This window comes from Taudactylus pleione, unplaced genomic scaffold (assembly GCF_031769625.1).
Source record: "Taudactylus pleione unplaced genomic scaffold, aTauple2 ptg001845l, whole genome shotgun sequence".
Lineage (NCBI taxonomy): Eukaryota > Metazoa > Chordata > Amphibia > Anura > Myobatrachidae > Taudactylus > Taudactylus pleione.
In genome coordinates, this window is record NW_028286242.1 from 450,296 (window position 1) to 512,706 (window position 62,411).

At 45.6% G+C, this 62,411-nt stretch overlaps 1 protein-coding gene and 1 pseudogene across 1 annotated transcript; both read left to right on the forward strand.

The window, feature by feature from the left end:
- Positions 1 to 10,919: 10,919 nt before the first annotated feature.
- On the forward strand, positions 10,920 to 29,011 carry LOC148436275 (uncharacterized). Its single transcript, XM_088465090.1, has 7 exons — positions 10,920 to 11,089; positions 14,339 to 14,484; positions 15,515 to 15,700; positions 15,780 to 15,903; positions 16,021 to 16,118; positions 16,284 to 16,389; positions 26,594 to 29,011. Exons 1-7 carry the CDS (start codon positions 10,981 to 10,983, stop codon positions 28,393 to 28,395), a joined length of 2,571 nt encoding a protein of 856 aa, XP_088321216.1. The 5' UTR covers positions 10,920 to 10,980; the 3' UTR covers positions 28,396 to 29,011.
- A 9,830-nt stretch (positions 29,012 to 38,841) lies between these two features.
- Positions 38,842 to 44,539, forward strand: LOC148436276 (uncharacterized; annotated as a pseudogene).
- Positions 44,540 to 62,411: the final 17,872 nt, after the last annotated feature.

Genomic DNA, 62,411 nt, shown 5'->3' on the forward strand with positions numbered 1-62,411 from the left:
GACTGCAAGGCTATGTTAGGTTTACATTTCTCTGATTGGGGCCTTTTCCTAACACATAAACATCTAGCACCCCTATTGTGTGTACTCTTAACTGTAGCCAAAAAGTTAATCCTTACTAAGTGGATAGATTCGGACAGGAGGCATCCCGACAGCTGGCATTACATACCAATTCCCATTGGACATCTTACACTGAGGGCCCCCCCCCCCCCCCCAGGCTTGAGCAATTACGTTTACTATTTATTCGTACTATACACTTTTAACGTCAATCATCTCTCCCAGACCTGGAGAAAAATGTGTTGTGTTGTTTTTACAAAAAATGGGGTCCTTACATAGAGACTCTGGAGACCTCGCAACAACAATATATTCTTAGACCATTTGAGTCTACGAATTGGTACCTTTAAAGATTGATTTGTTCCACTTCAACCGACTCCTAAGGATAGTAACCGTGCATATTCTAAATTCAACAATACAGGTATTTTATTGAAGGTGATATGTATTATATTGAAATGGGATCTCTCCTCTTTCCCTCCCCTCCACCCCACCCCTGGTCTTATCCTCTCTTTTTTCTTAATATATGTATTCCCTAAATGTGCCATTTGAGTTGATATTATCTCAACCCTGCGTTTTATTGTACCTATATTGTACTGTACGTTTATTTTCTATGGTTCTTTGTAGTTTGTGCACCTACAATATATTACCTAGGTGGTAATCAGCAGCTCTTCAGTTTTAACGCTTCTATTTCTTTTCTATTTTGTATGTCTCTAATATTAGGCAATTTTTGTAATAGATTTTTCCTACAATGTAACGAGTGCTACTGATTCTTCTGTTAGGATATGATTCTGAACATACCATGTGTGCTTGTTTATTGTAAAACCCAATAAATAAATTTAAAAAAAAAGATGGATCCATACTAAATTCCTCTTCTCCTTTCTTTCCCCTTCTTATTCCATCTCTCACTTCCCGCTCTCTCATCCCCATATTTCTCTCCTCCCTCCAACATTTCTCTTTCTCCCTCTGATATTATTGTTCCTCTTTCTCTGATCCCACTACTTTGCCTCTTCCATCCCTTGTCTTGCTCTTTCCCCCTCTCGCTCTCCTGTCCTTCTATGTCTGTTTTTGTTTCCATTCTGCCCCTCTTTATTGCTAGTTCTACGTGATAGAGAACACTGAGGGTGATTGTGTTACTTATGCTGGGTATACACTATACAATTTTGTGGCTGATCCACCTGATATCAGGTCGGGGCGGGGGAAGGGGCGTCCATGTCCCATTAGGATTAAAACATTTTTTTTGCAGCGCTGCGTAGTGTGATCGCTCCCCACCACAAGCATAGCAGTCTCCCACAGCAGCCCAGCACACAGCAGTGTATGCTGGGCCGCTGTGAGGTAAGAGGAAAGGGGGTGGCACAGAGCCCTTTTCAGCAAGCCCAGGCCCAGGTAATTAGTATCCGCTCCCATCCTCTCAGCTCCCCTGGGACAGTGAGGGGAGTTACAGGGAGGGTGAGGGCAGGGACAGTGAGGGGATTTACAGGGGTGTGAGGGTAGAGACAGTGAGGGGAGTTTTAGGGAGGGTGAGGGTAGAGACAGTGAGGGGAGTTACAGAGAGGGTGAGGGCAGGAACACTGAGGGGTAATTACAGGGATGGTGAGGGCAGGGACACTGAGGGGAAGTTACAGGGAGGGTGAGGGCAGGGACACTGAAGGGGAGTTACAGAGAGGGTGAGGGCAGGGACGCTGAGGGGAAGTTACAGGGGTGTGAGGTAGAGACAGTGAGGGGAGTTACAGGGAGGGTGAGGGCAGGGACACTGAGGGGAAGTTACAGGGAGGGTGAGGGCAGGGACACTGAGGGGGAGTTACAGGGAGGGTGAGGGCAGGGACAGGGGGAGTTAGAGGGTGGGTGAGGGCAGGGACAGTGAGGGGGAGTTAGAGGGTGGGTGAGGGCAGGGACGCTGAGGGGAAGTTACAGGGGTGTGAGGTAGAGACAGTGAGGGGAGTTACAGGGAGGGTGAGGGCAGGGACACTGAGGGGAAGTTACAGGGAGGGTGAGGGCAGGGACACTGAGGGGGAGTTACAGGGAGGGTGAGGGCAGGGACGGGGAGTTAGAGGGTGGGTGAGGGCAGGGACAGTGAGGGGGAGTTAGAGGGTGGGTGAGGACAGGGACCCTGAGGGGAAGTTGCAGGGAGGGTGAGGGCAGGAACACTGAGGGGTAATTACAGGGAGGGTGAGGGCAGGGACACTGAGGGGTAATTACAGGGAGGGTGAGGGCAGGGACAGGGGGAGTTAGAGGGAGGGTGAGGGCAGGGACAGTGAGGGGGAGTTAGAGGGTGGGTGAGGGCACGGACCCTATATAGATATATATATATATATATACATAAACACACACACACACACAGTACTGTGCCAAAGTTTTAGGCAGATGTGGAAAAATGCTGCCAAGTAAAGGTGAGTATCCACTAGACGATTAAAATGACCGATCGAACGATTATGACATCGTTATCGTTCAATCGCTCATTAATCGTTCTGTAATCGTGCACTAAAATGTCGAAGCGCACTTCCGCTGGTCGATTTCGACATCAATCATCGCCTGAACATGCAGGCCAACCTGCCGATATCGACAGGTTGGGCATGTTCGGGGATGAGGGAGGGTGTCTGTACTGAACGACATATCGTTCAGTGTGTGCACATTATTCACTGCACAGGATGATGAACGATTGTACGATTACAATGTTGTAATCGTACAGTCGTTCCTCTCTCGTCTAGTGGATACGCACCTTAAGAATGCTTTCAAAGATAAAAGTGTTAATTTATTTTTATCAATTAATAAAATGCAAAGTTAATGAACAGAAGAGGAATCTAAATAAAACCAATATTTGGTGTAAAGCACCCTTTGTCTTCAAAACAGCATCAATTCTTCTAGGTACACTTGCACACAGTTTTTGAAGGAACCCGGCAGGAAGGTTGTTCCAAACATCTTGGAGAACCACAGATCTTCTGTGGATGTAGGCTTGCTCAAATACTTCTGTCGCTTCATGTACAGTAATCCCAGACAAACTCGATGATGTTGAGATCATGACTGTGTGGGGGCCATATCATCACTTCCAGGACTCCTTGTTCTTCTGTACGCTGAAGATAGTTCTTAATAACATTGGCTGTATGTTTGGGGTCGTTGTCCTGCTGCAGAATAAATTTGGAGCCCATCAGACGCTGTCCTTATGGTAATGCATGATGGATAAGTACCTGCCTGTATTTCTCAGCATTGAGGACACCATTAAACCTGACCAAATCCCCAACTCCACTTGCTGAAATGCAGCCCCAAAGCATGGTGGAGGTTCCTTGCAAGTTCCTCGCAGTAGATTCTGGCTTTGAGAAGGTGTCGGGGAACATGGCGCCCACGCCGCATTCCTGGGACATGTCTACTGTGCAAGTGCAAATCACCAGAAAATGGCCATGGCCAACGCCGGGCCAATGGAGCAATAAGGGTTTCCAGTGTGTGGCCCCTCTGAACCCAGGAGCCTGTGTGCACCGCACCATGTACCCATTATAGGTATGCCAGTGGTCAGAATCATGATTGAAACTGTTCAAACTCATGCCGAGTGTACAAGGGAGCCGGGGGAGAGATAACTCAGATAAGGTATTTATCAAAGAATGTATTCAAACATGAACTATGCAATTGGCGAATATGTAAAGTGCGAATGGCTACTCTATTAACCATCCTAAGGTTCTTTGTACTGCTTTCTATGTCGCCTATTGTCCAATAATGAATCTCACGTTGCTACATCATGCTTAAAGATTGGAATCATGACAATCTTATTGTAGATCATGAAAACGGAGAACATCGTAAGTGTATGATCGCATAGTCGATAGTCAAACATCATCGCTCAGAGCAGAAGTACTGGTATATAGTGTGAACATTTGAGCTTTTTGTCAATCGCTCTCTTGCCTCCAGAGGTATGCCATTTCATGGAGAGCATCAAACTATTTGGTCGACAAACAGTGGAAAGTATATAGGTATTCTAGAGCCTTTGAGTGATTTTGACCCTTTTTTTGGAAGAGCATCTCAAACTGTAAGAAAATGCTGGAAAGGGGAACCCATCCTATCTGGAATTTATCGATTTAATGGGACATGTTCTTTCTGCCATTCTAGAAGAAATAAGAGTTCAAGTACTATTCAATAAGTGTGGATTCCACTCCAGAAATCTCACACATTGATCAACTCACATTAACAATCCAGTACATTAGAGGATGTGAGTCAGTGGAGTGTTTCCTCAAGTTCATCTCCATCTTTTCTCATGGAGCAAAGAATCTAGCAGACACTGTTGTAGATTTCCTGAATCAGAACAAAATTCTGGTATCTCAATGCCTCAAATATGTCTGGACTCTATGCTGGATTGCAAGCACGGATCCGTCAACTGAATGCGAGCGCTCGCTCTGAATGAGGGTGGCCGCTTGTCTTTTGAAGTGCGGCCTCCTGGTCGCTAGCTAAGCTATGGGTTGATGGTCAAGACCATTGCAACCACCGGGACTTGCGACGAGACCCTTGAGGTTGGGTCTCGGCAACCGCAAGCCCCAGGGAGCTTCCTGCTCTGATCGAGCACTGATGTCAGTGCGGCCGCCCACAAACAGTTTGTCCAGTCACCTCCCTCCCCGCCTACTAAACGGGGCAGGCTGTCGATCAACATCGACAGCCGCCCCGGAGCGAGAGAATTCTCTCTCGCTCCGGGGCTTGCGCACGCGCAGTGCTGCCGCTGCGCGTGCCCAGGGCCTAAACATCGACCCGCTTGCGAGCGGGTCTGAATGAGGGCCTATGGCCCTAATTCAGAGCTGAACGCTCTGAGCAGAACGCTCGCTCTGAATCAGGGCACTCCTCCAAGAAAATGGAGCGGCCTCCTGGCCGCTCGCATAGTTGTGGGTGACCACCCACAGCATATGCGAGCGGCCAAAAAGATGGTCGCGATGGTCTTGACCATCGGACTTGCGACGGAGACCCTGCGGTAGGGTCTCCCTGCCACAAGCCCTGGAGTGATTTTGGCTCTATCAGAGCCAAAATCACTCCCACTGACATCACTAGTGATGTCAGTGGGGCCGGCTTCAGACGGTAGGCGTTCCCATGGGAACGCCTCCGTCTGGCAGGCACGCCCACGGCACGCCCACCAAAGGGGGCGTGCTGTCAATCAACATCGACAGCACGCCCCCTTTGGTGCGAGACCCGGAGCGATGGAAAGCCGGTCGCTCGTCGGGTCTCGCGCATGCGCACGACGGAGCTCCCTCCGTCGTGCGCATGCGCAGTGGGGAACATCGACCCGCTTGCGAGCGTACTGCCACTCGGGAGCGGGTCTGAATGACCCCCTATGTCCCTTGTGCTGGACACAGGGCCTGATTCAGAGCCGCTTGCAGGCCTCGTGACCACCCACAGCTATTGCAAGCAGCCAGGATGATGGTCGCGATGGTCAAGACCATTGCGACCATCGGGCTTGCGACGACACCCTTGTGGTAGGGTCTCGGTCATCGCAAGCACTAGAGAGCTTTCGGCTCTAACAGAGCCGGAAGCTCTCCACTGACATCACTTGTGATGTCAGTGAGGCCGCCCCCAAACGGCAGGCGTTTTCATGGGAACGCCTGCGTTTGGGCAGCCACCCCCCGGCCCGCCCACCAAAGAGGGCGAGCTGTCAACTCAACATCGACAGCTCGCCCCCTTTGGTGCGAGACCCGGAGCGACGGATTGCCCATTGCTATCCGGGTCTCACGCATGCGCACGACGGAGCCGGCTCCTTCGTGCACATGTGCTGTGGGCCACCATCGACCCGGTTGCGAGCGCTCAGCGCTTGCGACCGGGTCTGAATCAGGCCCACAGTCTGAACTTGGTGGGAGTAAAAGCGGCAGAGTGTTCTCTTCAGGTCGTCTCCTTCTCAGACTTTGTTTTTCTAGTCCTTTTCCTCGGCTTCTACACATCGATGGGATGTTCTGTCATCATCTTTAAGAAAAGATCATGTGGTGGTCAAGCTTGTCTGACACGAGATGGTCGTCGCATTTTGATGCTGTCCATGAAGGTTTCAATAAAAAGATATACCGGAATCCTTATCAGCTGACGCTAACCATGCAGCGAACACAAGGTGAGAGGCAGAAGGACTAAGTAAGAAAATGGAGAAAATGGAAACAATCTGACAATTTTGTGGCACGAATTTTTAAAAGATTTAACAAAACAAGTAAAGCTGGATACACACTAGGCACTAGATTTTTAAACGATTTGCTGATTTCCATCGGATTGGAATGTCAAATCGTCCAGTGTGTACGCACTATGGCCCTCATTCAGACCCGCCCGCAAGCACTATGCGCTCGCAAGCAGGTCGATGGTGGGGCACTGCGCATGCCTGGCGCGTGCGCAAGCCCCGGAGCGAGTGACAACTTCACTCGCTCCAGGGCTCGCTACAAACGGGGCAGCTGTCGATGTTGATTGACAGCTTGCCCCTCTTTGTAGGCGGGAAGGGGGGGTGGCTGGGCAAACGGAGGCGTTCCTGAAGGAACGCCTGCCGTTTGTGGGCGGCCCTACTGACATCACAAGTGATGTCAGTAGTGAGCTTCCTGCTCTATTAGAGCAGGAAGCTCACTGGGGCTTGCGGCAGACGAGACCCTACCGTAAGGGTCTTGTCGCAAGCCCGATGGTCGCGACCATCACCTGGCCGCTCGCTAAACCTGTGAGTGGTCACCCACAGCTTAGCGAGCGGCCAGGAGGCTGGCTTATAAAAAAAAAAGAGGCCGCCCTCATTCAGAGCGAGCGCTCGCTTTTTGCGAGCGGCTCTGAATGAGGGCCTAGGCGCGCTCCCGCGGGGTCATCTGTTGCATCTTCAGATCTGCTGTACATGCTGCTCCATCTGAAGATATCGTCAATGATTTTCCGCAAATCACGCAGTGTGTACGCACTAACAGACAACCAGACGATATGTTAACATTATATTGTTAACGATGAAAAGACTGAACGATGCACAATATATCGTTTGGAAGATTGCATAGTGTGTATGCACTTCATAGTTTGTCCAGGAGGGCAAGTGAAATCAGAATGACCATCGTGTCGTTTGCACAACGTCTGTGTACCCAATTTTAGTTTCTGCAGTCTACTGATGTGAACATACTTGTTGCCATGAATTTCCTCGAGTCTCTGAAAACTTATCTTATCAGTGAATATGAACTGAAGGCCAGGAGTACTGTAGGTGTCCAGATTCGGATTATAGTGATGTGAAGAAACGGGAACGAAAGGGAAGTGTACTTCTTACTAGATATGATGGATCAGGAGAAGAGATACTGAAAAATTTAAGGTGCCAACATTCCTCCCTCCCTGTTCTGGACTCTTAACTCTGAGCTGGCAATACGTGCAGAAGCTGATTCGTGCATTGGAAATCTATTTTCCTTCTTCTGTCAATTGAAAACAATTGGTTCTGATGAGATAAACAGTAAGTGTGAGCATCTGGCTAATGTGTATGAAAATACCTTGATTGTGGTGCCCTTTAAATAAACGCAAACATCTCAAGCACTACATGGTTCTTGTGAGACTCTCCCTGCGTTGCACAACAAACGAAGGGCCTGATTCAGACCCGCTCGCGAGCGCTGAGCGCTTGCAAGCAGGTCGATGTTGCCCTAGTACGCATGCGCACGACGGAGGGAGCTCCGTCGTGCGCATGCACGAGACCCGAATAGCGACGGCCAAGCCGTGGCTATGGGTCTCGCACCAAAGGGGGCGTGCTGTCGATGGTGAGTGACAGCACGCCCCCTTTGATGGGCGTGCCGGGGGCGTTGCTGCCATGGGAACGCCTACCGTCTGGGGCCGGCCCCACTGACATCACTAGTGCTGTCAGTGGGAGTGCTTTTGGCTCTGATAGAGCCAAAAGCACTCCGGGCTTGCGGCAGACGAGACCCTACCGCAAGGGTCTCGTCGCAAGCCGGATGGTCGCGATGGTCTTGACCATCACGACCATATTTTTGGCCGCGCGCATAAGCTGTGGGTGGTCACCCACAGCTATGCGAGAGGCCAGGAGGCCGCTCCAATAATAGGTAGGACGGCCCTGATTCAGAGCGAGCGCTCTTGTCAGAGCGTCCGGCTCTGAATCAGGCCCTAATTTCGGATTATTTAAAATTGTGTTTTCCAATGTTGAAATCGCACTCAGGGCCTGATTCAGCTACGGACGGAATTGCAAAGCTGCTCGCAGATATTATACTGCAGCAGGAGGCATCACGCCGCCTGCTGCATTACATATCTGAGCTGCGTTGTCCAACGCAGCAGTGAATACTCTGTGGAACATTGCACGGCTAAGGTGACCCATGGGATCACGCAGCCGGCTGCCGCAGATGAGAGGAAGAAGCCAGGAAATCTCCGTCAGCCGACGAAGATCCTGGCTTCTTACCTCCCCCCCTTTCCCCAACGGCGGTGACACACCTCCATTTTTGGAAACGGAGGTCATTGCCACCCCATCCCCTCCCACAAACAGCAGCACTGTCAGTGGATCACAGACCCATTCTGCTCATGCATAGAACGGGTTATGCGCCTGCGCAGATTCCTGATCATCAGGAATCTGCATTCACCAGTGCACTAGCGAGCACTGCTGATTAAGGCCCTCAAAGTGCTCATGGTGCACAATGGTGACCAGCAGTAATGGGGAACGCTCATTTTCAAGATATAAACTTATAAAGAATCAGCAGAATGCCAAAGGTCTGAATACCGGCGCCGAAATCCCGACAGGTTGGGATCCGGCACCAGTATCCCGACTGCCACCATCCCAAAGGTGATTATCGGGGAATTAGGGGGAGGGGAGGTTAGTGTTAGGTGGTGGGGTTACGGTTAGGCACTAGGGGGAGGGTTAGAGTTAGGCACCGGGGAGGGAGGGTTAGGATTAGGGTGCGGAGAGGGGGAGGTTAGGTTTAGGCACCGGGGAGGGGGAGGTTAGGTTTAGGCACCGGGGAGGGGGGGGGTTAGGTTTAGGCACTAGGGGGGTACATTAGGGTTAGGCACCGCAGAGGGAGAGTTAGGGGATAGGGGGAAATGTACCTTTACTTTCTATGGGTGTCGGGATGCCGCTGTCGGAATTTTTAACAGCAGCATCCCGACAGCCGGGATTTCACACTGATTCATCTGAAGACATTGGCGTATCTATAATGGGTGCAGGGTGTGCTTACACCACACACCATGCACCCAGAAAATTGGAATACTTAACTCTCCGGAGTCCTGCGTAGTGTTCACTCCAGGTCCGGCTAGAGAACGGGCAAATCTGCGTGCGCCGAAGACGAGTGTGCGCCCAAAAAGGGGCATGGCCAAGGAAAAGGGGACTGCCTTTAAGATGAATCCCCATTTCGCCACTCTTGGGGGCGTGCCCGGCACTTACAGACATGACGGGCTGCCCCCTAGCGCTGCTGTCAGTGTGAATGGATGCCGGGCACAGACTGTTTCAGCGGGGCACCGCGCCGAAGGGTAGGGTGCTTTTAGCCCTTTAGGTATAGGGCAGGGCGCGGCCCCCCGCTAAAAAAGCCTAGCGGGAATTGTAATCTGCGTCGGCTGCTTCTGCAGACTTTAATCACAGAGATAATTGAGCTGCGGCCATTCTCCTGCTGATTTACGAATGCGCAGTAGTAATGTCCCTTGGAATAAGATGCAGACGCTATGTTCTTGGAAACCTGCACAGTAGTCTCTGGCACAAAGCCATAGACTACTGCCTGCTGGAGAGTAGTGGGCTGCCCACGGGCCCCCTCCTCTCTTAAAACGCCCCTGCCTAAAGACCATTGACTTCGAGCCAATTATAAAACAATTCTCAACAAAGAAATTATGCAAACATTTGTGATGATTAATAATAATTCATATTGTACGGTTTACCAATAAATGAACATTTATACTGTATTTTAAAATGTTTGCGTTTTCAAAGGTTTATAATGATTAACCCTTGCTCTACATATATTTTTTTTAATGTGTAAAACACTGATTTTGTTGAAAGTACCATTAAATCTAAAGGTTTATTTTATTGACCGCTTACATTTGTATGCCCATGAATGGGTGGGTAGGGGCCCCAGTACATGGCTTTGACCAGGGCCTACACTGCTATTAAGACAGCCCTGACGTTGTGAAGCAGGGCCACAATGACGCGATATAGTGCGGGTATATGCGGGGGCTGTGAGTATGTGCCAAGAATAGGCGGCTGCACTGAAGACTTGCCCACTTTTCCGGTTGGTCGGGACCGCCACACGATTTTCGTGAACCTCTCGGCTGTTCCAGGAGAGTAGACGAGTACGCTCAGCTGTCAGAACAATTCATATTGTATTGGGCACTTATAGTGGAAAATAGGGACAGTTTTAAGGAGAAAAAAATTCCTGGGTGGCGTCATTGCAGTCTGGAGCTGTAATTGGATATTAGGGAGAGTTGGCAGCTATGTACTGTACATCTACTCTATAATGACACATTTACTGCACTTGGTTACATTATTATTGTGCATTTGAAACAATACACAATTGCTTCTAAAGCCCAGAGCTTAGGAATTGCACTGAAAAGTGCGTTAAAGCATTAAATAAAATGGGGACATATCAGGACACTTGGCAAATGTATATAATGCAGAAACAAAGCACACATGTGTCTCATAGGTGACACGCAGTTATCACCATGTCATCAGCATGCAGCAGAGGCTTCTGAGTCCTCCAGTTATCTCATAACACCCAGGAGATAAGCACTGCATCCCTTTACTCCTCTAACTATCGGCCATTTTGGTGAAGCCATAAGCATACGTAACATGTCTCCTAGACTACGTACAGCTAGATGTGTTTTTCAGTTTCTCAACCTTGCCCGATCTGCAATATTAGATCACTGTGGACTAAATTGGAGTCAAATAGTGTCTTTTTCATAGGTGCCATTTTGGGGAGGATACAGTATATATCTAATATAAGGTTGGTCTTCAAGAAAATGGCCGAAACGTCAGTAGAATTTCTGTAATTGAATGAAGGGAACTCCAGTGTTTCAATGAGACGCCAGGAGAACAAAGATCCGGAGACAACGTTAACTGCCACCCTGATAGGGACCCCATCACCCAGACCACCAATACCTGCATACAAGAGGTCATTAGTAACAGGTGTGTGACCTGTGGATGTGCTATCAGTGTGACCTGTGTATAGGGATCAGTGTGTATCAGGTGTGTGATATCGGTGTGACTTTCATATAGGGATCAGTGTGTATCAGGGGTGTGATATGTGTGTGTGAACTGTGTATAGTGACCAGTGTGTGATATCGGTGTGACTTGTGTAGTGATCAGTGTGTATCAGGTGTGTGATATCGGTGTGACCTGTGTATAGTGATGATCAGTGTGTATAAGGTATGTGATATCGGTGGGACCAGTGTGTATCAGGTGTGTGATATCGGTGTGACGTGTTTATATAGGGATCAGTGTGTATCAGGTGTGTGGTATCAGTGTGACCTGTGTATAGGGATCAGTGTGTATCAGGTGTGTGATATCGGTGTGACCTGTGTATAGTGATGATCAGTGTGTATCAGGTGTGTGATATTGGTGTGACCTGTGTATAGTGATGATCAGTGTGTATAAGGTGTGTGATATCGGTGGGACCAGTGTGTATCAGGTGTGACCTGTGTATAGGGATCAGTGTGTATCAGGTGTGTGATATCGGTGTGACCTGTGTATAGTGATGATCAGTGTGTATCAGGTGTGTGATATTGGTGTGACCTGTGTATAGTGATGATCAGTGTGTATCAGGTGTGTGATATCGGTGTGACCTGTGTATAGTGATGATCAGTGTGTATCAGGTGTGTGATATTGGTGTGACCTGTGTATAGGGACCAGTGTGTATCAGGTGTGTGATGTCGGTGTGACGTGTTTATATAGGGATCAGTGTGTATCAGCAGGGTCGCCGAGAGGGGAGGGGGGTGGGTACACTTTACCCGTGCCCTGGCCTGTTGGAGGGGTCCGGCAGGGGCCCGGGACCTGCAGCCACGCCCACGTAAGAAATGCAGCAGCTAGGGCAGGGAGAGAGGTGAGACTGCTCCTGCAGTAGCCTCTCCCCAGCCCAGCACACACGGCTGTGCGCTGGGCTTTGAGAGAAAGGCTGCTGCAGGAGCAGTAAGTGTTCTCTCCCTCTGTAATGTGCAGGGAAGGAGCGCACCGCTCACACTCACGCCCCCCACCCCGCCTTTCACCCCCACCGGGGGTATCACTGTGTGATATCAGTGTGACCTGTGTATAGGGAACAGTGGCCCTGATTCAGAGCCGGACGCTCTGACAGAGCACTCGCTCTGAATCAGGGCCGTCCTTTTTTTTTTTTTTAGAGCGGCCTCCCGGCCGCTCGCATAGCTGTGGGTATCCACCCACAGCTATAGTGAGCGGCCAAATGATGGTCGCGATGATCATCGCGACCATCGGGCTTGCGACGAGACCCTTGCGGTAGGGTCTCGTTGCCGCAAGCCCCAGAGTACTTTCGGCTTTAACAGAGCTGAAAGCACTCCCACTGACATCACTTGTGATGTCAGTGGGGCCGGCCCCAGACGGAGGCGTTCCCATGGGAATGTGTCCATCTGGGCAGCCACGCCCCCGGCCCGCCCACCAAAGGGGGCGTGCTGTCACTCAACATCGACAGCACGCCCTGTTTGTAGCGAGACCCGGAGCAAAGGCTTGGCCGACGCTATCCTGGTCTCGCGCATGTGCACTGGGCCAACATCGACCCGCTTAGCGAGTGCACAGTGCTCGCGAGCGGGTCTGAATCAGGCCCTGTGAGTGATCTGTGTATAGTGAAGATCCGTGTGTGATATCAGGAGAGCAGTATGTAATCTATGTCTGTAGGCAGCCAGGTTATCATTACTGTTTTTTTCCTTTGTAACTAAATTCAATTCTAAATATTTTTTTTTTATTATTTCACACCTTTTAAACACATTCAGTACTTTCCTTATGGCCACTTACAGTCTTCTATATGATTCTGCTAATGAAGTTGTGGGAGTGGATTGAAAGATAGTAAAAAGGTCGACAATGTCTAGATAGACCCCAGATGTTAGACAGTCAATAGGTCAACACACTAAAGGTCGACATGTAAGAAGGTCGACAGGTAGTGTTCACTCTAGGTCCGGCGTCAGAAAAGGGCACTGCTGTGTGCTCCCTAAAAGGATCCGTGGTTCTTGTGGGCTTGCCCGGCGCTTACGGATATGCATGGCTTCCCCAGAGCTCTTCTGCGTTTGTGAAAGGTTGCCGGACGCATGTGCCCAGCTTCTATTTACCAACAGTGATCATGGTACCTCTATTTTTCCCACCCACGGGACCCTGCAGCAAAGTAGTTTTTATTGAATAACCTTAAAACTGTGGTCTCCAACGTTAATTGAGGTGTGAGCTACTTTAGAGAAATGAAACCTCCTTAAGAGCTACTAAAATTGTACAAAAACAAAACTGGCTAATAACCGAACAATTGAAGGTAATTTAATGAAAATCAAAAAAAAATAAAAAATGTTTAATAGAAAATAAAAATTTATTTCATTATTACAGTGATATTGTTGTAGTTTGTAAAAAAAAAATGTAAGCACAGGCACATTAAACTATTAATTACCGACTCCAAGGAGGTACGTGCAGTAAAGGAGAAAAAGATATAGACAGGGCTGCTGTGTGATTTTCCGGCTGGGCTGGAGTCATTCGCTCTGCCGTAGCGTAGACGCCGTGGGTGGAATCATGGGGAAGCACGTCAGGTGATTGCTGTAGAGGCTGCGGCAATCCCCTGACGTGCTTCCCTGTGGCTCCACCCATGGCGTCGATGCCACGGGGGAGCACACGTCAGAGGTCACTTCCTCCTAGTTGACTTAACAGTACTGCAGAGAGGTGAGCTACCAAAATTAAGACCGCGAGGTACAGGTTGGGGACCACTGCACTAAAACATTCTATAAGTAGAAGTAAGGAAAGGAGGTGACAGTACAACACGTAAGAATACATAAAACTTATATATATATTTTTTATGTTAATCATCCATAGCTAACATCCATGGTTCAGAAATATAAGCACATGGAAAGTCAGAAGTCGACATGAAGTTGAAGACTATTCAGGAGGGTTGCTAAGGACGTTTTCTGAAAAGAATAAACTTTATTTATAAGAGTCAATGAACGAATACTCTCTAATTGACCCACCAGTTGCACTGCTTACTGGTATGACTAATATGATTAGTTATTGCCTTGCAGAGGTCATGTGATGTCTGCAGAAGTGACTTCCAGGGCCAGATATGTCTAAAATACCTCTGTCCAGATAAGGATTTCCTCTATATAAAATGGCCTATAGTCTGTATTCTTCCAATATCTTATGTCCTCAGATTATAATTTCATCTCATCAAATTTTATTTTTCAGTAGTAATTGCAGCTGGTTCTGCCCCTCCCACTCACTTACTGGGATCGGTGCACATCAGTGTCCCAAGGATGGACAAGAACAGGAGTCACATGACTAAAGAGATATTGAACCTCACCCTGGAGATCATCTACCTGCTGACTGGGGAGGTGAGGGAGTCTGGGTGGGTCACAGTGACATCACTCTTATCTCTATTACTAACACAGGGACCTGACTGGGGAGGTGAGTGTGGGAGTGTCACAGTGACATCACTATTATCTCTATTACTAACATAGGGACCTGACTGGGGAGGTGAGGGAGCCTGGGAGTGTCACAGTGACATCACTCTTATCTCTATTACTAACACAGGGAACTGACTGGGGAGGTGAGGGAGTCTGGGAGTATCACAGTGACATCACTATTATCTCTATTACTAACACAGGGCCCTGACTGGGGAGGTGAGGGAGTCTGGGAGTGTCACAGTGACATCACTATTATCTCTATTACTAACACAGGGACCTGACTGGGGAGGTGAGTGTGGGAGTGTCACAGTGACATCACTATTATCTCTATTACTAACACAGGGACCTGACTGGGGAGGTGAGGGAGTCTGGGAGTATCACAGTGACATCACTATTATCTCTATTACTAACACAGGGACCTGACTGGGGAGGTGAGGGAGTCTGGGAGTGTCACAGTGACATCACTATTATCTCTATTACTAACACAGGGACCTGACTGGGGAGGTGAGTGTGGGAGTGTCACAGTGACATCACTATTACTAACACAGGGACCTGACTGGGGAGGTGAGGGAGTCTGGGAGTGTCACAGTGACATCACTATTATCTCTATTACTAACACAGGGACCTGACTGGGGAGGTGAGTGTGGGAGTGTCACAGTGACATCACTATTATCTCTATTACTAACACAGGGACCTGACTGGGGAGGTGAGGGAGCCTGGGAGTGTCACAGTGACATCACTCTTATCTCTATTACTAACACAGGGAACTGACTGGGGAGGTGAGGGAGTCTGGGAGTGTCACAGTGACATCACTATTATCTCTATTACTAACACAGGGACCTGACTGGGGAGTTGAAGGAATCTGGGAGTGTTACACTGACATCATTTATGTATAGAGCTTTTAGAGGCAAGAGTGTTAATTTTATTGTTTTATTAATTAATGTCTATCAATACACAGGATTACAAAGTAGTGAAGAAATCCACTGTTTTGACTCCAAGTAGTAGCCTCCGTGTGTCAGGAGGACTGACCAGGACCCAGAGCCCCATCACGGTGCCTCCACCTCACTCACTGATACATGAGAGACACAATGACCAGAAGATCCTGGAACTCACCAACAAGATCATTCAGCTGCTGACTGGAGAGGTGACTGCTGGGAATGGGACATTATACAGTAACACCAGGGGATGTGTCTGGGTGATGACTGTATCATTGTGTGTGTCAGGTTCCTATAAGGTGTGAGGACGTCACTGTCTATTTCTCCATGGAGGAGTGGGAGTATATAGAGGAACACAGGGGTCTGTACAAGGACGTGATGATGGAGAATCACCGGCCCCTCACATCACTGGGTAAGAAGAGACTGTCACTTACTGTAATGGAGAGAGCAGCTAATGGGGCCACCTATATACACATCATCTGATAATCACATATATACAGTGTAATCGGTCACTGTGTGTCTCCTACAGATGGGGCCAGTAACAGGAATACCCCAGAGGGATGTCCCCGTCCTCTTTATTCCCAGGATGATACAGAGGAGAATCACAGTGTCCCACAGGAGGATCAGGTAGGTGGGATTCAGGGAGTTGCCCAATACTAAAGTGACGCTACAGTATATGATATGTAGGACAGCTGTACGGGTCTCATACACTGATGTCTTTTGTTTACTCTGAATTAAATCAGTAATTATTATATGTGTTGTATTATTTATATTGTCTTGTGGGCTATTTAGGTTGAAGAACTTTTTCAAGTAGAAAACATAATGGTAGAAGAAGAGACGTATGTGAGCGGTGATCAGCAGTGTAAGGAGGAGGAAATCCCTACAGCTATCAGCACAGGTGAGTAATAATCACTAAGTACAGAACAGTCACATATTCTCCTTGTTCTGTCACTACAGCCATCTCTTTCCTACACCCTCCTCTGTCACTACAATAATCTCTTATCCTACACCCTCCTCTGTCACTACAGCAATCTCTTATCCTACACCCTCCTCTGTCACTACAGCAATCTCTTCTCCTACACCCTCCTCTGTCACTACAGCAATCTCTTATCCTACACACTCCTCTGTCACTACAGCCATCGCTTATCCTACACCCTCCTCTGTCACTACAGCAATCTCTATCCTACACCCCCCTCTGTCACTATATACTAAGGGAAAGTATCTGCCCAGTGGGGGAATCAGGAGCCATCAGCCCCTAGTATACTTCTGCTCTCCCCCTCACATCATGTCACTGTGTGTTACCAGCCCAGAGATCTGACCAGTCTCCTCCCCACACTCTCTGGTGTATCTCATACATCAGGAGCCATCAGCCCCTATTATACTCCTGCTCTCCTCCTCACATCATGTCACTGTGTGTTACCAGCCCAGAGATCTGACCAGTCTCCTCCCCACACTCTCTGGTGTATCTCATACATAAGGAGTCATCAGCCCCTATTATACTCCTGCTCTCCCCCTCACATCATGTCACTGTGTGTTACCAGCCCAGAGATCTGACCAGTCTCCTCCCCACACTCTCTGGTGTATCTCATACATTACTACAAAATACATCATTCTGACCTCTGAGCAATGGGAAGAGACATTGTCTTAATTCCCAAGATCCTCCTGACATCACCACATGTGACATTACCCATGGCCATGTGCACTCTTAGTAGTAATATCTGTATATTAAGTACTCAGTAAGGATTTTCCTGATATGGTCTGAGCTATGCTATACACTAGCACTTATGTATTGGTATAAATATGTAATGTCATGTAAAAATTACAGGCGTGTGGCTTGGAACTGTGAGGATTGGAGTCAGGCTGTATGAGGTCATATAACTATCCTGACTCAGTAGCGCATTGAGCAGGGTTTTTCAGACCGTGGGTAATGCTTGTAATTGGGAACAACATCTTACTGTCCAGAAAAGGGGAGATATATGGTAACTTATTAGACCCTGGAGAGTGGAGGCTTCTCATCCGCAGATCTAGCTAGAACCTACACGCTCCTTGGCTTCTAATACTTTCTTACTGTGCCCAGTGACCTGTCCCTCGTGGCAGGGAGATAGCTGTCTCAGAGTCTGGAACCCATTTTTGACCAGGTGGAACAGGCTGGAGCAGACCTCCTGGAAGTTTTCTAGTTGGGGATACAGAGATAACATTCCACACTCCTAGACTTCCATCTTCCTGCTAATAGCTAAGGGCTGGGCTTTCTTACATGGCAGCCTCATGCACAGAGGGGAGAACATGACCCTCTGACCACTGGCAACCATGTTGAACCTCTGAAGGAGGATACACGTGCATAGTACAAGTATCCCTGTGCATTGGTTAAAGGGCCTGGGGCTAGAGTACCCCTACTGTATCCTGTGTCAGAACTGTACAAAAGAAGGGCTGTGTGAGCCCAAGAACATCTGAATGATGTGATATTTTTGTACCCCCAACTAGGAATAAATTGTCTTTTTAAATTAATTTTACTGGAGCAAATAAAAATCTTTTCCTGCTGCTAAAGACGCCTGTATATGCTTTTATACTGTGCCTTCCAGATTAGCACAAAACGCTGATCTGTACTTCGCCTATCCTGAGGTTGAGCCAGTGTCTCCAATCTCAAGTTCTCTGCCCGCTACCAAGCACAAGACTGATCCATAGTAAGTGGCCAGTGGAGGATTTTCAGGTGGCAGTCAGGAGGTGTTGCGGCTGGGTAACCACACATACCAAGAAGCAAGTGGTGCCAGGTGCCGGTGTAGGAACCTGGTCAAATAATCGGTTTGAGGTGACGGTGCAGGAGCCTGGTGGTGGCAGCGAGTTGCCCTTGTACAAAGCAGTCGGAGGTGTCAGTAATAGGTGGTTGCTGATGGAGGGAATTCTTATGCAGCATGACTGTCAAAGTAACGCAATCAGGAATAAACGATCCTCCCCGCAATCTGTACCAACCAGCGGAATAAGGCCATCTGGTCACAGTTGCCATAGGCTTGGCATTGTCTATAGATCATAGAACTTGGAGTATATGTGGACTTTTCTTTTGTTCCCTTCCTGCCTGTAAAATGTGAATTTCTTCTTCAGGTCCATAGGGTCCACAGGATCTACCTTGGGGTATGTAGTTGGAGCAATTCAATGCACTAAACAGCTACAGCTTTGGAGCTTCCAGCATGCACTGGTCCTCCTCCCTATATACCCCGCCCTCAGCCACAGGCATTCAGTTTTTTTTGTTTGGTGCGCGGCAAGACCAGTCGCTCCTGTTATACAGCGGGACTGCCCAGGCAGTCCCAGGATTTTTTATTTTTTGATTTACCTTAATTTTTTGAACTTCACAGTTTAGCAGTACCACCGCCGATAATGACACAGTACCGTGACTCCTTCTACCTCCCCCGACGCCGAAACACCAGTACCGCTACACCCTAAGGTTTTCGGCAGACCTCAGCGTGGCTTAGTAGCAGCTTTTGCTGAGGTCCGGACTGCAGTCAGGTAAGCGATTCCTCACGGGGAATCGTGCGCGGCAGTCCAGGCCTCCGGTGTAGAGATGCATCGCAGGTGGCTGCGGGTGAAGCCCTCGTGTAACATGTCCTCACTTTGGTGGCCGGGGCCATATAGTCTGTCGCCGGGGACGGGTGGTAAGACGCACTAGTCAACGTCTTGCTACTGTGAGGTCAGCGTACCGGCCGTCAAAATCACAGCATAGGGGAGATAGGCACTCCCCCAGCTGCTCCTCCCTCCAGACACAAACTTCCGGGTACGGATTCCCGCATCTGGTTTACTATATCTGACCACCTCGTGTATGAGACGCTCGCAGTTAGTGTTTGTGTGTGTACTGCTGAAGCTGTTTGTCTCAGAGGTTTTGGTCTGTCTCCCTGTATACCTCTCCCTTGGATCTGGTATATAGCGCTCTACATCCTACCACAAACCCCCTCGGGGCTGGTTAGCTGATACAGAGTCCATTTGCAATAGCATTTGTGGGTATTTATGCATTGTATGTGACTGTATATGCTAGCTGCTGTATTTATACTTCCTGTTGTTTCAAAATGTCAGTTATACCTATCACTGTGTTTTCTCTCCATCCCTCTGAAGAGGTGTGTGAGTTTTTTTCACTGATAAAGGTCACATTGCATTTATACTGTTCACCTTATGCCATTTACACATTTGTCATGTCCTAAAGGTAAAGGTGAGAAGGATGAACCGCCAGTGCTAAAGACATGTAAGTCCTGTTTTGCAGGCCTGTCTGTGCAGGATGTTATACAGGATGGGTTGTGTAGGTGTATGCCTCCCATGAATTCCTGTTGGGTTAATTCTACCTCTAACTCGAGTCAGAGTACGCCACCGTCTATAGCCTCTCAGCAGGCAGATAGACCTGTAGCGGTCTAGCAGGGGCATAAGAGAGGTTCTCGTCAGTCATTGCCTCAAGAGTCTGACTCTGCCTCCTTAGCAGACTCTGATACTCAGAGTTCTTCGTCTTACTTATACCCCTTTTCCACCTAAATTCCGGGTCTGACCCGGAGTTGGAACAAAGTTCCTATCCGGATCAGACCCGGAATTTTGCCGGCGCTGACTCGGGATATTCCCGAGTCAGCGCCGCTCACACCGCAGTCAGGTCTGCATAGACCCGGCTTTTGCGGAGTGAAAGTGGACGCTTGGAGATGATGTCATCTCCAAGCGCCACTGAAGCCAGACCAATCGGCCGGCTAGCAGCGCACTCCAGGTCATCGTGACCCGGAGTGCGCTGTTCCCATAGCAGGGTTTCACGGGCTATGCCCGTGTTAAACCCTGCTAGTTACCTGGGTTGGATTGCCGGGTCACTCGACCCGGCGATCCAACCCTCTGCCCTTTTACACCAGGGAGCTGCCCGAGTTAACCCTTCAAAAACACGGGTTTTAGCTCCGGTGTAAAAGGGGTATTAGTGGGAGAAGACCATCAGTCCCTTCTGGTGAGAGCGGTTAGAGCTGTCCTTAGAATAGAGGAAGAGGAGGTTTCACTGACATCTAAGACTCCGGTCTTTAGGCGTGAGAAGGTGGCTAGGGATTATTTCCCTCAATCTAAGCAACTGACGAATCTCATGTCTGATGCATGGAACACTCCTAGTAAGCATTTCCATACTACAAGGAATATATCCTCTTGATACACATTTGCGCTTGGTAAGTGTAACAAATGGGAAGTTCCCCCAACGGTAGATACTCATGTCACAAGAATGATCAGGAGTGCTATATTACCCATTCCGGCAGCATCCTCTTTGAAAGAGTCTACAGATGAAAACATTGATTTTAAATAATTGTCAAGTTTTCTATTATCTGGAGCTATTACCAGGCCAACTACGGCTGTAGCCTGGGTGGCCAAAGCTATGGTAGAATGTACAAAATCTCTGGAAGATACTATGCCTGATGCAACCAGAGAACAGCAATCTCTTCTCAGTCAAAGATGAGAAGCAGCTGTGTATATGGGGGAAGCATTTATTGATGCAGGTATATTGGCTTCTGGGGTCTCGGCGAACTCAGTTGCAGCCCAAAGATCCTTTTGGCTAAAGACCTGGAAGGTGGATGCAGGGTCCAAGAAGGCTCTCGATCCTTGCCTTTTGCGGGGAAGGTACTGTTTGGACCAGAGCTTTATCACATAATCACTTCTTTGGCAACACCGCAGTCTGCTGAATAGCCATCCACGGCTACCTATACATTTAGGCAGTCGTCATCTCTGTCCTTTCGCCCACAGAGTGGAGCAAGAAAACAGTCTTCCTCCAGACAGTCATTCCCACAGGAAGCCGCAGGCCAAGAAATCTTGGTCAACCAAATGTCCTGCTTCCAGGCCAGACGGAAAGTCTACTGTCTGATGGGGCGGGCCACCCCCTGGAGGATATCAAGGTTGGAGCCCGACTTCTACAGTTTGCCCAGGCCTGGCATCAGACGACTACAGATGCCTGGGTTCGAGAGCTGGTCTCACCATTACGTTCCTGAGGCATCCTCCTCAGAGGTTTGTTGGTACAACCCTGCCTTTGGACCCGGTCAGAGCTTCGGCCTACCGGGAGTCTATTGGGGCCCTCCTGAAGTCAGGAGTCCTAGTCCCCATCCCTGTGATGCAACAGGGAAGGGATTATTATTCAAATGTATTTTTGATTCAAAAACCAAATGGACCACATCGCCCTATCCTGAATCTGAAATCTCTCAACAGCTTCATCAGGGTGCCCAAATTCCATATGGAAACTCTACAGTCAATTATACTGGCGATGGAGCCTGGAGATTTCATGGTCTCCCTGGACATACAGGATGCTTATCTGCATGTTCCTATTGCACGATCTCACCAAGGATTTCTAAGATTGGCGGTAGATCAGCAACATTACCAATTTCAGGCTTTACCCTTCGGTCTAGCCACAACTCCTCGTGTATTTACCAAGATGATGGCAGTCATGACGGCTTGTCTCAGATGACAGGGAGTCAGGATACTGCCATATTTGGACAATATCCTGATTTTAGCACAATCTCAGGAGATGTTACAATGTCATCTGCAGAGGACTATTGTCTGCCTACAAGAGTACGGCTGGGTAATCTATTAGAAAAAGTTGTGTCTTTCTCCAACTCAGCAGATGGTGCATTTGGGGGCATTGCTGGACTCTGGGACAGAGGATTCTTCTACCAGAAGACCAGATTGTGGCACTACAGTCTTGTGTGCGCAGTCTTCTCTGCATGCAAACAGTGTCTGTACACTTGGTAATGCAGGTTGTGGGCTCCATAGTATCCACATTCGACATGGTGGCCTATGCCCAGTTCCACTCCTGGTCCCTGCAACAATGGATCCTGGCTCATTGGGATTTTCACTATCATCGGATAAAGTCTCAGATGAATAGCATCTAACCAGAGGTTCAGCTCTCCCTCACTTGGTTGCTGGAGACGACTCTTTTAAACAAAGGTCATGCGTTATGGGTACCGGATTGGGTACTTCTCACCACAGACGCAAGTCTGCGAGGATGGGGAGCGGTGACAGGTCACCACACCTTCCATGAAGCTTGCTTCCGCCCGCATCTTTTCCAAAATTTGGCATTCATATTTTCTTTGGTGTTCTCACAGAAAATATGATCCAAAGGTTTTCAAGGTCTCAAGAGTACTTGCTTTTCTTCAGGCTGGATTAAACCTTATGTCTTCGCCAGGCAACCTTGAGAGTCCAGGTTTCTGCTTTGTCAGTTTGGTTCCAGTGCAGAATTGCCCCTCTGCCGGATGTTAGAACATTCTTACAGGGGGTTCTTCGGCTGCAACCTCCATTTCTCCCTCCGGTGGCACCGTGGGATTTATCTACGGTTCTCAGGGCACTGCAGGCTCCTCCCTTTGACCCTTTGGATACAGTGGACTTGTGATGGCTGACAGCGAAGACATTTTTTCTCCTCGTTATTTCTTCAGCTCGTAGAGTTTCTGACTTGGCAGCACTGTCATGTCGCTTTCCTTATTTGATTTTTCATCCATACCTTCCAAAGTTGGTTTCCCGTTTTCATATAAATGAGGAAATTGTAGTCCCAGCCTTTCAGTCTTCAGACCTGTCTACTGTATGTGGTTCAAATCCTTCATATCTACGGGGATCGTACCAACTCCATCAGGAAATCCGATTCGCTCTTTGTGTTATATGGGTTTCACAAATGAGGCTGGCCAGCAAACAAACAGACTTTGGCTTGCTGGCTGCGTACAACTATTTCTCAGGTCTATACACAGGCTGGACTCCCTGTCCCAAACAAGGTGACAGCACATTCCACTCGGTCTATGGGACCATCGTGGGTGGTTAGACAATGGCGCCTCGGCTGAACAGCTGCGCAAGGCAGCCACTTGGTCTCCGTCCATACTTTTATCAAATTCTGTGCATTTTAATACTTTTGCCTCCCAGGATGCTTCCTTTGGGCTGTGGATTTTCCTCTCTGTGCAGGGGCGTCACCACCCTTAAGGGAACTGCTTTAGGACATCCCCAAGGTAGATCTTGTGGACCCGGAAGAAGAAAATAAGAGTTGTGGTATAACATACCTTTGTTCACTCTTTTTTTCTTCTAGGTCCATATGGTCCACAGGGCACCCACCCTGACACACCTGGCCTCAGTTGGGATCTGTTCTTTAGCCTTTTTGTATCACTGATTCCCTCTTCGTATGTTGAGTGTTTCTTGTGTACATTGTACTTCCTTCTCCACGTTCCGTCTCTTGCCATTAGGCTTGTTTACAAACTGAATGCCTGTGGCTGAGGGCCAGGTTTATAGGGAGGAGAACCAGTGCATCCTGGGAGCTCCAAAGCTGTAGCTGTTTGGTGCATTGGATCGCTCCAACTACATACCCCCAAGGTAGATCCTGTGGACCCTATAGACCTCGAGGAAAAAGAGTTAACAAAGGTATGTTATACCACAACTCTTATTATTGCATGTATCCTTTACCATCTCAAGATGGCTACTGCTGCATGCTTTAAGGCACTCTTGGTCTTCCTCCCTTTTTCCTGTGCTTTACTAGTTGTTAATGGGGAATCTCCTTCCCGGCCTAGATATTTTCAATCCTGGGTCTGTACTGCCAACCCAATGGCCAGTTATCGCATTTGACTCCATATTCGCGAGCTGGCTGGATTACTAGATCACTACCTATATGTTTGGTTCAAGGGATTCTTGTGGTAGTCAGCAGAAGCCAAAAGAGGGAGTGAGCATCCTGATCTCTGCTGAGTCCATCGCCACCTGTACCCATCCCAGAAAGGCTGTGGCCCTACATCTCAATGGATTTCTTCACCGATTAGGTGGCTGTGGGCAGTATTTGACCTCAGTAACCATTACCATGAGTCCACCTCTTTCTTATACATATTCCATCTCTTCTCTCCAAACCTACTTCTCTGTCCTCTTCTGTGGTTCCACCTGTGGATCCATTGTTATGCAGTGTCTCACAACTCCAGAAGTCCGTTTTGAAGCTAAGGAGACGACCGGTTACGCCTTTACCACTATCCGTTAGAGGGACTGATGCAGATATGTTTGGATATGAGGTGTATGGTCATTCTACAGTATAGTAAAATAAAATACTTAATACATACATCATAATCTAATAGACTAGAGAGATGCTGTTGGCTTGTATCAATATTTTAGTAAAAGACATACTAATAATAATTGCGGTCAATGAATCTTTAAAATCGATTTAATATTTGTTTTCTGTCTATAAATAAGTAAAGACCTATTCCTGCTTTATTACCCATATTGGTACAATCCACTCCTGACTTTTGAGATATATATATATATATATATATATATATATATATATATATATATATATATATATATAACACGTTATAGTAGGACCGGCACTCCTCCAAACCAAATTAGCTACCCGGGTGCACTTCCCAAGGACAAGGTGATATACAGGATAGCAGCAGCACTCCAAAGGAATTTTTTCACACAGCGATCAGCAATACAAATGTTTTTTTCCAATGTTTCAGATATCTAAATCTTTCTTCAAGGTCCTTGAAGAAATATTTAAATATCTGAAACGTTGGAATAAACCATTTGTATTGCTGATCGCTGTGTGAAAAAATTCCTTTGGAGTGCTGCCGCTATCCTGTGTGTGTGTGTATGTGTGTGTGTGTATATGTATGTATATGTATGTATGTATGTGTGTGTATGTATATATAATATATATATATAAATACTGAAGGCCAAAAGTCATGGGCTAGCAATATGTAAAGGTAATGGTAGGTGGTGTCATCTTGTGAGTCAGTTTGAACACCAGCTAGGCTGCTCATGGCAAGGCGATATGGCATCTCTTCACTGTGCAGGGAGGGCCTGGGGGAAGCCCAGCATCTCTGGGGATGTTGGGCTCGCCCCCGGAGTGATGAAACGGGGGCGTGCCAAACCACGCCCCTTTTTGTGCCGCACGCGCCTGCGGTGTGTGGATGTCCCAACCGCTGAATTACCAATGTAGGGAGGTATGATCCTAATAGTGAATACTTATGTCCCAGCTGCTGGTAGCCATGTCATGCTCTTGTGGGCGGGTGCTTTTCACATGTTAGACATGCCTCCAAAGAGGTGTAGCCCTGGCCCTAACATGCTGTGGCCACACCCCCTCCAGAGGGGCCCTGGGAAGTCGCTTTCCCGGGGCCCAGGATTTCTCTTGGCAGCCCTGGCTGTAAGATCATACCATGCGCCTCAAACAACAGCAGAAGCATGACTACATGCCAAAGGAATTACACAGAATTTATTGGGTGGAGGAGAATTCATGTCTTTCCATACACTGGACTGTTCGGATTCCGGATCATAATGACTACTTCACGACTCGTAACACTTCACAATCAATGTCAGGAAATCAGTTATCCTCTCTAACATTCGAATGGTGTTCTTGCACGATTAAAGTCTTTGTGAGATTCTGGCACACGCAATGCATTTTCAGTTCCTTTGTCACAATATGATGAACCCGTTCAAATGAGATGCCGAGTGAAGCAGAAAGTTTGTGTAACGTTAACTTTCTGTCATTGTGCAACATCTGTGCAGCTTTACAAACGTCTCCCAGAACGCACTGCATCATTAACTCACACATTACCCTCTTTGAAGCGCTTCCACCACCGAAATACCGCAACACGCTAATTGTTTCTCCACCGTATGCTTGCCGTAACATTTCATGAGTCTCATTTCCGCTTTTTCCAAGTTTAACACAAAATTCATTCACACACCTCTGACGTAATCTCACAGACACGTCTTCCTCATCCGCCATGACGAAATGTATGAAGGTCTTCTACTCGCTGTGACCAAACAAAAAAAGGCTACGGCAGCCCAACCGCAGGTTCAGACACATCGATGTGTGAGCTTCACAATAACCAGCACAGCGTTGCCACCTCTACCTATGGGACAGAGAAACCGAGGCAGTCTCATTACTTTTTAAGCAGCTCGTGTATATTGGTTTTCCTCATTTGCTCCTTATAAAATTGATATTGATGCAAATGCTGCGAAATACGCCAATGCGTCTGACTCGGAATCAGGTCCTATATATCTTCCCCAGGGGGGTTATTTATTCCTGTTTTTGTCAATTGAATGAGGAGTTAATGCTGTGGAGTGAATTGGACAATTACATATTATGACTGTAACCTCTGTATTTTTACCCACAGAACAATCTAATGATCCAACTACTCATACTAAGGAGCAATCAGCCTCATGTGATGGAGGAGACCTCACACACACTGACACTTATACACCCACATATCATACACAATATACATCTACTCATACTAAGGAGGGATCAGCCTCATGTGATGGAGGAGACCTCACACACACTGACATTTATACACCCACATATCATACACAGTATACATCTACTCATACTAAGGAGGGATCAGTCTCATGTGATGGAGGAGACCTCACACACACTGATTATTATACACCCACATATCATACACAGTATACATCTACTCATACTAAGGAGGAATCAGTCTCATGTGATGGAGGAGACCTCACACACACTGACCCTTATACACCCACATATCATACACAGTATACATCTACTCATACTAAGGAGGGATCAGCCTCATGTGATGGAGGAGACCTCACACACACTGACACTTATACACCCACATATCATACACAGTATACATCTACTCATACTAAGGAGGAATCAGTCTCATGTGATGGAGGAGACCTCACACACACTGACCCTTATACACCCACATATCATACACAGTATACATCTACTCATACTAAGGAGGGATCAGTCTCATGTGATGGCGGAGACCTCACACACACTGACACTTATACACCCACATATCATACACAGTATACATCTACTCATACTAAGGAGGAATCAGTCTCATGTGATGGAGGAACCCTCACACACACTGACATGTATACACCCACAGATCATACACAGATTACATCTACTCATGTTAAAAGTAACGGCATTCCAAATATGTCCTGCTCTGGAAGTGGAAAATGTTTTATTTTTAATTCAGAACTTGTACATCAGAGATTACATACAGGAGAGAGACCTTATTCGTGCTCGAAATGTGGGAAAGGGTGTGCAAGTAATTCAGAACTTGTTATACATCAGGGAAGCCATACAGGTGAGAGACCGTATTCTTGTTTAGAATGTGGGAAAGGCTATGGAAATAATTCAGATCTTGTTAAACATCAGAGAAGTCATACAGGTGAGAGGCCATATTGTTGCTCGGAATGTGGGAAAGTGTGTAGAAGTAATTCACACCTTGTTGTACATCAGAGAAGTCACACAGGAGAGAGACCATATTCTTGCTCTGAATGTGGGAAAGAGTATGGAAGTAATTCACACCTTGTTGTACATCAGAGAATACATACAGGTGAGAGGCCATATTCTTGCTCGGAATGTGGGAAATGTTTTAAACAAAAGTCGACACTTGTTAGGCATCAGTTCATTCACACAGGAGCGTATAAATATTCCTGCTCTAAATGTGTGAAATGTTTTACATGTAAATCAGAACTTGTTAGACATCAGAGAATACATACAGGGGAGAGACCATATTCTTGCTTGGAATGTGGTAAAGGGTGTAGTAGTAATATAGAACTTGTTGTACATCAGAGAATTCATACAGGAGAGAGACCATATTCTTGCTCTGAATGTGGAAAAGGGTTTACAACTAATGCAGAACTTGTTAAACATCAGAGAAGTCACACAGGTGAGAGGCCGTATCCCTGCTCGGAATGTGGGAAATGTTTTAAACAAAAGTCACAACTTGTTAGACATCAGATGATTCACACAGGAGTATCCAAATATTCCTGCTGTAAATGTGGAAGATGTTTTACATGTAAATCAGAACTTGTTAGACATCAGAGAATACACACAGGGGAGAGACCATATTCCTGCTCTGAATGTGGGAAAAGCTTTACACATAATTCATTACTTGTTAGACATCAGACGAGTCACAGAGGAGTATACCCATGATCATGCTGTGACTGTGAGGAGAGGGTGTTATAGTAATCAGAACTTGCTGTATATAAGAGAAGTCACACAGTATACCCATGATCATGCTGTGACTGTGAGGAGAGGACGTTATAGTAATCAGAACTTGCTGTATATAAGAGAAGTCACACAGTATACCCATGATCATGCTCTGACTGTGAGGAGAGGACGTTACAGTAATCAGAACTTGCTGTATATAAGAGAAGTCACACAGTATAGCCATGATCATGCTGTGACTGTGAGGAGAGGACGTTACAGTAATCAGAACTTGCTGTATATAAGAGAAGTCACACAGTATAGCCATGATCATGCTGTGACTGTGAGGAGAGGGTGTTATAGTAATCAGAGCTTGCTGTATATAAGAGAAGTCACACAGTATAGCTATGATCATGCTCTGACTGTGAGGAGAGGACGTTATAGTAATCAGAACTTGCTGTATATAAGAGAAGTCAGACAGGAAATGTTTTAAAACAAAATTCAAAAACTTGTTACAAATCTAAGAAATCACAGAAGCATACCAATATTCATTCTCTGTGTAGGAAATATTATGCTCTGCGTTGTGGAATATGTATTGTGCAATAATAATTGTTAATAAATAAACTGCATCAAGTTTGGAGTGTGGTTATCTTACTTGAAGCCTACACCTTCGACTCACAGCATGAAACTAGTAGCTCGCTTTACGGTACTAGCTTCTTTACATGTTCCCTATGTTTCTGGGGTTTCTGAAACCTCTTGTTGTTAATCAGTTTTTTTCCAGTCCTCCTCCACCCACTATTATTCTATACCAATAGGAATTTATAGTATAATCAAATTTTGCATTCCCATATTTACAGTAGAGGAGAACAATTGCTTGTTGATTGCAAGGCATGTGGCCGGGAGATGTTCATGGGTGAAAACCACCAACGTTCATGTCTATCCAATTCTCTCACACTTCCATAAAAAAAACAAGAGATATGGTAAGAACTTACCTTTGTTATCTCTGTTTCTACGAAGTCCTTAGGGTCTACAGAGATACCTTGGGGATTTAGGTGACGTCAGGAGATCGGGCACTGAGCAATTAAAAACTTTCCTCCCAGGATGCAACTGTCTCCCCATAACCCCACCCCCGGGCCAGAGGCACCTCAGTTCATAACAAGCCAAAGGCCGGAGGAGGAGCACAGAGAGAAATAAAGTCTGGAACACACAAGAATCATATTCTCACACAAAGGAGACAAGACTGGTGACCAGAACGACACCCTACTGGAGCACAGGGCACCAGGGTGGGCATCCTGAGGATCCTAAGAACTTCGTAGAAACAGATAATAAAGGTATGTTTTTACAATATCTTGTTTTCTACTTCAGGGTGCTTAGGGATACCTTGGGGATGTCCCAAACAGTATCCTTCAAGGGTGGGAACGCTCCTGTGCAGAAAGGAGAATCCACCGCTTGAAGGAAGCATCCTGAGAGGCGAAGGTATCAAATGCATAATACCTTACAAAAGTATGGACAGAGGACAACGTGGCAGCCTTACAAAGCTGAACAGCTGAGGCACCACGGCGAGCTGCCCACGAAAGACCCACAGACTGAGTAGAATGAGCTCTCACAGAAGGTGGCAGGAAGGCCTTCCCTAGAGTAAGCCTCAGAAATGGCCAGTCGAATCCATCTGGCCAAAGTCTGCTTACAAGCAGGCCAACCCCTTTTGTGAAATCCAAAAATAACAAAGAGTCAGATTTCCAGAGGGAAGAGGTACGGTCCACATAAATTCTGAGGGCATGTACAACATCCAAAAAGGCTTCACCCGGAGAGAGGTCCGGAGAATTAAAGGAAGCACAACAATTTCTTCATTTATGTGAAAACTGGACACTACCTTTAGGCAGGATAGCAGGGTGAGTTCTCAGCACTGCCCTGTCCTGGTGAAAAACCAAAAGGAAATGACGAGAGCGCTCCCAACTCTTAAACCCTTCTGGCCAAAGCCATAGCCAGAAGAAAAACAGTCTTAACTGTAAGCCATTTGAGGTGCACTGATTCCAGTGGTACAAACAGAGGGCCTTGAAAGGCCCTGAGAACAACCGCCAGATCCCAAGGTGCCACAGGGGAACATAGGGAGGCTGAATGTGAAGGACTCCTTGAAGAAAAGTGCGAACCTCAGAGATAGGGGCAATCCTTCGCTGGAACCACACAGTGCGGAGATGTGTACCTTCAGAGAGCAGAGGCACAGACCAAAAAGCCAACAGTCAAAAGATCTTAAAGACCTGAGGGTTATAACCCTGAGGACGACACCATTCAAAATAGGAATGACACACCCTGTGGTAGATCCGAGCTTAAGCAGGTTTGCGAGCCCTGATTATAGTCTGAACCACAGAGATGAGAAACCTCTAGACCTTAGAAGGGCTGTCTCAAGAGCCACGCCGTCAAAGACAGACGAGCCAGGTCCAGGTAAAAGCAAGGTCCTTGTGAAAACAGGTCCGGACGTTGAGGCAACAGCAGTGGGGCGTCTATGGAGAGACTGAAGATCTGAGTACCTATGACATCTGGGCCACGCTGGAGCCACCAATACAATCTTTCCCCCGTCCTGCTTGAACTTTCGAAGTACTCGAGGAAGAAGGGAGATTGGAGGAAACAGGTATGCAAACTGGAAGGTCCACTTGACTGACAGCGTCCACCAGAACCCCACCGGAGTCCCTTGTTCTGGACCCATACTTTGGCAGCTTGTGGTTTTGATGAGGCCATGAGATCCAGTTCTGGCATGCCTCACCTGTCCACCAGGAGTTGAAACACCTCTAGATGAAGAGTCCACTCCCCTGGATGCACGCCGTGATGGCTGAGGAAGTCAGCATCCCAATTGAGAACTCCCGGAATGAACACTGCTGATATGGCTGGTAAATGTTTTTCCGCCCAAGTCAAAATGCAAGATACCTCCGACATTGTGGCCTGACTTCGAGTACCTCCCTGGTGATTTATGTAAGTCACTGCAGTGGCGTTGTCCATCTGAACTTGCACGGGTCTTCCCTGCAGGAGAGGTCTGACTAGTTGATGGGGAGAGTAGACTCTGCTACAGTCCACCGAACCTGGAAGGGGCATGACCCCGTCACCGCACCCCAACTTCTTAGGCTGGCATCCGTCATCAGCAGAACCCAGTTCGGAATCTAAAAGGGACGACCCACATTGATATGAGACGTCAGTAGCCACCAGGCCAGAGAAAGCCACACCTCCAGAGAGAGCACCATCGTCTGAGACGTCAACCGATGGGGCAACCCATTCCAACTGCAGAGAATCAATCTCTGCAGAGGTCTGGAATGAAACTGGGCATATTCCACCATGTCGAATGTTTGAGACCAGGGAGCCCAGCAATTGCATCGCTGAGTGGATGGACACTCGACGTGAGTGGAGACATCTGCGCACTCTCATCTGTAATGTGGATATCTTTTCTGTTGTCAGAAAAATCCATTGTTGTTGGGAGTCTAAGAGAGCCGACAGATGTAACATCCTTTTGAGATGGTGTCAAGGAGGACATCTTCCAGTTGATTAACCACCCGTGAGACTGTAACACCGAGATCGTGAGGCTTAGGTGGTACTGAAGCATCTCTGGAGATCTTGCTAGTAGTAACAGATCGTCCAGATAGGGCAATAGGTGTACTCCCTGCAGCCGCAGATGAGCTGCCATGACCTTGGTGAACACTCGAGAAGCAGTAGAAAGGCCAAACGGGAGAGCCTGGAATTGAAAATGTTGCTGTTTGATAGCAAACCTGAGGAAATCTTGGTGTGACGAAGCAATGGGAATATGCAGGTATGTGTCCTGAATATCCAGGGACACCATACAGTCTCCAGGTTCCATAGCCAGGATGATGGACCGTAAAGTCTCAATCCTGAATTTTAGGACCCTAAGAAACTTGTTCAGGGATTTGAGGTTGAGTATAGGCCAAAATGAACCATTTGCTTTCTGCACTAGAAATATGCTGGAGTAATATACTGTTCCCCCTCTGGGGAGCCAGAATTGGGACAATGGCTCCTGCAAACAGCATAGCCCAAACAGCGTTCTGAAGATGCAAGGCCTTGGTCCTGTCCTGAGAACCTCCCTTCTTGGAGTCTGCGTCAGCCCTCCAGGAGCGTAACGATAGACAATGGCGACCAGCAATCGCAGAGGTAGAGACCCTGGAATTCAAGAGGCACACATCCAATGCTGCTTCGTTGATATAGGTGGAGGAAACCTGTAGGTTAACCACCAGGGTCCTTTGTTCCTGAGGTGCGTCCCCAGGCATCAGCCCTGGCCACCCAGCAGATGGCTATGACAGGCCAACTCTCTTATCCGTGGCATCCTTTAGGGAAGACATGGACGGCAAGGGCAACGTCACACTCTTAACCAATTGCATGACATGCGAATCTACTGTAGGTGACGTCTCCCAAGTAGAAATTACCTCAAGGGGAATACGAGGAAGACAAGCGTTTGGAGGGTTGATAACGTTTACCAGGTGAGTTCCAGGTCTGTTGTCAGTTGTCCACCAATTGCTCCGACAAAGGGAAGATAGTTGCAGTCTGCTTAGACCTTTTGAATAAGGAGTGTTTATTAGGAGAGGTTGGGTCATTCTCCTCGATCACTAACACTGCACGCACCGCCCTAATAAGGCCAGTGATATACACCTTCGAAGAAGCGTCTTCCAGGGACGAACCCTCAGACTCTGAGAAGATCGAACCAGATCTCTCCTGGACCAGGGCCTCTCCTCCCCCTCCCGATTGTAATGGCTGAGTCCTGGTAGAAACCGCAATGGTGCTAACCGGGACCGGAGGAGCCTGCAGCGCCACAGGCTGAGGGCGGAACCCCTGAGCAAACATAGTATGTTGAGGGCATCCCATAAAGGGAAACATAGGAGGCATGGTTATGCGTGCGGACATGGCGCGCAGCTCCTGTACAAACTCCGCCCAAGGAGGCTGTTGCTGCGAATCTGTGACCGCCGACGGTCTAGGAGGGGTTTAACATTTTACGCACAAACCATCCGTAAAAATGTCCCCCTCCCTCTGCCCTGCACTTAATGCATGTTAGGAGGGAAGGGGAGGCATGCACTTCATCCTCGCCGCCCAACATCCTGGCAGGCCGAAATGCTGTGCCTGTGACCCACCTTTAGCAGACAATACTGCAAGGTATATGCACACCCTGACCCACAGGCTGTGAATAAGAAAACAGCAGGGATAGCTTAAAACTGACAGAAGGAAAGTCAAAGTCATACAGCAGATGCTAGCAATAAGGTCACACACAATGCAGAGTAAACTCCTGCACAAAGGCACTATAGCGTTGTTACACAGACAGAGTCTGGTATTCTAACAGCTAGGTATACATTGACCCGAAGGCGAGGTATGCTGGGGACCACTCCGCTGAGAAACGCTGCTTCCACTCTCCTAAAATGGCTGCCAAGCTTGTGGAGAGGTGGAGTCACTTCACTGCTCATGTAACCTCCTCAGAGGAAAAAGAGCTGGAGTGCAGAAGGGAGGGGCCAGCCTTAAAGGCTCATGCCTCCTCCATTGCCAGCATTAACCTCCCAGTGCCAGCGGCTACCTGGTGGTCCAGTGGGCGCAGGCTTAGTGCGTGCCCCACTGCGCTGACAGTGCTCGGGGGGTCTCCAGCCCCGGAGTGCAGGGACCATGGCGCCGCGGTCACTGAAGCGCAGTGACCACCGTGCTTTACTCACCTCCCCCCCCGTGAATCTGGCCATGGTCCGAGGGGGGGTCACGCGGGATCCGCTAGCAGGACCTCGCCGAGGACACCGGTGTGGGCAGCGCGGACATCCATGTGACTGCACTGTGCACACTGAACTGTGCTTCTTTCGTAAATACTTTGGGGGCTATATTGGAGCACAGCCCCCCACTGCTCGTCGGTGCGACCACTCCGGCAGGGCACTGAATCGAACTGAGGTGCCTCTGGCCCTGGGGTGGGGTTTAGGGGAGACCATTGCATCCTGGGAGGAAAGTTTTTAACTGCTCGGTGGCCGATCTCCTGCTGTCACCTAAATCCCCAAGGTATCCCTGTGGAACACTAAGGATCCTGAAGTAGAAAATTACCTTTATCACCTCAACGGGTCTTGAATCTTACTTGTTGAGTCCTATTCCGGGCGCATTCTCCGTGGAGGGCACCAGTTCTGTGCTCCAGGGCTCTCTGCCACGTGCTGTATGTGAATGTGCACCCCCTAGTGTGAACTATTTTTGAAATTCCAGTCTTTTTTAAAACAGCTCATGTTTTCTGCTCAATTCCAAATACGTAACCTATTCCATCCTACCGAGCAGGAGCATAACTAGACCTAGGGGGGCCCCATAGCAAAATTTTCACTGGCCCCCCTCCGCACACCTCTCGAACCCCTCCATGTCTTACCTCTACTCCATTGTTGTTTCCTTCAGCAGTGTGATGCGCAGAGCAGGCATATCTGTCCCAGTCGGCTTCATCTTTCCTCGCTGACTGGCCTTGAGAGAAGCCGTGCTGAGCCTGCTGGGACATCTTACGATCACGGCCACGCCTCCTTCCAGTATAAGACAGTGAGAAGAGATGGAGGCGGGAACCAACAGGGACGGCAGATGTGCCTGTCCTGTGCAGCGCAGCACACTGCTGCTGAAAGAGGACACAACCATGGCTTGCCTGGCAGCATAGGTGCAGAGGGAGGGCCAGGCCCCTATAACAACTGCACCCCCAGCACCTACGGTAGTTACGCCAGTCATACCGAGTGCTCAGTACGGTACCAGAGCATTAGTTTTCCTTTACTACAGTGTCATTGTTCTCGTTTACTATCTGGATTTCCTGGTTACCTGACCTTTGACTTCTCTCCTGTTCCTGATACTTCATCTTCTTTTGTCCTGACCATTCCCCTGACTATTGCACCTTACCTGCATGACCGTTTCCGATCCGGCTGCACTGACGCTACAAGCTGGCTTCTGTCTTACCCGCATGTCATACTAACAATTAGTGAACAAACCACAAGAAGAATCCCGATACTGTAATAAAATAATTAAATTGAAATGGCAGCAAGTGAAAGGAGATTGTGCTAAAAACTCTCGCGAGAAAATAAAATAAACCAGGAACAGTTTCCACTGCGCTGGGTATGTCAGTAATCTGTATGAGAGACTCATAAGTCTGCTCTACATTGAACGATACCAAGGCTCAATGATATTTAAAATTGCAATTGTACTTATTATCAAGCTTAATATACCTGCTTTAATATGCAAAGAAGCACAATATAGCAGTACTGCATAACTAAGTCTATAAAAGTGTATATCCTTAGCCGTATAGTTAGGGAATAAAGTCCCAATAATAGCTTTCCAATTCTTAGATATAGAATTAACTTGCCTCCAGTAGTTACTCACATGTAAATGACAGGTTAGAGCACTACAACGTCTCCTGAAGGAGTGATCTGGCCGAAGTTACCATCCCAGCTATGATGGTACTGACCCTAATTATGTGATGAGGCAGTGACCAAATGTCCTGCATTTTGTTGCCATGATGGCAGGAATGGAGAAATTAAAGGGTAATCCCTTATTATGCTCTTGTACTCAGATGGCTGAGAGGTCTGGCAAACTGTTAGTGCGCGGCTGAGTGTGCCCACAAAACTTAGTCACCGGAACCTACACGGGGTAGAGCTGATAGCTTCAGGAGTCAAAACAAATCACAGGTGCACACCTCCAAATTACTAAGTATATATAAATACATTATGCGATAAAAGTTTGCAATAAATAAATAGAGGTTTTTAGCATAATCATGGCCAAGGTTATGGGCCTACCCACCATATCTAGGTAACCTCTGTAGGGTAGGTCCCTAACATACTAGTGTGCCTTCACAATGCCAGACTCCATGCTTTAAACCAATAAGGGACGGGTGCTATTCCAGGCTGAATTAGTAATTTGGAGTTGTACACCTGTGATCTGTCTGTTTCTGTGCCTGCAATTAGTCTCAACAGGTAGCACCTCCCATTATATATATTCATTGTGTGCAGTATAGGACCCTTTCCTATACACTCCAGTCTCACACGATTGGTTGCTATGGGCAACATCACTTCTGAATAGAACTCCCATCTTAGTAAATTTACCCCTAAGTGTACTATTCCTGCACACAGAATAGCTGGCTAACTTATTCAATGCATTATTCCGTCACCCAGAACGGGTGGCTAAGGTGGTCAGAGCACTGAAATCGGAACAGTTGACAAGTATGCTTAGTCTCAGCAGTTTGTTGCATCAGCAGAGTGTGCTAGAAACACCAGAGCAGAGAGTGACACCCCAGGCAGGAAAGAGGAACTGTTACAGGTTGTGAAAGGTGCAGGGTGCTAGAAGGAAGACTGCTAGAATACCATAGTTCCCACACTGGCCCCGATAGCATAAATCTCTCAGCAATTTGCATTGGGAGAAAATGAGGATATTAAATAGAATGTACAGTTTACTTAAATAAATAGCATGTTTACATAGTGATAAACCCAATCTACCCTGTATCTGTCCCATTGTCCTGCTCCCTCCTGCCAGCCTCAGAGCCCCCCACTAATGCAGGTTTTTTAAAAGGAGGTTTCCAAACGGTTGATTTTTTAAATATATATACTTACACATATTTACAGACAAAACGTTTATTTGTTTGCTTATCCGGTACCTGGGACAGTTGCTCTATGTACTGAGAGTACCGGCAGTTTTGGAACATATACATTATATATATCCGGCATGGGAGCATCAGAATACATTATATATATCCGGCATGGGAGCATCACATTCTATACATCCTTGGTTCTTCTCTCTCACCCCCAGTTGCTGCCTGGCAGACCCCGTCTAGCACCTGCCATCAGAAGCTCCGCCCCCATGCTCGGCAAGCGCCTGCTCTCGGGGGAAAGAGGAGCGGGCATCATTACAGCAGGGCTTCTAAAGCAGCCTCATTTTTTTTCTTCAGTTTATATTTCTTTTTTATTTTGAGCAGGCAGCACCAGGAATCCTATAGGAAGCCTGCGCTGCCGCTCCACCAGGCGCACCCCTGCTAGACCACCAGGGCACGCAGGCAGCAGGGGCTTACAGTGTAGGCGGCTATTGCCCAGGGGGCTCTATGTCAGCAGGGGGAGGTAGTCTCTCCCTGTTAGCCCTTCCCCGGCCCATGGTGTGATCCCTCATGGAGGCTTCCTGCCATTGGGTTATTCCTCCTCTTTCCTCCCTGACACAGATGCTGAGCGGCCATTTCAGAGAGGTGCTGGCTACCGTTGGTCTAAGAGACACTGGCTCTTGTTTCCCGGTATACCTCCCCTCAGGTCAGGTTATTCAGTTTAGCTCCATCCAGCCCACTGGGGTTGGTTTGTTGAGCATTATATCTGCCTATTATATCCTTTATTGCATTGAAAGTGACTGTGTGCTTGTTCTCATTTTCAGACTAAGTTCTATATTTCTGTCTATCTTTCTTACTGTGCTCTAAAAGGGGTTAACTCTGTATCCGGTGTTGCTCTCAGGCACACAGCAAAAAGTCCCATCTACTGCTTCCAGCGATGGGCAGCCAAGCTGTCACAGGTAATGTTGCAGTTGGTGGATCGCCAGATTTTTCCGGTGCCTCTGAGGATGAGACCTCGTCTGTTCAGGAGGAGCCTCTCCCTCAAGTGGACGTTGTTGCCTTGGTTAGGGCAGTTAAATCGGTGCTTTCTATTGAGGACAAGGAGCCGGCTCCTAGACCCAAGGCGCCGGTTTTAAAGCGTCAGATAAAGGTTTCGGTAGAGTTTCCTAAATCTGAACAACTTGAGGAAATACTAGCGGAGGATTAGGCCGCTCCTAACAGGCGGTGTCAGGTCTCCAAGCGCATTGCGTCCATTTATTAGCTCCCAGTCACGGAGCGTAACAAGTGGGAGTCTCCTCCTCCTGTTGACGCGCATATTGCTCATCTAGCCCTTGCATCTGGGTGGTTGGCTAAGGCGATTGGCTCTTGGGCAGATTCCCAGGAGGAGGCGTCCACCCTAGAGGAGGTTTCTGGTGGAGCATATTGACAGGACGGGCCTCTCCCTCGGTGACCCCAGTGTTGGAGGCCGGCTTCTGCTTTTCTTCAATGCCTGATTGGCAACCACGTAGGATGCCTGAGTTCGCAGCATGGTCTTGTAGGGCTACACTCTGACCTTCCAGAGATGTCCACAGACACAGTTTTTTACCACAGGAGAAGCAAAGCACTGCGGGAGTATTCACTCTCTACTAGCTTCCAAGGTAATAGTTCCTGTCCCACCAGCTCAGACGGGCTTAGACTTCTACGCCAATCTCTTCTTGGTGCAGAAGCAAACAGTTTCTTCCGCCCAAGCCTCATTTTGGTGTTGGAACCGGGATATTTCATGGCCTCCTTGAACATCCAGGATGCCTATTTACATGTGCCTATCTGACTCCAGCACTTCCTCCGGTTTGCAGTCTGGGAGGAGCACTACCAGTTTTGGGCCTTGCCCTTTAGTCTTTCCATGGCTCCACCGGGTATTCACAAAGGTCATGGCAGTCATGGCAGCTCACTTGCCGTGCAAGGGTATCAGAATTCTCCCTTACCTGGACTATCTGCTAATCCTGGCCAGATCCCCGGACATGCTCAAGGAGCACCTTCGTCTGACAATAGATCTTCTCCAATCACACAGATGGGTCATCGATTGGAAGAATTCCTCTCTGACTTCGTCCCATGAGAATAGTCATGTGGGGGCCCTGTTGTTATATTCAAGGGTTCAGAGAGAGTTCCTCCCAGTAGACAAGATTTGGGATCTGCAGGACAGGATTCGAGGGTTCTTACTTTATTCCCTGGTGTCAATTCACGCCTGCATGCAGGTCCTGGGGTCTCTTGTCTCCACCTTGGACATGATGGGAGTTCCACTCCCGGCCTCTCCAGGCGGAGATACTTGCTCATTTGAACAGATCTCGGGAGGTTCGTCCCTCCCTTGCATGGTGGCTCCAGAGCTCCCATTTGGACAGGGGTCATCCCTTCTGGATTCAGGTGTCTGTGTATGTGCAGGTCTTCCTTCTCCTTCTCCCCACTTGGGCTTGCTAACTTGACTGGCCTGCCTGGGCTGGGGGCGAGGTATAGGGGAGGAGGAGCCTGGGCTGCACAACTCCTTAAGAATTTAACTGTTTGGTGCCCAGACTCCATCAGCCAGCCTATACCCAGCGTACTCCCTGTGTCCTCTGTGGAGTTCAAAGTTCTTCTTTATGCATGTTTACTCTCACTACAAAAAACTCTCAATACACAGGAATACACATTAGTGAAGAGGACATCCGGTGAGAGTGAGACACCCAGCAGTCGCCCCCGTGTGTCAGTAGGACTGAGCAGGACCCAGAGCCCCATTATGGAGCCTCCACCTCACTCACTGATGCATGAGAAACACAATGACCAGAAGATCCTGGAACTCACCAACAAGATCATTCAGCTGCTGACTGGAGAGGTGACTGCTGGGAATGGGAGATTATACAGTAACACCAGGGGATGTGTCTCAGTGATGACTGGAGAGGTGACTGCTGCGAATGGGAGACACACCAGGGGCTGTGTCTGGGTGATGACTGTATCATTGTGTGTGTCAGGTTCCTATAAGATGTGAGGACATCACTGTCTATTTCTCCATGGAGGAGTGGGAGTATATAGAAGGACACAGGGGTCTGTACAAGAATGTGATGATGGAGAATCACCGGCCCCTCACATCACTGGGTAAGAGGAGACTGTCATTTATTGTAAAGGATAAACCATAGTACTGCTCACCACTATTACATATACCTAGTTACAGCATTTATCAATTATAATAACTCATGGTTTTATTCCAGCACTTGATTTAAATGATCTTCAATATCATATATTTGTTTAACATAAATATATCAAATATGCTACATGATTTATACTCTTAACTAACTTAAATGTCTCATTATATAGTTGAGTAATATTATCAAACATATTTAAGTAAAAAATAAATGAAACGGTTTTCTTGACCCAGCACCTATCATCCTAAGGCACATCCAACAATACCCTGACTGTTTTTTTTGCCAAGATGTGCCCGGGTATATTTCCCATATTACTCTCCTTACTGGCAGTATAAATAAGTAGTATTAAATATTTTTGAGCATCCTTTGGCTTTCAGCTATACTTCTGCAAATCCATCATTCATAATGAACATAGCGCCAGATCTCTGACACTCAGACAGACATATCCATTATACATGAAATTGACTTTTGTATGATCACAATATATTTTACCTAATTGCCGCTGTAATGCATGAAAAGAGTCCTGTCATTGTCTCCCCACTCTGCACTGGTGAAGATGCAATAGCATAGCATACTTTGTGAGGAATTTAATTAGTCCCATTAAGTTAATGGGAGCTAATTGATCGCTGGGGGCTATTCAATTAGCCTGACTTAACGGGTATTTCTTTTCTTTTCGGGTCTCATGAGTTAACACCCATTAACTGCATTTTACACCCATTTTTAACACTCGTTCAAAAGATGTACAGGTGAAAAAGGGAGTCGAATTGAATAGCCTCAGGTGATAAAGTCAGAGGCCACCTCCCATATCTAAATGAATCATTACCTTCACTTATATGCTTCTAGACAGCAAGAATAGGTACCAAAGGCATATATGGTACCAGCTATTCAGTAGTAAACGCTTCAGTGTATGGCAGCCTCAAACCCACGCGTTTCGCTACACACCCACATGTTTTGCCACAAGAATCTTCTGATGAAGTTTTATTGTGACACAGGGTCTGATTCAGACCCGAACACTATTTGCAGACGCTCGTTCTGAAAAAGGGGCCGGATATTTAAATTGAGCGCTCACTCTTTGTGGTTTGTGGACGCCTCAGTGTCTGAGCGAGCGTCCGAAAGATGCGCTCGCTATTTTGTAAAGACACCCCTTTGCTGTTCGCATCCTACGTCATCTCCGCTATTTATTTGATTAATCGAGTACATCGAAAGGCGTCTGAACAGCTCGCAGTGCTTGTGGTAGGATTTACTTCCCGCAGTCACTGCGAGCAGTTCAGGCTAAAAGACAACCAAGTGACGTGGTTGATGACGCTGCTTTGTTAATTATGCACACCCATTAAACGCCCGTTTTGACCGTTTGGCACGCCTGCGTTCGGATCTCCACTCCCCGTTTTCAAGCACCTTCCCCTGTTACCAACCACAAACGCCTCATCCTGTCACTCAAATTAGCAGCCCCTCGCTGTTTTACGAGTGCACGATTTCCGACCGCAATGACTGGTTGGCGCATGCGCATTACGACCCATACGCATGCGCAGTTGTGCGAACATCGCTCGGAGCGAACGAGCGGCCGATTACGAGCGGCTCTCAATCAGGCCCATAGTGTGCAGAGTTCTGTTAATTTGCTTTAGTAACACATTATCAACTCCAGTATTAAATGACCTTCCCCACCTTCTCCTGACTCATTACTGAGAGAGGCCACAGTTGCAGTGATCATATTTGGAGTGGGCATTTCTCCAGAATACAATGATTTAGGGCATTCAGTCTCCCGGCGGTCATCGCTGTAGCATGGACTCAATATGATACCCTGGCACCTTAACCACGGCTAGAAGAGGGCACATTACTATGGAGACGCGCTATTGCTGCTTTTTTAAACAGATCTGTCCCCTGACCTCTGCCTGCACTCCAAGAGGAGAATCGCAGGAACAGTCTAGTGCCGAGAACCATTATGGGCAAACAAAGTAACAAACCCTACACTAAATACATAGAACCACCTCGTTCTCACAGGAAAAAAGACTTCAAAGCGAAGGTGGAATCGCACTAAGGGCCTGATTGTGAGATGGATGCAGCGTTGATGTCGCACACAGTGGAGCGATGTTTTTCCTATGCTCATGTGTCTGAGTAACACAGCGCATGTGTCCGGATTGTGTGCATATAGAATCGCAGTACAGATTCAGACGCATGCAGGGAGAACTGTATAGGCAGAGTATGGGGCATTCCTCTGCAGTGACTGGGGAGTTACGGGGGTGACTAAACAGAGGCACACGGAGGTAGCGTCGTATGGGAGTGTCACTGATAGCGGCTGCATATAGAGGTGCTCACCTGGTCACATAGGAGGACATACTCAGACAGAGACTCTGCACCTGGCATAGGGCTGGTACAAGTATGGTTTGTGTGACTAAAGACTCACCAGACAGTGATGCTGCGAGTGGGCGATCTCAGGCCTTGCATATTCAGACACACAGATGTACATCAGAGAAGGGCTGTTTGTTGGCATAAAGTCACTGATTCAACTGCTGCAAAATATGCAAAGGCTGTCACAGCAGTGCCTGGCTCGGAATCAAGTCCTATATATCTTCCCTGGGGAAGGGGGGGGGTGTTATTTTGTATAATTGTACAATTACATTTTATGACTCTAACCTCTGTATTTTTACCCACAGAACGTTCTAAAGATCCATCTACTCATACTAAGGAGCAATCAGCCTCATGTGATGGAGGAGACCTCACACACACTGACAATTATACACCCACATATCATACACACTATACACCTACTCATACTAAGGAGGGATCAGCCTCATGTGATGGAGGAGACCTCACACACACTGACCCTTATACACCCACATATCATACACAGTATACATCTACTCATACTAAGGAGGGATCAGTCTCATGTGATGGAGGAGACCTCACACACACTGACACTTATACACCCACATATCATACACAGTATACATCTACTCATACTAAGGAGGGATCAGTGTCATGTGATGGAGGAGACCTCACACACACTGACATGTATACACCCACATATCATACACAGTATACATCTACTCATACTAAGGAGGAATCAGTCTCATGTGATGGAGGAGACCTCACACACACTGACATGTATACACCCACATATCATACACCGTATACATCTACTCATACTAAGGAGAGATCAGTCTCATGTGATGGAGGAGACCTCACACACACTGACATGTATACACCATACTTACCTACCTTTTAGAATCTCTTCCCGGGAGAAGCCTGGGTAAGAGAAGCAGCAGGGGGCCGATGGGGGCGGGGCCTAATGAATCGTGTCATTAAGCCCCGCCCCCTCATGGAAAAACTGCCACGATTTGGTGAAATTTACATAGGGGGTGGGGCCAAATGCTGTGATTCATGCAGAATCACATCTTAAGCCCCGCCCCCTTCACAGAGACCCGCGATCGCCGCGGGTATTCTCATTCTTCCCACTTCACTAGGAAGTGGGCAGAATGCGGGAGAAATGCCTACCCTTCCGGGGGTGCGGGGGGTTACCCGAAAAATCAGGAGGGTAGGCATGTATTGTATACACCCACATATCATACACAGTATACATCTACTCATACTAAGGAGGAATCAGTCTCATGTGATGGAGGAGACCTCATACACACTGACATGTATACACCCACATATCATACACAGTATACATCTACTCATACTAAGGAGGAATCAGTCTCATGTGATGGAGGAAACCTCACACACACTGATTATTATACACCCACAAATCATACACAGTATACATCTACTCATACTAAGGAGGAATCTATCTCATGTGATGGAGGAGACCTCACACACACTGACATGTATACACCCACAGATCATACACAGTATACATCTACTGATATTAAAAGCAACTGCATTCCAACTACGTCCTACTCCTGAAGTGGAAAGTGTTTTACTTTTAATTCAGATCTTGTTGTACATAACAGAATACATACAGGAGAGAGGCCGTATACAAGTTATAAACAAAAGTCACAACTTGTTAGACATCAGATCATTCACACAGGAGCATCCAAATATTCCTGCTCTGAATGTGGGAAAGGTTTTACATATAAATCAGAACTTTCTCGACATCAAAGAATACATAGAGGAGAGAGACCGTATTCTTGCTCAGAATGTGGGAAATGTTTTAAACAATTGTCACAGCTTGTTAGACACCAGGTCTATGAATCACACAGGAGCATCCAAATATTCATGCTCTGAATGTGGGAAAGGGTTTACAAGTAAATCAGAACTTTCTCAACATCACAGAAGTCATACAGGAGAGAGACCATATTCCTGCTCTGACTGTGGAAAAGTGTGTACAAGTAATTCAGGACTAGTTATACATCAAAGAAGCCATACAGGAGAGAGACCATATTCTTGCTTGGAATGTGGGAAATGTTTTATACATAATAGACCTCTTATTAGACATCAGAGAAGTGACATGGGTTAGAGGTCATATTCCTTCTCTGAATGTGGGAAATTAACAGGTTAAAAAATAAACTGCACCAAGCTCGGAGTGTGGTTCTCTTACTTGAAGTTTACGCCTTAGACTCACAGCATAAACTAGCACCTCGCTTTATGGTACCAGCTTCTTTATAGGTTCCCTATGTATGTGGGGTATCCCTTCTGCAACCTCTTGTTGTCAATCGGTTTTCTTCCAGTCCTCCTCCTCCCGCTATTATCCCAAACTAATAGGAATTTACAGTCTAATCAGATTTTGGATTTCCCCATTTACAGGAAAGGAGAACACTTGCTTGTAGATTGCAAGGCGTATGGCCGGGAGATGTTCATCGACATTCCTGTCTATCCAATTCTCAAACTCTTCCATAAAAAAAAAAAAAGACCTTTAATACCTTTTGGAGTGTTTGGGGTCTACCTTTAAGACAGAAAATACTTCTTGAGTCCTAATCCCAGCACATCCTTAGTGGAAAGCACCAGTTACCTGGGGCGTAGGGAGAGCGGTTCTGGAGGAGCGCGAGCTCCAGATGCCGAAAATGTGAGAGGACGCTGCCTTCAAGTCTGACTCCGGTACACTTACATCATGGCCGTCATGCTTCACTGTGCTATGCGCAATGATGTCATCAGCCACAGCATGTGCCAGACTGGTGGCCAAATACCACACCTAACAAAACAGTTACCATGGTAACAAGTAATACAAGATATGCATAAATATCTATATGAAATCTATGAAATACCGACGTTTGGGGATGCCAGCTGTCATTACACTGACAGCGGCATCCTGATGGTTTGAATCCTGACGGGAACGGTAAATACTGGTCCCCTGTCCTATTTACACCCTAACCCTCCATTTTGTATCCTACTAACCCTCCCTACCCCGCACCCTAACCCTCCCGGGAGTGCCTGAATCTAACCCTCTCCCCTTAGTGCCTAAGCCTAACCTTCCCCGCTCGCAGCTCAGACTTACCTTGTCCCGGTCTCCTTACAATCGGGCATCCCAATTTTAGGGATGTAAACTGCATTATATATATATATATGGATGAAGAAGTCCAGTAACCGGACGAAACGTGTTGGAAACTCCTGACTCCACCTTCCATGAACTTACCTTTCCATTTCCAGATAAGTCATTCCCGTTTTATCCCCTTCCCCTTTTTTATATATTTATTATTGCCCTGTTTTTATGCTAAACTGTTTTAAACATCTATCAGTGGCATAGTTACTATTGTATGTTGGTTGCCCCATGTGTCTGAGGCATTATTTGTAATTAAAACTATATATTTTTATGATATCACTATCTATTAAGTTATTGTGATTTTTATACTTGATAGTTATTTGCATTATTGCACATGCACAGTTTACACGTTATACTGTATTTTTGCACATTTGTGTTACCTGTGTATATAATACATACTTGTATATATACGTATATATACATATCTGTATTTCTGCAAATCTTTTGCACCCACAGCACATTGTGCGCTTTATATCAGTTTTGCTATATATATATATACAGGTTGAGTCTCCCATATCCAAATATTCCGAAATACGGATTTTTTTGAGCATGACTGAAATAGTAAAAACTTTGTTTTGTGATGGTTCAATGCACACAAACTTTGTTTAAAGCACGACATTGTTAATAATATTGTATACAATTACATTCAGGCTGTGTCTATTAGTTGTATATGTAACATAAATAAATTTCATGTATGTACACAAATTTTGTTTGAGCCACAAAATTATTGAAATATTGTATAAAATGACCTGCAGGCTGTGTGTATAAGGTGTATATAAAACACAAATGCATTCTGTGATTAGATTTGGGTCCCATTCCCAAGATATTTCATTATTTTATGCAAATATTCCAAAATACGGAATATTCCGATATCCAAAATGCCCCTGGTCCCAAGCATTTTGGATATGGGAGACTCAACCTGTGTATATATATATATATATATATATATATATATATTTATTTATATATATACACAGGTTGAGTCTCCCATATCCAAAATGCTTGGGACCAGGGGCATTTTGGATAACGGAATATTCCGTATTTTGGAATATTTGTATATCATAATGAAATATCTTGGGAATGGGACCCCAATATACACACGGAATGCATTTATATGTTATATACACCTTATACACACAGGCTGCAGGTAATTTTATACAATATTTTCACAAATTTTGTGGCTCAAGCAAAGTTTGTGTTCAGAAATGAAATTCATTTATGTGTCATATACACCTTATACACACAGCCTGAAGGTAATTTTATACAATATTTTTAATAATTTGTGCCTTAAACAAAGTTTGTGTGCATTGAACTATCAAAAAACAAAGGTTTCATTATCTCAGTCATGCAAAAATTATTCCGTAATTCAGAATATTTGGATATGAGAGACTCAACGTGTGTGTGTGTGTGTGTGTGTGTGTGTATATATATATATATATATATATATATATATATATATAATATTACATACAACTGACTGTTTGTTATTTTCTATAGCACTACTATTTTGGAAAGGGCAGATTGAGTAGGACAGTTGTGGGCGAGGTGGTTCAGACACAGTTGCACTGCACAGTCGTCATGTTCAGATTGAGATTCTGCGCTCCCATAGGTCTGGTGCGATGTCCGATGTTGCGTCTTAATACAGCGGTGGATTGGCACTGCAGGAGGTGGGTTTCTCATCAGGAAGACCATCAGCTGCTCCATTACCATAAAGTATTGTCTGTGTGAAAAGACACAATTATGGCTGCAACTGCCTCTGACATAGGCCCATAATGTATAGTACGAAACCAAAAATATGCTACTTCTTATTTCACATTATTTACTTTCAAAGTGAGCGTCTTTAGAAGTGGAGATGTTGCCCAGAGCAACCAATTAGATTCTACTTAACATTTAGCACCTTCTAGGATCATGTAGAATTGGATGCATTAGTGTGTGTGTGGGGTGGGGGGGGGGGGGGGTTTGCATCAAACACGCATTTCATTAAACAAATAAGGTTTCACTTACATCCATATGTAGATTTGTTTGCATTTTCTGCTTCTGACATGACTTTTATAATGAAGACAGGCTAATACTTCCCGTACCTAAAACAAAACTATGTGGGCTGATTACCACATGGTTATAATAATAATCTCCACAATGGCATCCACTCTTGGGCAAAACCACACAACGCCGTCACCTGCTGGAGAAAGGCCACGCCAGGCCAGAGTACCACAATCCGGGATGCAGCACTCGGAGCGAGCCGGAGCCTCGCAGAGTCCTGCCTCTAATGCGTTTCATCATAGACTTCGTCAGAGGGATGGGCTCTGTGACTCATCTCACTCTTTGACCTGTATTCAATTGCTGGTGAAAAGTCTGCTAAGTTTCGCCTACCGGACTTTTCACCTACATCGCGTGTTTTTGGAGAAAACAGTTGTTAAGTGCGCGGCCGCTTTTTCGCCCTATTCAATTCCAAAGGACGCAAAAACGCATCCCAGCGAAACTCAAACAGGTGAAAAGTGCTGTCAGATTTGGGGAAATCACCCTGACACCCCCAAAAGATGCACTGACATGGGGGATCACCAGTGGCGTAACTAGGGTATTTGGAGCCCAGGGCAAATTTGAAAATGGAGCCCCCCCCCCAACATACCGATATGTGCGTGCGCATGGGGAAAAAATGGGCGTGGTCACTTAAAAATGTAAATATATATATATCTATAAAAATATACTTACCTGAATCTCTGGTCCTGGTGCTGCTCGCGACGCCGCTCCCGCCCGGGCGGGCGCGCTCAGCATTATGGGACAGACGTCATGACGTCAGTCCCATTACCCACTGCAGGAGCCGGACGGAAGTCCGGCTCTTGCAGTGGGTGCTGCAGCAGTCAATGAGAGTCTATCTGACTCTCATTGGCTGCTGTTTAACACACGCATCGCCGCCAGTGCTGGCGGCGATGCATGTGTTATGCACAGCCTGAGCCCGCCTCCTAGCGCTATTGGGCAAGCGCTCAGGGGGAGGGAACGGGCTCAGGCATGCAGCACAGGACCGGCGCTGGAAGCCTAGCACCGGTCCTGTGTAAATGTGTAGCGCTGACCGCACTCATTGCGGTCGGCGCTACACTGGCTAACTAGGGCGGGCGGGCCGGCACCGTGGCCGGCGGCGCCCCCCCGCGCCGCCGGTCCAATGGCGCCCAGGGCACGCACCCCGCCCAACCCCCCCTAGTTACGCCACTGGGGATCACTATGGATACCCCCAAATAGCCCTGCTGAAGGTATTTGTTGTGCTTAACCACTTAACTGACTAGTTTTTTTTCCAAAACCACTCCAAAATTGACGTTTTTTTTCATGACTGAATTAGGTCAAGAACATTCTTTTAAAACTTATCCAACACGATTTTATAGAAAAATATGTTTTTTAAAACACCTTATACCATAAAAATAGCAATTTTTATGGTATACTGTAATGATGGCCATTGACAGCTGTGGACACCACTGGACCCTGCTGAACCCCCTCGTACCCCGTCACATACACCGCTGGATCCCCGCACCCTTCCATGGACACCGCTGAACCCCCGCAACGCAAGCTGGACACCGGACCCCCAACTACGCCGTCGCACCCCGAGGTATTCTAAATGCTTTCAAAATGTGTAGGATGTACAGTGTAAACACGGCCAAGAGCTTCTGTTGCTCTGATACCAGGATGACCATCTACAGCGACTCCCAGTTTTCTGCGCATAAAAACTTTTCGAGAAGCATTCCATGGGTAATATTTTGGCAGCTCACAGTACAGCAGGGTCCTTGCAAAGTCATCATTTTGACACAGTTGGAAGAAAGAAGTCAATGTTGTTGCGTAATTTGGTATAGTGAGACAGCTGAGAATGCTGGGAAAGTCTGCTAAAGCTCTATATATATATAGAAACAAAACAAACCCCGGCACTCCTATTTCACTCAAATGATGCCTTGCTCCAGTGCCCCCCTCCTAGAGGGTCAGCGCCCCCATAATACTATCATATATGCAGAGAGGCGGCACTCACAGTCTTTGTAATCAAGCAGTGAACCCCATAGCAGGGGAATATATTGTCGTCAACGTTTCGGGGATCGAGTCCCTTTCCTCAGGACAAACTCATAAACCAAAAAAGTGTACAAACAGTGTTAAATAACAAAAAGCATATCGCTTACCCCACCCCCAATGAAATCAGCTAAAGTGAGATCCTGTAGGCTGTATGATGTCCTCCGTATCCACCGGCTGCGGTGTCCCCGTCGCGACGGAAGTGACGTCATCGGACCCAGCCCGTGGACCATGGAAACTGTAAACAGAGTGAATGATGCATAAAATCAGTGCATATCATCAGAAGACGCCAATCGGCGATAATCATACAAGTGCCAAAACACATATAGTAAAAAACATACAGTATAATGCATATAAAAAAATTTTTTTGTAAAACACCACATAAAAAAAATTGTAGAACATAATACAAAAAAAAACAATGTAAGAAACAGGCATAAATGATAAGAAAACAAACCAGTTCCAAAATCCTGTGTATACATAGTCCCTCGAGAACAAAAATTAAGATCTTAAAATACCAGAGAAAACGCCTCTGAAATAAAGTGCTCCAGCACCATCTAGTGTCATAAATTGGTAAAACAACACTAAAAAAGAATTACACAAACAAATGTATGGATAGGATAAAACAGGGAGACATGGAACGAAGCAATGGGAGTGCTAAGTATAAAATAAGTTGTCATATATAAGAAAAATTTTAAAAATATATTAGAAATACTAAAAGACTACAGGAATATACTCAAACCCAGGGATTCATTAAGCCCACGGGGGGACAGAGATACTATAAAAATAAGTAGTCCCAGCAAATTTGGAGTACATAAAAATGGGTGCAAGCATGGTTAAAAATCGCTAAAGTGAGGTTTTAAAAAACGTACCTTCAGCAAACACCTGCAATCAAAAAATCACCTGGGGCATACTTGAGGGACCTCCTGGAGTCTATTTCGCTAGTTTTTAAGTTTGTCCCCCAACTTTGAACTTTTTCACCCCCAAAAACGAAAGTTCTTTTTTGGGTGATCTAATGTGTTTTATTAAAAAACTTTTTTTATGCAGTTTACTTTTGGGGGACTGTCCCAAGACTGCTGGGGTGTTCCTGAAACTTTGCACCCCAAACCCCCAATTCTGCACTTTATTTTGCCTACATTCATAGGTGAATCTTTTCTGCTGGTTACAAGGCACAGACTTTTCGCACCGGTGAAAAGTCTTTGGAATTGAATACGGGGATAAGTTCTCGCCTAGCGAAATTACATAATCAGCGGAAATTTTTCAACGAAAACGCCTAGTCGTCGCAAATTGAATACGACCAACCAAGGTATGGCATTTGATCTATAATCTTTTACAATTAGGAGGTTTTTAACTGATGGTATATTTCAATTTTGGCTACTAATAGCGGAACATAGTACATAGCATGCAGTATAAGCCAATCATTATCCTTTACTCGTATTAACTCTATACCGCAATCCTCAGTGGACTGGGAAACATGTTCACACACAAAAAGAGATTCCCTTTATAAATTACTTGCCATATAATTTTTTAAAAAAAAAATTTATAATCACAATTTTATTGGGAAATCAATATCAAACAGAGAGAAAAAAACAGAAATTCAATCCCTGAATTTTTTAGAGGATAAAATGAACAACAAATAATATACATACATAGATAGACATCCCAATCACAAAGAAAAAAAAAACCATTAACAGGCATTAAAATTTACTGCCAAAATAGGAAATAAAAATAATAAGAGAAAGACACTAAAAATAAATAGCTGAGAATGACAAAAAAAATATATAAATACTTAATTAAATAAAAAAAATTAAACAAAATAGGGAGTGGAGAGAGAGGAAGGAGCGAGCTGGGGAAAAAGAATGAGAAATAAGGGAAGATGTCTGAGGAGCTAAGGGAGGAGAAAAAAAATAAAAGAAAAGAAAAATAAATAAATAATTAGATAAAAATAGCAGAGAATTAGGAAAGGCCAGGAGGGGTCACACCTTGGGTACTGTACCAAGGAGTCCAGATTGCGTTAAACTTGTCCACCATGTTGTTTTGGAGGCTCGTTATATATTCCATTTTGACCACATACCAGATGCGATTGAGAAACTGTTGATGAGTTGGGGTGTGTGGTTGCTTCCAAGATCTAGCGATCTGGAACTTGACAGCACAGGAGATATGTAGAACCAATTTATTCTCATGTTTAGATAGTTGACGGAATGGGGCATGCAGAAGAAGCGAGGCCGTGGCGAAAGGGGTAGCAAGGGGGACCATAGATGATAAGGTAGATTGGACCATGGACCAGAAAGGGACAATATGTGGACATGACCATGAGATATGAAAAAAGGAAACAATTTGTCCACATTGTCTCCAGCAAAGGTTCAATGAGTGGGGATATATTTGGTGGAGACGTTCTGGAACAAGATACCACCGAATGTAGACCTTATAAGAGTTTTCCTTAATATAAACAATGATCAAACATTTCAATATATTAATGTGAATTCCCCTAGAGAGATACCTAGATCTGTTTCCCAACACTGCTCGTGTGTCTCTAGGAAAGGCGAGTCCTGAACTAAAATAGACTGATAACTGAGAAATTACACCCTTATCCATGGGCCTGTAGACACAAAGATTTTCCATAGCCGTGGGGTTTTGTAATGAAGCTGGAGAAGAAAGGGACGAAGAAATAAAGTGACGGAGTTGAAGATACTGATAAAAACAAGACTGTGAGTGTTTCTCCCTTAATTCCGTAAACGATTGTGAGACAAAGCCTCCTAGGATATGATGAAAGCGGGTGATGCTCGCTGCTGACCATATAGAAGCCATATGGGGCGAGTGACCTGGGAGAAAGGAAGGGTGAGACCAGAGGGGTGTCAGAAGCGATGGGTGAGTAGACAAAGTGAACTTGGTGTCAAGTGAGTCCCAAACAGAGACAGTGAGAGAGACTGAGGGGACATATGAGATAGAAAGAGGCCTGATTTTCCTGGGAAGCCACGGTAAGTTTGAGACCGAGGGGACTTTAGTAAGTGCTGATTCAAGATCAACCCATCATTTGAATCCCTTAGGGGAGTGCCAGGCAACTAATTGACTGAGTCTAGAGGCTTGGTAGTATTTGAATAATGAGGGGAGACCTAGACAACAAACTGAAGCACTCTTGAAGAGGACATTTCGACGTATACGAGGTCTCTTGTGGTTCCAAATAAATTTGCCATAAAGCGCCTGTAAAGAAGAGAAAATGGGAAGGGACTGCAATAGGGAGAGTCTGGAACAGATAGAGAAGTTTGGGGAGAACATTCATTTTAATAGCACTGATACAGCCGATCCAAGAAATTAACAGAGTATACGCAAGTGAAAAAAAAAAATATGGGAGGGTAGAGCACCCATGGGATGGGGGTCATGCCCACTAGTGTGTCATTGTAATCAAATAATTAGGATTTAGGGCCTGGCAACTGAGAAATGTAGGACCGACAAGTGGCAATAAAACACAATTCAAGTGTAAACTGGTAATGAGTAATATAATTCAACTTAGCAGAGAGGTATAGGCAGCCAATGGGTGAAGTAATTACAATAAGATGGAGCAAGTGATACAGAGATAGAGAGTTTAGTTCTCATAACACTGTTGCTCTCATATACAGAAGGGAAATAATATACTCAAAAATAACTCCTGCCCAACTGATGCCCTTATACTATATAGCACTTAAAGTGAGTGATACAGGAGGTATGGAGTTATAGCTTAAAGGGGGCTCCCATAGTCTGGGTATGGGGTAACAAGCTGGGACTCACCAGAGTGACACAGGGGAGAGGAAGGGGAAAAGGAAGTCTTGATAATGCCTGAGGGCAAAGCTCCACTGGGAGCAGCGGGCAAGGGCCAGCCAGTGACCACCGATCTCCAGGAGCAGTTCTTCTCAGGAGAGCTGCAGCAGAGCAGAGGGATCCAAGATGGTGGACGGCCCCTGGCAGTGGAAGCAGGTACCGGCGGTGAGAGGGTCCGAATGTCAGTGTGAGAGGCAGGACACCAGGAGGTGAACAAAGCATGTGGTTACGATAAAGGTGAGTAGCGCCACCGGCACTAGTGCCTACACCACCGTTGGCATCAGGGGGGCTTCCGCTTGAAGGAGGATGGCGGGCTGCAACCCACAAAGGCGTAAAAGACCTCTTCTGGCTCCGCGATTGCCGTCACCCGATAGGTACCCGGAGCAGGACCACCAAGGTACACTTTAGGGGCCACAGGGGACCGTCTGAGGCACAGTAGGGCAGGCAGGAGTGGGAAGATGTCGGGAGCCCTAAAGGTGCGTACACACTGGGCGATATTACTGAGCGATTGCACGATTACAACATCGTAATTGTGCAATCGCTCAGTAATCGTACACAAATCGTGCACTAAAATGTAGGAAACGACCAGCGATGCGCGCGCCCGCTGGTCGTTTCCGACATTGTCCATCGCCTGAACATGCAGGCCAATCTGCCGATAACGACAGATTGCCCATGTTCAGGAATGATAGAGTGTGCCTGCACTGAATGACTGATCGTTCAGTGTAGGCACTGCAGGGGACCAGGAACGTAATCGTACTGTCTTTCCTGATCGCACAGTGTGTACACACCTTTACAGCATGCGTCCTCACGATATGGCTGCCAGACCACGCCCCCCCTACTTGCCATATATTTTAAAATAACTCACTTATCAGTATAAAAATCTAATACATTCAGCAATCACAATGACATAGTTCAACACTTAATAAAAATCACTTATATTTTTTAAAACAAATACCAATCACTAATAGACACAAAATGTAAGTGCAAAAACTAAGTGCACAGCACATACATCCACATAATAGCTTATTGAATAACGAACAATTTTAAGGGTGTACCTTTTTCTTAATGGCTTGTATCTTCCTAATCCTATTGATTCAACGTATATACAATCATCCATGTCGTGCACAGTAACAAAGTATAATTCCATAAAATTACCAATTTAACTACCTAGAGGTAATTCCTGACACAACACTACCGCAACCAGATCCCAGTTTAAAGGGGCATTATAAGAACGAGGTAATTTAAAATCCTTAATTTAACCCGTACGGGGCCAGTGTGTCTAAAGTAAGTATCCAATATGTCTCACTCTTCAAGAGGTTCTTAACCCCATCACCTCCTCTCTTAGCAATTCCCAAACTTTCAATACTTTTGAACTTTAAACCATACATGCTACTATTGTGGAATTACTGTAAGTGACACATTGAGTTGTTACTTTGTTCTTTATATTTCTAACATTCCAGAATACGAAGTTTCAATATTCTCTTGGTTTTTCCTATGTAGTTAAGTCCACATGGACATGTGAGATTATAAATCACGTAGGTGGAGTTACAGTTTATCATGGTGTGCATAGTATACTTCTAATTCAAACCATAATCTCCAAATTATTTCACTCTCTCTTGACTGCTTGATCACATACTTTACAGCAACCGCATGAATAGAAACCTTTTAAACCTGCAAAAAAATTATTTGGCATCCTCCCGATATCATTCTATTTATGTTGTAAAGATTCCATATAGCTTTTTGGAGACAAATAATTTGACGTTCCTCGCTTTTTTATATCTAATGTCAGGTTGCTTAGAAAGATGATCACCTAGTATTGGATCTGATTTTAGAATATACCAATTCTTCAGGATCTTACGAATTTCTTTCTCCTGACTATTAAATTGTGTTACAAACGGACAGAAATATTTATTTTCATGTTTATCTTTATATTCTAGGGGCCGTATTCAATTGCAGGCGAAAAGTCGTGATCGGCAAAAAGTTTTCGCCGATGACGTCATTTCACCAGTTGGAGACTTTCCGCCCAATTCAATTGCAATCACTTTTCGCCTAAGCGGAAAGTCAATGCATTCAGATAGGGGAGAAAGATTCACCTCAGAATGGAAGCGGAAAAGAGTGCAAAGTTGCGGGAACCCCTGTACAGTGTTAGGACAGTCCCCCAAAGGTAAAGTGCGTCAAAAAAAGTTTAAAAAACCACTTTAGAACACCCCAAAAAAGTACTTTAGTATTGGGGGTGAAACAGTGCAAAGTTTGGGGACAAACTTAAAAACTAACGAAATAGACTCCAGGGGGGTCCCCAAGTATGCCCCAGGTATTTTTTACTTTGCAGGTGTTTGCGGCAGGTGGATTTTCCATGTTTTTTTAAAATTCTGTAGAATTTGTAAATAAACCTTTTAATACATTCCTGCCTATAAACCTCTAAGATAAAACCTGCCTATAAACCTCTAAGATAAAACCTGCCTATACCTTCTAAAACCACAAGATGTCGCTAATTAGCGCTGTGTTTGATTATACCATTAATGAAATACTGAGACAGTTGAATAGCGGTCCAACGCGCTAAAGATTATTATTCAGGTAAAAGTACAGATGTTACAACGCTATGATCCAATAATGAGCGCAAATAAATTGTACAAACATTAGGTCATAAGGTACAGTTAATATACATGAAATGGTTATTAAAGATCAAAATACAATGAGCAATATGAGACAGGGAGACAGAGGACAGAGAGACAGAGAACAGAGAGAGAGAGAAAGAGAGACACATTAAAATACAATGAGAGAGATATCAATGTCTGCTGAGAGCACATGTTCAAGATGGCTGGTGATGGTGTGTGTGTGTGTGTGTGTGTGTGTGTGTGTGTGTGTGTGTGTGTGTGTGTGTGTGTGTGAGGGGGGTTGGGAATGCTTCCTGCCCTATTGTCCAAACCGCATGGTCTACAGACAAACTCCATTATGAAGCTACCTGCCCAATTGTCCAAACCGCATGGTCTACAAACAAACTCCATTATGAAGCTACCTCATTGAAATCTCCCATAATGCCATAGTTAATTAAATATGCAAGCTGAATATCATATGCCAACACATCAGGCAAACACTGCACCATTTAATATTCCAACATGTACAACACAAGCTGATTCCAATATACAACAATACCATCCTACAACAGACCTCATCCAGTACCCACTAGACCGTGGGGAGGGGGAAGGGCAGAAGCACATGCTCTTCCTTTGTTTGCAAGCCTCATGATCCCTAGGCAAACTCCAATTTGAAAACTCACATTGAAAACTCCCATAATACACTCCATTTTGAAAGTAAGAAAACTTGCATAATGTTGTAACTTCTGTAAATCATATATCCATTAATGATCTTAATTATAATAAAGACAATATACCTATCTGACCCATACAACACCATAACTGGGTAGAATTATAATTTCCTTTGTTCACCCCACATGGAGGTAGCCATCTCTAATAAACTGCAGACAATATACCTATCTGACCCACACGGCAATTACTTATGACCATTCAAAGCTGTTATTAATTCAACTTCCATAATATAACACTGATACCACCCTATGATTACATTCATGAGTATACAACACATACCAAGCCTATCTCTCCCAAGCAGAGATATTGTTCAAGCACATGGGAAGGCCCTAACACAGCTCACCAGAGGATCTCAATCAAACAGCATCAATCATTTACAAATATTACAAAAACTCCATAATAAATCCCTTTCCTGCATGCTGATAACAGACTATTGTACCCTACAGTGTAGATGAAAAGTACAGATTAGATAACATAATATCATCCACTGTATGCTAACACAGACTCATGAATATCCTTAGCAAACTACAAACCACAAACCATGCTAAGCTAATAACAGATTAACACCAAAAATAGCTACAGACACCCAAATAGGCTAAATATTGCACAATTTATACTTAGCTATAACCCAGGGGAACTGAGACCCATTTTCCGTTGTCTTATAGGGAACCTCTCTCTCTTCCAAAAATCTGCAAGTGTGACTGTTGGCCTGTGTGTTCTCAGAATGTGTATGCTATGTTCCCGCCCCCTTTCACCTGTGAGGTCATCAGAAAGGGAGTATCCTTTTGGTTTCGGGAAACTACTGCTAATTAGGTTCTAGTCCCAGTTAGCTATCTCTATTGATTAGACTGGAATAACCAGTCCTTTGGACAAAAATGTAAACAAGCCTACACAATGTCATTGTCTTTTGGTAAGGGTTAGGAATCTGTTACAGGGCATTTATTGGACAATTCCAAATGGATACAAAAGGTCTCCAACCTCCCTTTGCATCCCCCACATGCAAATCTAAGCTGCTATGGCTTACAACATTTCAAATAGTTATTCTCTCTAACATTCATATTTCATAGCCGCATGTTCTGATCTTCATATTGATGTCACTGGAACGCTGTGGAAACAGAGTAGATCAGTACGGCTCCACACACAGTCCAATTGTCATTTACTAAGCCATAGTTACAGAAAACATTCATTTCTTTATATACTGACATTGCGTTTAAACCAAGTAATAATTATCCTTTTTGCATTACGGGACCATTGCTTTTAAATGTATGTATGCGGGGAAAACACCACTGCCTTGCTGTTGCTCAAATATAAGTCTGTGGTGATTTTAATGTGTTGGAAAGTTATTTTATGTATTCTGAACACTGTCGGTATGTGTTTGGGGAAGATTGTTAAAAAGCTGTTCGTGCTACTTTTAGCAACTTTGCACTGTGGTTTGTGTACTATGTATTTTTGACAAAATGGCGCTTGTGTAAGCTTTCTTTTCTAAAATGGAGTCTTGCTGCCATTCACAAGATGGCGTCGTGCAGGTTTTCCTGATTGCAAACAGATTCTGTCTTACCCAATTATCCGGTTTTGACAATTCACTTTAGCAACTTTTAAATATGCTAACCCCCATTTTCAGGTACCCCAAATTTGCTGGGACTAGTTATTTTGATGAAAAAATATTGCGAAATGCTATTCTTCACTCCTTATGCAAATAAATTAAATAACACCTATTGAGACCATTTAAGTAGCCCAAATATCTTCAGCAGGGCTATTCGGGGGTATACAGATCCCTCATGTCAGTGCATCTTTTGGGGGTGTCAGGCTGATTTCCCCAAACTGACAGCACTTTTTGTTTGTTTGAGTCTCGCCCGGTCACATTTTCATGTCCCTTGGAATTGAATAGGGAGAAAAGCAACCGTACACATGATACGTTTCCAGACCCAACACCAGCAATGTAGGTGGAAAGTGCACCAGGCGAAAAGTCCGGGACTTTTCACCGCCAATTGAATATGCCCCTAAATCTTTAGATTCTAAATAACCCAAGCAACTCTAATCACTTTCTAATAACTCAGGGCCTAATTCAGAGCCGCTCGCAAGCGCACAGCTGTGGGGCTCGCTACAAGACAGTGCGGTTGTTGATGGTGAGTGACAGCTCGCCCCGTTATGTAGACGGGTAGGGGGGGTGGCTGCACAAACACAGGTGTTCCCTTAGGAACACCTGGCATTTGTGGGAGGAACTACTGACATCGCTAGTGATGTCAGTAGTGGACTTCCTGCTCTCTTAGAGCAGGGAGTCCACTCGGGCTTGCGGCAGCTGAGACCCTACCCCAGGTTCTTGTCGCAAGCCCAATGGTTGCAATAATCACAATGGTATCCAGCCCACTTGCACAAGCTGTGGGTGGACACCCACAGCTTTGCGAGCGGCCTGGAGAAAAAAAATAAAAAAAACGCCCACAGACCCTGCAAGCTGTCTGGGGCAGCGAGCGCATCTGAATCAGGGCCTCATTTCGATATCTATTTCTTGCTTTCAGAGTTTTCTATTAATGTAACTGGATATCTCAGTTTTTCAAATCTAGTTAAATACATTTTAGCCTGCTCATCATAAGGTTCCAAGAATGTACACTTTCTCTCCAATCTAGTAAATTAGGAGTATGGAATGTTTGTTTTCCACTGGGGTAGATGACAGCTATTGAAATCCAAATAACTTACTGTCAACCTTTTTTGAAATAATATATGTCTTCATTTTGTTTATACTCTCAAAAATTGTAGTGTCAAACACTAGATCTAAAAATTTAATTTTATTGGTACTGAAAGTGTGAGTGAATTTCAAATTATACTCATTCACGTTAATATATTCTATACATTTTTCAAACTGGCTTTCATCACCCTTCCATACTATAATAATGTTTTCTATGTACCTTTTATATACAGCTATATGTTCTAGAAGGTCCCCTTTTTTTACATTTTTCTACCAGTCCCCCATATAAATATTTGCAAAACTTGGGGTGCAAATCGTCCCCATCGCAGTCCCACACATTCCGAGGTACCAATTATCCAAAATAGTGATACTGAATTTCAGTACAAAACTTAAACATGTACAAATGGAGTCCACCACCAACTCTACTTCTATCTCTGGATCTTCCACCAATACATTTCTTACAGTTTCTAGACCTTTACGGTGTGGGATGGAGGTGTACAGTGACTGCATGTCTATTGTGCACCATTTGTATTCAGAATTCCATCTAACTTCATTGATTACTTTCAATATATGAGCGGAGTTTAGTATATCCGATTCTAAGAGAGTTACTATATTTTTTTTATGACACTTGTGACTTTAATGAACCTATCCCTAGGCCTGTCCATATTTTTGTGGGTTTTTGGTATATGGTAGAAGGTGTCTATGCAAGGTTTTTCATTAAATAGATATTTATATTCCTCTGTGGTTATGTAGCTGTTTTACAAACCACTCATCAGCATACAGTCTAACTCCTTTAAAAACTTTTTTATTGAATCAACATCAAGTTTCTTATAGGAGACTTTATCCTCAAATAAATTAAATGCTTCATTTTCATAGTACTCACGGTCTAAAACTACTACTCCACCTTCCTTTTTAGCATTTTTAAATCATTATTTCCTTATTATCTGCCAATTTTTTTCAAAGCCTGAAACTCCTCTTTGGTCATGTTCTTATTGGTAATTTTGTTGGCTTCTACTAGGTTATCAAAGTCCTTCTTAGCCATTTTTGAGAACATCTCAAGATGTGGACCCTTGGATTCAATTGGGTAATAGGTGGATTTTGGTTTTAGTCCTGATGTAGGCTACTTTATTTTTTCCTTACCTTCCCAATCTTTAGTTGGTGCATTTTCTTTTCTAATAAAAAGGATTTTTATTGTCAAATTTTTGATAAAAAAATGTAAGGTCAATAAAAAGACCAAACCTATTAGCACTACAGGATGGCAGGAAGTTCAATCCTTTTTTTAAGACTTTTTCCTCTATTGGTTTTAACATATTTTTTGTGATATTAAAGATACTGACCATCTTCTCATCCACTTCAGATTTCTTAATTTTAACTCTCTTATTGGCAGATCTTTTGCCTCTTTTTCCCCCCACCTTTTTTGTCTTAGAGGAGTGGTACCTAGTGTCTGTTTCATAATTTCTTCCCTGTGCATTACAGAATTCTACCGTCCTCAAAAAACTCACTTAATTTTTAGCATAATCTTCCTTGTCTGTCTGAATCTTTTTCGGATTCGTATCAGTGACTTTTTTCCTTAATAATTGTGACTTTCTTCAACTTACCCTTTTTTGTTGTTTAAAAGATCCTAATTATCAGAAAGGTTGTAATTCTGTTTCTAGTAAATTGAATTCTTTTTACACATCTTTTTTAATAGCTTTCTCTTTTCAAAAATGAATAGCCTCAATAAAAAAAGAGCACTCACAAAGGATTATTTGTCTTCTTTCAAAAATTGTGTATTTTCATAATCTATAGTGGGGTTTTTAGTAAGTCTTAGACCGTGCGGGACCTTTCCACACTTAAGGTAATTCGAGACCCATGATATCCACCATGTTTTTGTTTCTTTAATTAACAATTATCCTCACTAATTTTAGGCTCTAATATCAGACCTCTATCTAAGATTACATAATCCTCATAGTTCTTGAATATCCTAGCGGATTCCAGTGAATGTTTGTGCCTCAAATCAGTATTTCTAAACATCTTAGCAATTGGTATATAAAGTTACAATCTTTACAAACACAGTAGTGAAAAATAGGTTCAACAATTGACTGTTGGGGATATAGAACAAAACAATGATAAAATACAGACAGGTGCTCTGTAGATTCCAGTCTCTGTGTCCATAATCGAGAAGCAATGTTTCAAATATATCACAGGTGCGTGAATAAACCATACCATGGTTTCCAAATTTCTGATACCACACCTCCTCTCTACATACAAACTCGATATCCCAAGAGTAAAAATCTGTTAACAAAAAGATAAGAGGGAACGCCACATAGTGCATATACGCTATTTATTGATAAAATCAATGGTATACATGGTCATATAGTGCCCGAACCTAAAACAAAGCCTCATTCTTATAAAACGTTTGGATCTAAGGGGGGTGTGGCTTGGCAGGCATTGGAGCTAGACGTGCTTCACAAGAGCTCCTGGCCGGCATCTAGCATAAACCCTGTTTTTGTCACCCAAGGTGCCACCCCAGCCTCCATAAGCCTCTACTAGCCCAGTGTTCAGATCCGCAAAGCCAGGGGTTCCTCCTGCCTCTCTGCGGGTTGCTGCCTGATCACCGCACCAAAGGCGGGATCTCGACTTGAGACAGAGACCAGTTGCATCCCAGCGGGAGATTACTCCCCCATCCTCTCCTGTGCCTTGCCAGCCCTGATTCTCTCCCTGGACGGCTCTTCACTCCATGGGTCCTGGTCTCCAGCCCCAGCCAAGACAATTGCTGGTAGTGCAGACTGCCAAAGGGTGACCTCACAGCACATTCCCAGACTCACTGCGGACACCTGATTGAGCATTACAGCAGTGCTCTCCCACCCCTGCCCGCTGACCGGGTACATGCTGGGTGACCGGGGCCGCACGTCTGGAGTAGATGTTGGAGGACTCTGCACTGCAGCACCCACAAGCCGTGATTATCAGAGCTGCCCGGTTGCCATTCCCTTGCTGCTACTGATATTTGCTCAGCCTCTCCATTTCCTTG

What these genes read in the sequence shown, in the direction of transcription:
- LOC148436275 (XM_088465090.1), top strand. Translation starts at nt 10,981, where the DNA reads ATGAGACGCCAGGAGAACAAAGATCCGGAGACAACGTTAACTGCCACC. An exon ending in TTCAGCTGCTGACTGGAGAG is followed by an intron (nt 15,701 to 15,779) that starts GTGACTGCTGGG and finishes TGTGTGTGTCAG; the next exon opens with GTTCCTATAAGGTGTGAGGA. An exon ending in CCCTACAGCTATCAGCACAG is followed by an intron (nt 16,390 to 26,593) that starts GTGAGTAATAAT and finishes TTTTACCCACAG; the next exon opens with AACAATCTAATGATCCAACT.